The sequence below is a fragment of the Ceratotherium simum genome, chromosome 2, assembly GCF_057802395.1.
Source record: "Ceratotherium simum simum isolate JZ-2026a chromosome 2, ASM5780239v1, whole genome shotgun sequence".
Taxonomy (NCBI): domain Eukaryota; kingdom Metazoa; phylum Chordata; class Mammalia; order Perissodactyla; family Rhinocerotidae; genus Ceratotherium; species Ceratotherium simum.
In genome coordinates, this window is record NC_141901.1 from 93350211 (window position 1) to 93422299 (window position 72089).

Sequence of the window (72089 nt, forward strand, 5' to 3'; positions counted from 1 at the left end):
AGAGAACAGGATGCTTCCTAACTCATTTTACAGGGCCAACATCACGCTGATACCAAAGCCAGACAAGGACAACACAAAAAGGAAAACTACAGGCCGATAACACTGATGAACATAGATGCAAAAATCCTAATAAAATATTAGCAAATCAAATACAATAATACATTAAAAGAATCATACACACCATGATCAAGTGGGATTTATTCCAGGAATGCAGGGATAGTTCAACATCTGTAAATCAATCCATGTGCTACACCACATTAACAAAATGAGGAAGAAAAATCACATGATTATCACAATAAATGTAGACAAAGCATTGGACAAGATTCAACATCCATTTATGATAAAAACTCTCAACAAAATGGGTATAGAAGGAAAGTACCTCAAGACAAAGAGAGCCATATATGACAAACTCACAGCCTACATCATACTCAATGGTGAAAAACTGTAAGCTATTCCTCTAAGAACAGGAACAAGACAAAAATGCCCACTCTTATTTAACATAGTATTGGAAGTCCTAGCCAGAGTAATTAGGCAAGAAAAAGAAATAAAAGGGAGCCAGATTGGAAAGGAAGAAGTAAAACCATCACTATTTGTGGATGACATAATTCTATATATAGAAAATCCTAAAGAATCCACCAAAAAACCATTAGAAATAATTAACGAATACAATAAACTTGCAGGGTACAAAATCAACATACAAAACTCAGTTGCATTTCTGTACATTAACAACAAACTAGCAGAAAAATAAATCAAGAATACAATCCCGTTTATAATCACAACAGAAAGAATAAAATACCTAGGAATAAATTTAACCAAGGAGGTGAAAGACCTATATGCTGAAAACTATAAGACACTATTGAAAGAAATTGAAGAAGACATAAAGAAATGGAAAGATATTTCATGCTCATGGATTGGAAGAATAAACACAGAATTGGAAGAATAAACATAGTTAAAATATCGATATTACTTAAAGCAATCTACAGATTCAACGCAATCCCAGTCAGAATCCTGATGATACTTTTCACGGAACTAGAACAAAGAATCCTAAAATTTATATGGAATAACAAAAGACCCTGAAAAGCCAAAGAAATCCTGAGAAAAAAGAACAAAGCTGGAGATATCACACTCCCTGATTTTGAATATACTATAGAGCTATAGTAATCAAAACAGTATGGTACTGGCACAAACACAGACATATAGATCAATGGAACAGAATTGAGAGCCCAGAAATAAAACCACACATCTATGGACAGCTAATTTTCAACAAAGGAACCAAGAACATACAATGGAGAAAGGAAAATCTCTTCAATAAATGGTGTTGGTAAAACTGGACAGCCACATACAAAAGAATGAAAGTAGACGGTTATCTTACACCATACACAAAAATTAACTCAAAATGGATTAAAGACTTGAATGTAAGACCTGAAACTGTAAAACACCTAGAAGAAAACATAGGCAGTATGCTCTTTGACATCAGTCTTAGCAGTATCTTTTTGAATATCATGTATCCTAAGGCAAGGGAAAGAAAAGAAAAAATAAACAAATGGGACCACATCAAACTAAAAATCGTCTGCAAAGCAAAGAAAACCATCAACAAAACAAAAAGACAACACAACAACTGGGAGAAAATATTTTGCAAATCATATATCCAACAAGGGGTTAATATCCAAAATATATAAAGAACTCATATAAGTCAACAACAAAAAAGCAAACAACCTGATCAAAAATGGACAGAAGATCTGAACAGATGTTTTTCCAAGAAGAATACGGATGGCCAATGGGCACATGAAAGATGTTCAAAATCACTAATTATTAGGGAAAGGCAAATCAAAACTACAATGAGCTATCACCTCACACCTGTCAGGATGGCTATTGTTAAAAAGGCAAGAAATAATAAGTATTCAATAGGATGTGGAGAAAAGTGCATTCATACACTACCAGTAGGAATGCAGACTGGTGCAGCTACTATAGAAAATACTCTGGAGACTTCCCAAAAAATTAAAAATAGAAACACCGTATAATCCAGCTATTCTACTTCTAGGTATTTATCCAAAGAATATGAAAACACCAATTCAAAAAGACATATGCACTCCTATGTTAATTGGAGCAATAGTCACAATAGCCAAGACTTGGAAGCAACCTAAGTGCCCATCAATGGATGAATGGATAAAGAAGATGTGGTGTATATATACAATGGAATATTACCCAGCCATATAAAAGATGAACTCATGCCATTTGCAACAACATAGATGGACCTTCAGGGTATTCTACTAAGCGAAATAAGTCAGACAGAGAAAGAAAATTACTGTATAACTTCGCTTATGTGTGGAAGGTAAACAAACAAACAAACACATAGATATGGAGAACAGATTGGTGGTTACCAGAAGGGAAAAGGGTAGGGGAAGGTCAAAGGGGTAAAGGGGCACATATATATGGTGGCCAATGGAAACTAGACTTTTGGTGGTGAACACGATGCAGTCTATACATAAGATGAAATATAATGATGTACACTTGAAATTTACATAGGCTATAAACCAATGTGACCTCAATAAATAAATAAAAATTAAAAAAAAAAAAGAACCAGCCATGTGTTAATAATTGAAACTAGGTGATGGGTCCATGGGGGTTCATTATACTATTTTCTCTACTGTTGTATACATTTAGAAATTTCCATATAAAAAGTTAGCAACAACAACAAAACCCAAAAACTGGCTCTTTGAAAAGATCAATAAAATTGATAAATCTATGGCCTAACAAAGAACAAAAGAGAGAAGACATAAAGTACCAATATCAGAAATGAATTAGGGGTCATCACTGCTGATACAAGGAACACTGAAAGGTAGTAAAGAAATACAATGAACAACTCTATGTCCACAAATTTGATATTTTGTAGATAAATTCTTTGAAAGACACAAAGTACAAAAATCTCACACAGGGATAAGTAGATAATCTGAATAAGGCTATAACTTTTAAAGAAAGTCAGTCAATAATTGATAATTTTCCAAAAAATCCCCAAAGATCCAGATGGTTTCACTGGCGAATTCTACCTCGCATTTAAGAAAAATTGATACCAATTCTCTACACTATCTTCCAGAAAATGGAGGTATAGGAAACAACTCCTAACTCATTCTATGGGGACAATATTATCCCAATACCAAAATGAGATGAAGACATTACAAGGAAGGAAAACTATACACTAATATCCCTTACAAATCAGAGATAAAAAAAATCCTCAATAACGTATTAGCATTTTGAATCCAACAATGTATAAAAAGAATTATACATCACAACCAAGTAGGATTCATCCCAGGTATGCAAGGACAGATCAACATTTGAAAAACAATCAGTATAATCTGCCACATCAACAGGTTAAAGAAGAAAAATCACATCATAACCATTGATGCAGAAAAAGCATTTGATAAAAGCCAACACCTATTCATGATAAAAAAAAAATTCTCATCAAACTAGGAATAGGGAGAAATTTCTTCAACTTGATAAAGAACATCTACAAAAAATCTACACTTATCATACTTACGAGTGAGACACTGATTGCTTTCTCCCTAAAATTGGGAACAAGACAAGGATGTCCGCTCCCACCACTCCTAATCAACATTGTACTAGAAGTCCTAGCTAGCGCACAAAAAAAAAGGAAAATAAAAGATGTGAATGAAATCTTTGCGACAACATGGATGGACCTCAAGGGCATTATGTTAAGTGAAATGTCAGACAGAGAAAGACAAATACTGTAGGATCTAAAAACAAAGACAAAACCAAGCTCATAGATACAGAGAACAGATTGGTGGTTGCCAGAGGTGGGAGGCCGGGGGTGGGAGAAACAGGTGAAGGGGGTCAAAAGGCAAAAGAAAACAACAAAAAAAGAAACACAGCAGGAAAAGCATGACTGGAAGAGAAAATTATGAGCATGATTTTGAGCATGTGAGTTGGAGGTGCCTGCAGGAAACACTGGAGACTATTTCTAGTACTCAGCTGGAACTATGGGACTAGAAGTCCAGGGAAAGGTTGGGGCTGGATAGATAGATTTGATGCCCGTCTTTTCTGAAACAAGAACTGGGAACTACGGTTTGCAATGGCTTTTTGTGCTTCTCCCAGATTCAAGAGAGAAAATTTTAATACCTAAGTGTTGACATTCTTGGGATATTTCAATATCTTAGGCAGTTTGCTTAACCTCTCTATCCTCAGTCTCCTCTGTAAAATTGGGATAATAGTGTTACTGAACCAAGTGCACTCGCCTCCTGGTGAGTTAAATAAGACTCTACACCAGTGGAAGTTGTCTCACAAAGTAAGGCATATTTGCAGCAAATAGGAGGCCATGGGGAGTCCTCTCCAAAGTCATGGTGTCCCCGAACAAAGGGAAGCAAGAACTTTTATTTGGTTGGGGAATGAATATTCAAAAGGGAGAGGCAGGTATTCACTTGCACAGGCTCAGTTGGAGATCACGCTTCCACATAATAAGGCCTAAGCTCCTCCTGGAGAGATCTTTACATTAAAAATAAGGCAAAAGTCATGGGCATAGCTCTTGTGGTAAGGCTTGGTCAGTTTCAGGGTGACTGGAGGTTACATCTCCTTAACATACAAAAGGAAAAGAAACAACATGGAAAAACAGTTAATTGCTTCCAAACCCACCTTTGAGTTTCTCCCGGCACCTAGTCGGTGACAATAGTGGTACCTACTTTATAGAGTTCTTGGGAGTAAATACTGAATATTTAATGAGTAAATAAATATAAAATGCCTGGGACATAGAAACACTCGGTAAATGTTAGCTATTCCCACTTATGGGGACAATATGACTAAATATTAAAAATAAATAAATAAAAGTATACAGATTGGGAAAGAAGAAATAAAACTTTCTTCGTTTGTAGGTTACATGATTGACTATGTAGAAAATCCCAAAGAACTGACAAAATAAAAAACCCTCCTGAAACTAATAAGTAACTATAGCAAGGTCATAGAATACAAGGTAAATGTACAAAATTAAGTGTTCTCCTTTATACTAACAATGAACCTTGGAATTTGAAATTAATAACACAGTACCATTTACACTAGCATCAAAAAACTTGAAATATACAAAATATACAAAACATAAATATATTTGATGATATAAATCTATCAAAATATGTACCGGGTCTATATGCAGAGAAATACAAAACTTCTAATTAAAAAAGTCAAAGAAGATCTAAATAAATGGAGAGATACTCTATGTTCATGAATTGGAAGACTCAACGTTGTTAAGATGTCAGTTCTTCCTAACTTAATTTACAGATTCAACGTGATCCCCATCAAAATACAAGCAGCTATTTTGTGGATATCAACAAATCGATTCTAAAGTTGTAAATCATGGGCCGGCCCCGTGGCTTGGTGGTTAAGTGAGCGCGCTCCACTGCTGGCGACCCGGGTTCGGATCCCGGGCTCGCACCGACGCGCTGCTTCTCTGGCCATGCTGAGGCCGCGTCCCACATACAGCAACTAGAAGGATGTGCAGCTATGACACACAACTATCTACTGGGGCTTTGGGGGGAAAAAATAAATAAATAAAATCTTTAAACAAAAAAAAAAAAATAAAAAAAATAAAGTTGTAAATCGATTCTAAAGTTTGTATGAAAAGGCAAAAAAAAAAAAAAATAGCCAACACAATACTGAAGAAGAGCAAAATTGGAGGACTGACATCACCCGACTTCGAGACCTACTGTAAAGCTACAGTGATCAACACAGCATGGTACTGGCAAAAGAACAGACACACAGGTGAATGGAACACACTAGCGAGCCCAGAAATAGACCCACACAATTATAGTCAACTGATCTTTGACAAAGGATTTGACAAGGGGACAAAGACAATTCAATGGAGAAAGGTAGCTTTTTTTTTTCCCAACATATGGTGCTGGAACAATTGGACATCCACATGCAAAAAAATGAATGTAGACACAGACATTACACCCTTCACAAAAATTAACTCAAAATGGATCATAGACCTAAATGTAAAATGCAAAACTATAAAACTCCTAGAAGATAACATGGGAGAAAATCTAGGTGACCTTTAATTCGGTGATGAGTTTTTAGATACACACCAAAGGAACGTTGATAGTATGTACCCTGGATACGATGTAATGTAAATGGTACTTTACCTCTAGGGTCTTCCTCCCACAAACCCATAACACCAGTCTAATCGTGGTAAAAAAACACATCAGACAAATTCCAATACAGGAGCATATACATTATTCATCACTACAACCCTATGAGGTAGGACCTCTTTTTAGGATAGAAGAGATTTGAGTATATTTGTAGGCTAAGAGAAAGACTCTAATGCAGAGTGAGAGATCAAAGAGGTTAGAGATGGGATGATCAATCACACAAGGTTCTAAAGGAGTAGTTTCAGACTTTCTTCTGCATCAGAATTACCTGAAGGGTAATGTTAAATTACCCTTGTTAAAATGCAGACCCCCAGGTCTCACCTATAGATTCTGATTCTGTAGATGTGGGTTGGGTATTATTTTTAACTGAATAAATTTAACATGTAACATTGTGTAAGTTGGGTTGTTTTTTTTTGTTTGTTTGTTTTTTGCGGGGGAAGATTAGCTCTGAGCTAACATCTGTTACCAATCTTCCTCTTTTTTTGCTGAGGAAGATCAGCACTGAGCTAACATCTGTGACAATCTTCCTCTATTTTGTATGTGGGATGCCACCTCAGCATAGCTGATGAGTGGTGTAGGTCCACGCCTGGGATCCAGACTCGAAAACCTGGGCCACCGAAGCAGAGTGCACCGGACTTAACCACTATACCATGGGACCAACCCCATGGTTGGGTATGTTTAACAAGCATCCCAGGTGATTCCAATACAGCCGATCCTAGGACCATAGGTTGAAAGCACTCCAGGGCTCAGATGAAGGCATTAACCTTGCATGGAGAAAAAAGAAAATGCTGCACTCTATGTGTGGACCAGGGGCTGGTGGAGTTTTATCTGGCGGCCTCCTTTCTTTATGAGGTAGGAGATGACATCTCTGTGAACAATGGGCTATTTGTAGCAGCAGGGTGCCAGGAAAAAGCAGTCAGGTTGTAACAGAAATGGTAGGAATGGGAGAAGATGCTTGCATGGGACAAGGGAAGGGATTCTGAAGCAACACTTTTCCTGGAAATCAAAATTGTAAAGAAGATGCGATCTCCTTGTGAAGGATGGGGAACACACTACCATTAGTTTTCTACAGATCTTAAAGGGGTGGTGGGCGGGAGCCTAGAAAGAAACTGAAAGAAAACAGACTCCCACAATTGTAATTGTGAGGGTCCTGAACATCACCACCTGTCTCTACTAAAGAGAGAGCATGGTGTAGAACTCACAAGTCGTGGGGCTAGCCAGACTTCCTAGCCTCTACCACTTAGTCTCTCTGTGCCTACTCTCTTCATTTGTAAAACGGAGATAGTAACAGTCTCCACTTCATAGACTGATACTAAGTTCTAAATGAGTTAACACGTGTAAAATCATTAGAGCAATGCCTGGCCCCTGGCAGACATCAAACGAATATTAGCTCATTCACGTGCCACAAGCAATATCCTGCCTGAATTGGACACAAATAAGTCAATTAATCTTCAAACACAGATACTTTTGTCCCCATTTTACAGATGAAGAAACTGAAAGTAAATAGAAAACAAGTTGTTTGTCTAAGTCCATCAACTAGTACATGAGCTAACAGGAACTGGAGACCACGTCTTCCAACTCCAGCTGCGTTTTCTGAGTGTCTGCTCTGTGCCAGGTTCTGAGGAAGGTGCTTTTTATCACGTCAGCTCTTGCCATGTGTTTGCCCTATTATCAGTTGAGGATATGGAGGATAGAGTTAAGGCCAAACTACAAAGAGTTGGTGGAGCCAGAACTGGAGAGAAGTCAGGCTGGCTCCAAGATGGCACCCCTCAGGGCTCCCACCCTCTGGATGGAATCTACATGACCGCACACCACGCTGGTTGGCTCTGAGTGCTAGAGGCTGGTGCTTACTAGGACCTATGAGAGAATCAGTGATGAACCAATCTCAGTTCTGTCTGCAAAGCTCATAGCTTTGTGGAGAATATAAGATAAGTGCACACAAAGCTTCGAGACAAGGTGAAAAGGTGCTTGGGAGCTCAGAGGGAGGGAGCCCTTCTAGCTGGAGGTGCCATTTGGAGGTGAACATTGAGGGAGAGTAGGCTTGGGGCATGTGGACCAGGGGACAGGGTGAGGGTAAGCTTAGTGGAGAAGGAGACATAGAGAACTCCCAAGAATACCCAATTAATCAGCCAGTGTGTGCAGAAGACTTGTGGAAGGTGAGATTCGAAAGGGAATTTGGATTCTGTTTGCAGGGAGCTGGAACTATGAAGCTATCGAGTTTGAACTTTAATTCTTTAGGCAACGGGGAGCCATGAGTCATGTTGTTTTTGGTTTTTTGCAATGCTTCTTAAAATTAATGTTTTTTACTTTGAGATAATTGAAGATTCACATGAAATTGTAAGAAATAATACACAGAGATCCCAAGTAACTTTTACTCAAGTTTCCCTCAATGATAATATCTTGCCAAGCTGTAGCCAGTATCACAACCAGGATCGTAACACTGATATAATCCTCTGTTCTCATTAGATTTCTGCAGTTTCACTTCTACTCATTTGTGTGTGTATTTAATTCTATGGAATTTTATCATATTTGTAAATTTGTAAATCAACAACCACAGTCGGACACAGAACAGTTCCATCACCATAAAATCGCTCATGCTGCCCTTTACAAGCAAACCCACCTTCCTCTCATTCCCCTTCCTCATCCCTAACCCCTCCTACTAATACCATTTCTATAATTTTATTTCAAGAATGTTACATAAGTGGAATCATATACTATATAATCTTTTGTGATTAGCTTTTTTCACTCACCATAATTCTCTTGAGATTCATCTAAACTGTTGTGTGTATCAATAATTCTTTTTCTTTGACTAGTGTTCCAGGATGTCGATGTGCCATAGTTTAGCCATGATTCACCCGCTAAAGCACAGCTAGATTGTTTTCAGCGTTTGGCTACTATGAATTAAGCTGCTGTAAATATTTGTGTACAAAATTCACACATAAAGTTGTGTGCATTTCGTGTGAACATAAGTTTTCATTTCTCCAGGATAAATACCTAGGAGTGTGATTGCTGAGTTGTAGGTTTAGTTTTATAACAAACTGCCAAAATGCCTTCCAGAGTGGCTGTACCATTTTACATGCCCACGGGCAGTGTGTGGGTGAGCTGGTATCCCTGCATCCTCATCAGCTTTTAGTGTTATCACTATTTTTTATGTGTGTGAGGAAGATTAGCCCTGAGCTAACACCTGTTGCCAATCCTCTTTTTGCTGAGGAAGATTGGCCCTGGGCTAACATCCGTGCCCATCTTCCTCTCCTTTATGTCAGATGCCTGCCATGCGCATGTCAGGGCCAGGAGCCAAACCCCCGGCCGCCAGAAGCTGACCGCGCCGACGCAACCGCTACGCCGCCAGGACGGCCCCGTCACTATATTTTTACTTTAGCTATTCTGATAGGGCTGTAGCACTATCTCATTGTGTTTTAAGTTGCATTTCTCTTATGTACGTAGAACCTGTGTAAGCCATGGGAAATCCTCCCGAGAATTCTGAAGTCGCGTATTAGTTGGACTTTTCCTCGGATGGACAAACACTGGCTTTTGTAGTGGACAAATGTTTCCTGAGTGAAGTGAATGTGACATGGTGAAGTGCCCAGCGCCCGTGGTGGCCAGGATTCTAACTGCCCATTCTGCGCTGAGGTGAAGGCACTAAAATGAGGCTCAGGAAGGGCTAACCCCTTAGGGGTCAAAGGGCATAGAAGCGGTGAGGCCTGCCGTAGCTGAGAGATGGCCTGCACAGAACTAAACGCGCAGATCTTGTTGGCATACCCACCTGCGTGGACCAGGGCCTGCCTGTGAACGCAGGCCCTCTCCCGCGCTGGGCTGCGGGGACAGCCACTCCCGAGTGCCAGACGCCAGGCAGACCGCGGGGGGGCGCGCCTGGGCTCGCCTGCCTGGCACGACCTGGTCCCTCACTCCGTGTACCGCGCAAGCGGAGTCTGCAGCCCGCGCCCCCGCCCGCGCGCCCTGGCGCTGCAGTCCCCCCCAGCAGCTGGGGCATTTCTCCCGGAGCCTCCGAGCGCGCGGTTGTGCCCGGCTGCGCTCCGGCCGCTGCGCCAACTGCGCGATCGGCTGCCGCCCCTGGCGCCCCGGCCAGGAGCGGGTTCGCCGCCAGCACCCCTGGTGCCCGCCGCGGAGGGAGGTAAAACCGTGTTCCACCTTTTTCGGGCACTCGAGTGCGAGGTGTGGCGGGCGAATCAGCCTGTACCGCTGCGGGGTGGGAACCGGCGTGCGCGGTGTCCTGGACATCCCGGGCACAGTCGCTGCGGGTAATGGGGGGGTCTCTATTGGTGCCACGAACTCAGCACTCTGACCCGGTGGGTTCCCTGGGCGCCCTCGCTGACCCGTGGTCGCACCTGGATTGTGGTCTCCGCGGCGTCCAACCCTCGACCGCGGTGACGGATCGTGTCGGAGACGTTAATTTTTAACTTGAGGGGAGAGAAAGTAACGCTTATTAGGGGGGAAAGGTTTGGGAACATCGCTCGGATGTGTGTGTAAGGGTTGGAGAGCTGTCCATTATTACAGCCTCTCATTCTGTAGCTAGAGAGTGGAGTTGTGTGGGGTGAAAGAAAATGGGTATGACGCCGCCGGGAAGGTCACGGTCAGGTGTCCTCGGAAGAGATACTGAGTGTCCTCCCCTCCTCCGCGCGCGCCCGGCCTGTCGTGGGTGCCTGGGCTGGGCAGTGAGCGGGCTCTGCTTCAGAGGAGGCGGTGCGGCTGGGGAGCGAGTTGAGACCCTCCGCAGCATCCCTGGGAGCATCTGGCGGGGCAGACCTCTGAGAAGGTTGCAGGTTAGAGCCTCCATCTCACTCTCCCTTTCTTCCTCCCCAGGCCTCCCTGACTGCTGGCTAAGTGCCAGAGAAGTTTTGCAGGCGCCTCTCCGCCAATTCCTGACCATGGGCAACTCCTGCTTCGTCTTTAAGGAGCGGCTGATAAAGAGGCTGCGGCCTCTGCCCACCCTGCTTGTCATCCGCGCCTTCGTGCCGCACCCGAGGGGCAAAGATTACCGCGTGGTGGTGCTCGGCCCCGCCGGCGTGGGCAAGAGCGCGCTGGTGCAGAGGTGGGTGCGCGGCAACTTTCGAGATGCCTATCTGCCAACCATCGAAGATACCTACCGCCAGGCGCTGGGCTGCAACCACAGCAAGGGCGCGCTGCACATCACCGACACCACTGGCGGCCAGCGCTATCCCGGCCTGCAGCGCCTCGCCATTGCCAGGGGCCACGCCTTCATCCTGGTCTACTCAGTCACCAAGAAGCAAACCCTGGAGGAGCTGAAGCCGTTCTATGAGCTGATCCGCGAGATCAAAGGCAACAGCTTCCACAAGTACCCTATCGTGCTGGTCGGCAACAAATGCGATGAGAGCCGCCGGGAGCTGACCGCGAGGGATGGCGCTGCTCGCGCGTTGGAGTGGAATTGCGCCTTCATGGAGACCTCTGCCAAGACGGGTGTCAACGTGCAGGAGCTGTTCCACATGCTACTGAACCACGAAAAGAAGCCCGCCACCTGCCTCCAGCCTTCCCAGAAGAAATCCCATCTGCCGAAGGCCGCGGAGAAGCTGCTTGGCAAGTGCAACATCATGTGAGCCCCGGGCCTCAGGAGCCCGGCCTTCTCCTACAGCGCCCGCAAAGCATGCCGCCGCCCCAGTGTAACGCATCACCTGTACATGACTGACTGTTGTGCTGTGGTTTGGGTTGTAACAACTAGACGTCAATAGATGTCCTTTGTAAGTTAACTTTTCTTTTTCCCAGGCAACAGAATTCAAGTTATTAAAACATTGCCATTGCAGGAGGAGGAGAAAAAGGAGCTGGATGAATTTAAGAATAATACTTGGACAGACTTGAGAGATGAATGTTCGGAAAAGAGAATGAAATACCAAAATGAATTGAAAGATGCCACTCCCGTTCTTGTAATCCTCTTACCGTGTATTATTTTTAAACATTTCAAGTCCTGTAAATGTTTAATCATATCTTTTCAATGTGTATTTAACTGTTAAGAAATGTGTTTTTGCAACAAAAGCTTTGACAGATGACTGTGAGACAGATATACTAAACAAGATAAATAAATGAATATTCTATAGCTGAGCCTTGAGGGTGGGGGCAGAGAAAATTGTGAAAGTGGAACTTGCTTACTAAAGATGTGCCACTTGTTTCCTAAGTCATTAAAAAATGTTTGGGTATTGCGCATAGCATTTTTAAAAAAGTGTAACTGTTCTATGACTTAATAAAGCTTTTCCTGCATGGAATCAGCTGTAATAATTTCTTTTTCACTGGACAATAAAAAAATTACCCATTACATTACAATTTCAATCACATCTGGCAAAGGTTTCTAAGATTTCACACATGGAAGCCCCTGCCCTCTTGCAATTAGCCAACGGGGGGTGGGATTAAGGGATCCCTGCAGTGTAGAGCTGGTTTGCCTCTGTAAACTTTCCGGGACTGACATCTGAGGAACTCCAGGCGTCTTTGAAGAGGATGCTCGCTCTGTTGCTGTCTTGGAGGTAGCTGGCGCAAAGCAAACCTCAGCCTTTGGCTGCCTCAAAAGTCTCCCCTCAAGAAATACTGGGTATAGGGAGTAGGGAGGGTGATGGGAGGTAAGGGGAGAAATGGGTGGGATTTGAAATTTGAGCAATTCCTTCTTAAGGGAGTTTTTAAAAGGATTAATTTTATATTTGAACATAATTCTTGAGTGAGGAATACATCTCTATACATGTCCTTGCTTTTGAGTGTTTATTTAATTGGGGAGGAAGGGGAGGCTTTTAATCTGGTGATTTTTTTCATAAAATATTTATTATTGAACAAATATTTATTGAACAATTCATATGTATTTTTAAAATGATTTCTTATAGCTTGATTCTTAGGGAAGAAGCAGACTGTTGAGAACAATTCATAAACATCTATTTCATAGTAGTACAGAGTTTTGAGCTTAGAAAATCTATTCAGTGGCTCCTTTTAAATAGTCAGTTATTTAAGATTTTCCCCACTCACTTTCAAAGCAATTATTCTCAACCACTGGAAAATACCTAAGTGGTTCTGCCATATCGCTTTTTATATATTCTTAAAAAAAAATAGTTCTTTGCTAAAGTCCCTAATGAAGTAATTCTATTTCTAAAAGAAAAAACTCTATCTTGGCTATTTTCCGGGAGAATTCTCCTTGAAAAATGTATTGTATTCATTGTTGCTCATTGTAGCTGAGCAAAGGGATTACTAAGTGGCAAATACTACCCTTTAGAAAGGGGAGGATGTGTTTTTAATGTTGCAAGTAATGCTTAGTAAAAAATATTTTGTCATAGCAAATATTTATATAGTCTATTTACATGCCCATGTTTCTATATCACATTAGACCAAACATTTATATGATCTATCTATACGCCAACGTTCTACATTATATTATTTTAATCCTCACAACAATCCAGTGGATACTGTTATGCCCATTTTGCAGATGGGGACACTGACAAAGGTCACAAAACCAATAACTGGCAGGGCCAATATTTGAAGCTGGGTGTCCTATTCCAGAGGTGGTGCTCTGAACCACCGTGGTGCACTTCCTTCTTAAGATGACCTGTCAAAAGACAAATGAGATGACTTTTCTGCTCTCTATTTGTATTATACAGATGTGGAAAAGGAAGCTTCCTCAGAGCCTCCTCAGAATCCAGATGGGAGGCAAAGAAGCAAATCAACAATTACAACACTTGTGGGGTCGTTTAGAAACAGGAGAGAGAGGCACTTGACACCAGGAGCTGGAAAGCTTTTCTCCGAAGAGATCACGTGGCGGGAATCTTTCAGTCCTGGCAGGAGTCAGTTTAGGTGGAGTGGGTGTGGGTGCGGGAAGGAGAAGACCACAGTGCAGGCAGACAGAGCAGTGTGGACAGAGGTCAGAGGTCACAGCAGGTTTCCAGAAATGGATGGAGCAAATGGTGGAAGAGGAGCCTGAAATGTTAAGAGTGTAGAATTCATTCTTTAGAGGTAATGGGGGATTACTAAAGAATTGAAGCAGCATTGATCAAATTTGCATTTAAAAAAAAATCACTCTCGAGCCTCTTTGGAAGAGGCACTGGAAAGAGGCAGGTAAAAAAATTTAAAAACTATTAGAATAGTTCAGGAATGAGATTTTGAGTAAATGCTCTAGGCATTGCCAGAGAGAATGGAGACAAAGGGATGGATTTGAGATCTACTTTGTAGGGAGAAAGGCCAGAGCTTGGTGATGAAACCAACGTGAATGCCACGTTTCTGACTGGGATTCCTGGGTAGGTTATGGGGTCATTAACTAAGTTCAGAAAGGCAGAAAGAAGAGCCAATTTGGGAGAACATCTATTTGCACAAGCACGTGAGGATAAGTCACATTTTGGATAAAAGTTGTTAGGACAGCTATGTGGAGGTTTCCAATAGGAACTAGTCTGGGATTAAGGACTGGAGACAATGCTTTGTAGTTTTCAGCATATACAGTCGTCCCTTGATATCAGTGGGGGATTGGTTCCAGGACCCCGGCAGATAACAAAATCTGCGCATGCTCAAGTCCCTTAGTCAACCCTTCTTTGTATCTTCAGGTTCTGCGTTCGTGGATACCGAGGGCCGCCTGTAGCTGGTGGCAAGGCTGTGGAGGGAGAAAACCAGAGGCAAGGTAAAAGGATTTAGGACAGAATTCTGAGGAACACAAGCACTTAGAAAGCTACTGACCCAGAGGAAACTGTGAAGGACACTTAGAAGTGACCAAAAGACAGGAGGAAATTCATAATGTGCAGTAATAAATGTTGAAGGGAAAATGAGCTTCAAGGAAAAGCATGTACTCTAGCATAGCAAACAGTTTTAAAAAATAGAATAATATGAGGATTCGAAAGTGTTGCTGAGATTTAGCAGTTAGGAGATCTGTGGTTCCAGCCAAGCCAGAGTAGCCCCTTCCTCCTAGGTCCTCCTCCTTTACAACTAAAATAACCCTGGACACGACACAACGAGTGAGCAAAGGAAATCCCTAGAGGTGGAAAGAAGTGGGCTGCCTGGAACCTCGGGATGCGAGGGATGACGTGATGGCGATTTCCCTGAGCTTCCTTATTGTCTCCCATCCATCCTGGACAGGACACTGCAGAGGCCTCCAGGTTAGAACTGCCAACAGGCACAGACAAAAAAAGTGCCAAAAAAGCACCTTCCCTCAAAGGACCAGGAAAACGGTGATTTAATGACAAAATCTTTTGGGCAAAACGCACCCTACTCCAGGTAAACACCAACAGCAAAACCCCTGCTCCTCTTCCTCCCCGCAAAGGGAGCTGGTCTTCCACCCCACGCTACCCTGGTCTTCCACCCCACTCTATCCTGGTCTTCCACCCCACTATATCCGCAGATGGCAGCGTTCTGATGGCCCTCCTGGTGCTGGACGACGGGCAGAGCAGGGTGCTGATTTTCTATCCCAGAGCGGTAGGCTCCCCCCAGCCCCTCCCCGCTGGCGGGGTGATGGCGGTGGGCTGAGCAGGAGGCTAAGGCTCTCAGTCCCCTTCTAGAGTTGTCAGCAGATGCTTATCAGGGAGCGGGGCCTCCTCTGCACCTGTCGGCAATGAGACTGAATGGCGCGCTGGTTCTCTCCACCCCCACTCCACCACGGGGCTCAGCCTCCTTGACCTTACGTAATACTCAAGTTTGAGACGAGACCGCCTCTTAGGGCTCTCCCCACAAAAGTCATAAATGAGACAGAAAGTTTACATTATTACTGCTTGGATGGGGGCAGGGAGGACATAAACCATCCTAACCATTCTTTGAGCCAACAGTGTTGAAAGGAGCTGGAAGCTGTAGCTTCTGTTTTTGGACTATCCGACATCGTAGCCTCCAACCGTGTGCGAGTCTGCACGGAAATGTGGCTAGTTCAAGGTGAGATGTCTTGCAAGTAAAATACCCTCTGGACTTACTGGGAAAAGAATGAATGTAGAATACCTCATTTTTTATATTTATTACATGTTGAAGTGATAATATTTTAGATATAGTGCGTTAAATGAAATATATTGTTTAAATTAATTTGGTGTTTTTTATTTTTTTAAATGTGCTACCAGAAAATTGTAGATTACATTTGTGGCTCATCTTTGTGGCTCTCATTATATACCTATTGGGCAGTGCTGATCTATATTAAGAGTAGCTGTTGGAACTATTTCTAGTTTGATTTTGATTACCTACATTGGTTAGCATCAACAGTCAAGCGTCGAAAAATGTTAGCATGTATTTAAAGCAATATGTTTTGTCAGATGTTTAAGTAACTTCACGAAATTCAAGATTATCAGAAACGTAACAAAATCCACTGAGAGGTATGTTTGCATATAAATGAATTTGAATAGTACACCTATAAGCTACATCTGTAAACCTGGGCCCACAGGCCCAGAGCTTGGAAAAATAAATACGTCAGACAGTGAATTTAGGGAGTTGGTGAGGATTAAAATAAGTAAAAACTGAAAATATGCCCTTTGCACTGATATGATATTTTTCCAGGCTAGTGATACTGACAGACCTGCCATCTGTTTGACAGTGAGAAGTGAAAAAGTGGAGGAAAGAAACCTGGTGTGGAGGTAAATACAGTTTTGTAAACTGAGATTCAATAAATTTAACTATTTGACACCGGGATTGTGGGTGTGTTCTCAGGTTCTCCTCTGTTTAGTCCTCCAGGTTAATGGATGTGGCCTAGAAAAGATCTCGAAAACTCAGAACAGCGTTAGAATCCCCCATGTTCTGGCTCCACATTTCCCTTCCAGCCTCCTCTGTGAGCATATCACACCTTGCACCTGTCCCCAACCAGCCTGGACAATTTGCTGTCCCCCCAAACTTCCTATGTGGTCAACCCTGTGCTGTTTCTTCACACAAGGTATTTTTCTTCCATTTTCTGTCTATCAAAATTTTATTCACCCTTTAAAACCCAGCCGAAATACCAAAAAGCACTCCCATGGAAGGCTTCCCTGTTTTTCAGTAATTATTCACAAAGGTTATTAAGAGTCGGCAATATGCTGGCCCTGTGCCAGGCCCCACAGGACAGAATCCTCGCCTTGAAGAAGCTAGTGATCTAACGAGGGAGACAGGAAAGAAAATAAAAATGCACAGCAGAGTGGGACAGGTACTATAAGATGGGGCCATTCCCCACGTGCTGTCATATGGATCTTTCAAAACTGCAAGTTGATTAGACTGCTGCTTTTCTTAGCCATCATTTGCCAGATATTCTGACAAATGTGCACAAAACTAGGTGGATAAAGATGTGTGTTACAGCATTGTCCAGTCTCCCTGGGCAGACTCTCATCTCTGCCACTTACTGTGTGTCTGTGGGGCAAGTACTGAAGTTCTCTGGGCATCATTTTCCTCAAATGTAAGATGGGGGTGATATTAATGGCGTCTCCCCAGGAAAGTTCTAGTAAATGAGTTAATACACATAAACTACTTAGAATAGTGCCTGGTACATTATAAGCAATCCATCAATATTAGCTATTGCTATTATTAACAAAAGACTGGAAATTATCTAAATGACTATCAATATGGGCTCTGCTATATTAAAATAATGAGGTGATATGGGCCAACACACAATATCTCCAAGATTTAGTTTAAATTCGCTCCCATTTGAGGGTTAGGAGTGTGTGGATGTACGTGTGTGGTAGTATATGTATAACAGAAGACTCTTCTGGAAGGAGATTCAAGTAACTGCTAATAGGCATCAGCTCTGAGGAGAGGAAGGGAAGTTTAGTGGGGAGAGAAGACCCACTTTTCATTTTATAACCTTTAATACAGTTTGAATGAGACTACCATGTGCACGTATTATTTTTCTGATTATAGAAAGAAACCCACGTAATTTCTTTATGAGTCTCAGCAGGAAAGGGAGAGTGGGGACTAGAATTCAAATTTCTGACACCAACTCCAGTGCTCTTTCAATTTTATTCAGTGTTAAAGTAACCGCGGTGAGGAACCACACGGTCTCATTGAAAGAAAAGAGCCATACGTGTGTTGTGCATCTAGTGTACGGCGTTTAGCAGACCAGGAACGGATGAAGCCCAGAGCAGTTGATGAGAGCCAAGGTCACTCGCTGAGACCACTGGAGGTAGCATACCCCCAGATCCGCCCGTCGTCACCAAGATGAACCCAGAGTCAAAAGACGTGGGTTCAATCCTCTGTCTTTCCCTCTTTGCTTTTTTGCCACTCACAGCCGTGTGAGGTGTGCAAATGAAATAAAATTACACCTGTGAAGGCACTGTGCACAATGCCTGGCACATGGCCAGTCCTCAGCCGCTTAGTTAGCTGGATTGCTGCTTCCTTCCCTCTCTGCCTCTCCTGGCTGTTTACTCCATGGCTGATGCAAATGTGTTCTACCCAACACCCACCGCTTCTGGATGCTCGGAGAGATGTTCACCTGATATCTGCAGGAGAAGCACATCGAAAAAATTCCATTACCAGCAGCTCTGTACTCAGGCGTGGGTGGTAGCCAGCCTGCCTAGTTAATGCGTGCCCTCCTCTTCCCTCTCTTTGCTCTGAAAGCTCCTGTGGCCTCTTTGCAACGGTCATCATTAATCCAGAGTGAGAGAGAAAGAAGGATTCAGAGAGAAATTACTCGTAATTGCAGTTCTCTATTAGTATGTTTTTCTCTGCGACCTGGAGCTGAACATTGTGAAATGTGTTTGTTCCCAGTGTAATTTTCAGGTGAATTAAGCAGGGCTACGAGTCTGAGCTATTTGAGGATAAGGCAGTTCATCACATGTTTGGAACAGTTGCTTAAAAATGCCCACCTGAGTGAAAATGCCTCCTGGCCGGCTGGTAGGGGCACTCACCCCTTAGGGTAATAACTTCGATATCAGCTCTGCCATTCTTAAGTAGCTGGAAGCCTCTGGAAAATTTTGTGGACTGCATTTTTTTTCATCTTTAAAAGGAGAGTATCTCAAACTCAAGGTCCACGGCGGGCAAGTAGGGCGTCTAAATGACAGTATATGGGAAGATTATGCCCGATCCATAGGGAGCTGCCTCTACTCAGTTCTGTTGGGAAGAGTGGACCCATTGTTACAAATTTTTTTTCTGATTTTTATGAGGAATCTAACAACTTTTAAATCTTGACAACTAATTACAAGTTGTTTATAAAAAGTTCTATTTGGGTCTACCTATGCCAGGCCTGCCAGCCACCAGTGAGAGACCTCAGGCTGGGGAATATGGAAGGCTCCTTACTATTCAGAGATATTGTGACATCTTCGTGATTACTGAGCAGTGTTCATGATGGCGCTCGGGTGTGGAGGGGGTGCTGGAAGCTCTCGACCAAGCCCCACCTCTAGGCCGTGGTAGTGCTGGGGTCTCTCCCCTCTATTCCCCACTCTCTTTATCTGGAAAATGGTGATTCAACCATCCTCCTCATGTCACTGGGCTCTATGAAGTGTGTTTGAAGCTGGAGATGTAACACTGATGGGAGATTATCAGGATTATTGTTTGAAAATGGAAGATGGCAATGATTCCAGGTAGAGAAATTGCTGAGGTTTATGGACAGGAGGAATCCAGACTGGACTCGCCTCAGTGAAGTGTGGTCACAGAGCCTCGTGGTCAGGAGCATGGACTCTGGGCCAGACCCCCTGAATTTGAAATCTCTCTGCTTACTAATCACGTGAACCTGGCCATATGCCTCTGTTTCCTCATTTGCAAAATTGGGATAATAATAGTCTCTCCCTTAGAGTGTTGTTATGCATATGCCTAAAGTGACCCCCCAAAATCCCCACCTCGTAGTGTTCACAGTTTTATAGAATCCCCTTCTCTTGAATGGAGTCAAAGAGAGAGGACTGTGACTTGCTTCCTACCAAAGAATATGACAAAGGTAATGGGATGTCACTCCTGTGATTCTGTTGCACTGTATAAGACTCTGTCTGGACAGACTGGGGCTACAGCTCCTTGTGAGCTCGATGAAGTAAGCAGTCATGTTGGAGAAGCCCACGTAATGAGGGCCTGGGAGCAGCCTCCAGGAACTGTGGACAGCCTCTAGGACCTGTGGACAGACTCCAGCAAAAACCTGGGGCCCACAGTGACACAGATACAAGGAAATCAATTCTGCCAACAACCTGGATGACTTTAGAAACAGATTCTTCCCCAGATGAGTCTCCAAACGAGAATGCAACCAGCTGACACCTTGAGTGCAGCCTGGTGAGACTCTGAGCAGAGGACCCAGTTATGTGCCTGGACTCCTGACCCACAGAAACTGTGACATAATAAAAGGGTATGTTATTTTAAGCTGCTAAATTTGTTACACAGCAGTAGAAAACTAACAGACTCTCATAGTGTTGTTATGCATATTATGAGAATATTTGTAAAATGCTTTCATTTTGATGATATAGAAGTATTAACATAATCATATTCTAGATGATCAGTTCATTATCAAATACTAGTTGAGCTGCTAGACTTTTTGCTTCTGTTTATGACTGTACTAGAGACATGTGTTATCCTTTTTATTGTCTCAAACTCATGAGAAAACACTTTATATAAAAGATCCTCTTCTCACCCTCACTTGGTAATACAGCACTCACCACCCCCACTCCCACCAAGAATTTCCAAGAGCCCCTGGGGTTACAAGTATGCACAAACTGGCCAACCAACTACAGTCCCGCTGGGCATCTGCCATGTACTTCCAGACCAGCTCAGTCTCCCAACAGTGAGGTCGAAAGTCAAGTTCACACAATGCTGTTCCCAATGCTGCAGAATGTCAGGGTTTCATGCAGAAATGGGCGTAATTGCCTTGTCTGGAATCCTGTGCACTTTGCACCTGGTCCCCAAAGTGCATGGCTGAATCCAAGAGTCTCACAAACCTCTTATGAAAACAAAATCTTCACCTATAGTCCTAAACTATAGCTCAATAAAAGATCCAAACATTTTCCTCTTTCCTTGCAGCCCGCTCACTCACATCTCCTCTTTGCCTAACTCAAACCCTTCCTGCCTCAGCTAGACCTTCCCTGATTGTCCAGATTGGGTTATATCTCCACTGTTGGCTCCCATCACACCCTGTCCATCCCCTTTGCATTTATTTTTTTAATGGTTTTCCAACCCCATAGAGTATAAGATTACGAGCATGAGGTTTGTGTGGCTTTTGATCACTGGTATATTCCTAAAGTCCAGCACAATGCCTGGAACTTAAAAGGTGCTGAATAAATACATGTTAATGAAGGACATCACATTTTATACAGGAAATTGAGGTTCAGAAAGGTTAAGTATCTTCCCAAGGCATGGAGCTAGTAAGGGGGGCAGAACCAGGATTCAAGCCTAGATTTGTCTGATTCCAAAGGCCCTGATCTTCTAACCACCATAGCCAAGTTCTACTTCACAAGTTCACTCTCCCAAAGGAGAGCACCAGTCAAACAAATCTGAAGCTAGGATTTTGTTCTTAAGCCAGAATAATCAACCAACTTTTCTGTGCATATCACAATAAGAACTAAATATATGCTTGGAAATGCGGTTACCCCATCACTGTCGGGAAACTTGTCACTTTGTGGTTGGCTTCATCAGGTCTAAAGCAGAGAACCTCCCTGGATGTCAGATTCTAGTAACAGACTGAACAATTTCCTAGCAGAATCAGAAAGAAAAGTTCTCAAGTAGCCTTCTTCCCTCCCCACAATGGTGGGGTAGAATGGTGTCACCAAAAGGACTTGGAACTGCTACATGAGGACAGGCCAGAAGCTTGAGGAGGCCATGGCAGGTGCTACATGTGGAAGAAGGAAGCAGGTTCTAGGTCCTTGAGTACAAGTGAGCCACCCAATGGGACCCCTAATCCAAAGGGAGGTATTTGAAAAAACATGAAGTTATTAATAATAACCAACATATATTGGGCTCTCCATCCATCCATCCATCCATCCATCCATCCATCTATCCATCCTTATCCATCTATCCATCTATCCATGTATCCATCTATCCATATCCATCCATCCTTCCATCCATCCATCCATCCATCCATCCATCCATCCATCTATCTTCATTCATCCACCCATCCCCATCCATCTGCCTGTCAGATATTTACTGGGAGTCTACTAGGAACCGGGGACTTTTTTAGGTGCTGAGGATATAAAGATGAATGCAACAGATTGAGCCGTTGCCCTCATGGAACATACATATCAGTGAGGTGGAGAGTAGAAGGAGAGATAATGAACAAATACATAAATTTTATATAACATAACTTCAGGCAGTGATGAGGGTTCCGAAGAAAAATAACACAGGATGAGAGGACCAAAACTGGCAGGGAGCTTTTTAGAGTACATGGCCAGGACACTCTGCTAAGCATGGGACAAAAACCATGCTTGCATGTGGTTCTATCCTCCGAAGTGTATACCAGTGCTCCTACAGAGGAAGAAACTGGACCATAGTAAATTAAGTGTCCAAGAGTCAGACTCAAACTCAATCCCTTCTGATGCCCAAGCCTGCGTTCTTGGCACTTACGCTTTCATCCCAGGGATTTGTGCCCGTCACAGCTGAGCCAGACAAGCCCTGACTTACTGCTGTTATTTTTGCTCTAGCACAAACATTTCTGAGGTTTGTATGATGTATGAGACTCTGCCTCAGGCTCTGGGAAACAGATTTGCCCCCACTCTAAAGGAGTCTGGCAGGAATGTGGACAATTAGGCGGCCATTTAGACTCCAGCGGAGTGAGCCCTGGGTCTGCAGTCAGGGCCGGTGCAGTGCTGGGATGGGCGCTCCAGAGAAGAGCAGAGCCTCTGGGCCCCTCCCTGCAACCCCGGGCCCCGTGCCCAGCCCTGCCCTCCTCAGGATCCTGGCTCCTTTCACTCACCTCTCTCCGGCTCCACGCCCCCTGCCCTTCTCGCTGTTCCTCAAGCCACCCGCTTGCTCTTGCCTCAGACCTTGCACCACTCACTGTACCTGCATCAGTTTCTGCTCTGTACCCTGTTTTATTTGCTTCAAAGAGTTGTTGCTCTCTGCAAGTACAATGTATAATTTTTGCTTCCGGGTTTACACACTGTCTTCTCCACTTGAACATCAACTCCTTAAGAGCAGAGATTTTTGTTTGTTTTATTCGGTATCATCTTCCTGGCACCTGGAACCAGTGTCTCGCACAACACAGGCCCTTAATAAACGTGCGTTGAATACCTGAATGAAGGAAAGAATGTACAAATGACTCTCTGTGCTTGATGCTATCTGAGGAGCTTGGTAAAAGAACAAATGCCTGGGCTCCCCCTGGAGAGTTCAGGTCAGTATTTTTTTTTTTTTTTCTCTCCCCAAAGCCCCAGTAGATAGTTGTATGTCATAGCTGCACATCCTTCTAGTTGCTGTATGTGGGACGCGGCCTCAGCATGGCCACAGAATCGGTGCTTCAGTGCGTGCCCAGGATCCGAAGCCGGGCCGCCAGCAGCGGAGCACGCGCACTTAACCGCTAAGCCACGAGGCCGGCCCCAGGTCAGTATTTTTGGAGAAGGGCCTGAGCTTCTGAAATTTTCAAACTCTGAGCAGTTAATTCTGAGATACAAGAGCTAATTGTTAAATATTCAGGAATTTTGTGAGCTGGTTCCTAAACACAGCCATTGTTAAAAATTAGATTATAGAAAGCCATAATTAAATAAATTGTGTTTAATTATGTTTAAAACAAAGATACTCAAACTCAAAATACTCAAAACTCATCACTCTAATTCCTAATTATTTTACTACATTTTACTATTGTCTGTGCTCTTGGGTTTTTATGTTGACTACATCCGTAGGGTGGAAATACTCTATGACATGCACTACTGCACATTCCCTCCCATCTCTGTGGTCAGTAATGTCACGTTGGCAGCCTGAAATTGACTTCCATGGGCATATTTACACCACAGAAATTGCCAGATGTTGCCACTCAGGGCTTGGTCCTGCTGGAGAGCCAGTTGTTGAACATTACCAGCATACCACAGGGCACCCTCAAGTACAAGAGCCACTGATGGAGTGGGAAGAGAAGGGATTCAGGTCAACCGTGGCACTCACTGGCTGTGTGACCTGAGTGGTTTCTAAACCTCTCTGAGCCTAACTTTCCTTAGCTCTAGACTGGAACTGATTGTGCCTTTCCCCCTTCCTGGCCCTTCATGCCCCTACCCCAGCCTAACTCAGAAGAAGAGAAGATGACAGTAAAGCCATTATTACTATGCTTGGCATCTGAGAAGCCTTCAGTAAAGTTAGCTCTGTGGCTTCTCTGGGGAGCTGCAGGGAGACTTTCCCTGACAGGAGACTCCTATGCTGAGCCCTGCAACAGGCAAAGGGGGAGCAGGGGAAAGCTTATGTGAGGGGGGACAGTGCCCTGTCAAGGAGGGTCATTGAAAAGAAGCCCGAAGGAGAAAGAGAGAGACAGAGAACATGACACTTGAGGGTACTCTGGGTGGTTCCATTTGGCTAGAGCAAGTGTTCTCAAACTTTTTGGTGTTGGGGCCCCTTTATAGTGCTAAAAATTATTGAAGACTCCCAAAAGATTTGTTTATGTGGGGTGTATTTATTGATATGTACTGCATTGAGTTAAAACTGTAAAAATCTTAAAATTTGTTTAACTATTAATTTTAAATAATAATAATAACCCCATATGTGCTAACATAAATATTTTATGAAAAATAAATGCATTTTCCAAAAAAAAAATTCACTGAGAAGCTGGCACAGATTTATATTTTTGCAAATCTCTTGAATGTCTGGCTGAATAGAAGCCAGCTGGATTCTCATACCTGCTCTGCCTTCACTCTGTTGCAATACCACACGTCCTGCAGCCCTGGGGAAACGTCACAGTGTCCTCAGGAGAGAATGAACGTGAATAAAGCCAATAATGTCTTGGTATTATTACGAATATGGTTTTGACCTCAGACCCTGTGAAAGGGCCTTGAGGACCCCATGGGTCCTCAGACCACACTTTGAGAACCTCTCGTGCAGTGTACAAAGTCAAAGTGTGCCGTAGAGGACCGATGGATTGAGAGGTGAGGCTTGAGAGAGAAGCAGGAGCCAATGGCATCTTATGAAGCTCATGGAGAGCCAGTGAGGGCTAAAAGCCAGAGATTGCCAAGGTCGCTTTTTCAATTTTGCAAAGATCATGGGCTATAATGAGGAAGATAGATTAGAAAGGCCAAGACGGGTTGGGGTGGGGGACCAATTGGGAAGTTGTTGCCATAAAGCAGATGAGACAGGAAAGTGGCCTGAGCTCAAGTTGTGGCAGTAAATCTGGACAGCAGGGGAGGATTTGGGGTTGACAGGACTTGGTGACGAGTCATGTGTGAGGGGAGAAGGAGGCAGGGAGGGTGTCCCCCGGGTCTCTAACTTGGACAGCTGAGTGGGTGGTGGGGACACTGGAGGAAGAGCAGGTTTGGGGTAGGAAATAATGAACCCTACTTTGTACATGTTAAGCAGAGCGTTCTAGCAGACAGTCAACAGAGGGTCAGAGAATGGCAGAGGTGTCTGGGAGAGAAGAGGGTGGCCTGGGAAACAAGCCAAGGCTCAGAGGGACAAACTGATTTGACGGTGGTCACACAGCTTCTAAGTGCCCTTAACATTTTTCACCAGGATAAATATACGAAAATGTTAACGCAGTACCTGGTTGTCATGTGAATCAATTGGTTATTTTTTGCCTTCATTTGTGTATTTTTCTCTAACTTGCAAATGAATTGCGTAGGCAGTCCCCCGGCAGTCTGATCACAGTGTGTGACATTCATTTGGGATAGTACAACGTGTGGGCGTAAAGGGAAAGGCTTAACGCAATTTTCTTCAGGCTTGTGGCCAGGAACATTAGAAAGATTGGAAAATATAAGGTAGCTATTCTGCAACTTGTCATGGAAAAAGATGAATGTGTGGAAACCCGTGAGCAGGAATATCGAGCATCTACGCCCACAATGCTTCCAGGGCCAAAGAAATCTGGTGCCGAGCTGGACAGCTACTGCGTAGGGTCTGCCTAAGACAGCAATGATCAGCAGGATCCTGACACCTGAGTGATGTGGGTACGGTTCACAGTCTCAGGGTGCCCAGAGGGGTGAGGAGGATGGTCCGTAAAGGCTCGTGTAACTGTCATTCCTTCATACATTTACGCAACAAATACTCAGGGAGTACCCAACCGGAGACACAGCAAGATGCTAGACCCCATGGGAGCTGTGAAGTGGAATGAGATCAGGGTCCCACCTTTAAGGAATTTATGGCCTCTAACATGAATAAGGAACATTTTTTGATCTCTTACATTATGCCAGGCACCGATCTAAGCATTTTACATGTATTAGCTCTTTTGACCTTCACAACGAATGTGTAGGTCGTGTTATTACTACAATTCTCGCTGTACAAGCGCGGAAACTGAGGCAAGGAGGGATTGGGGCACTGGCCCAGGTCCCTGGAACACGGGCTCCAGTTGGGAGGAAAGCGAAGGTTTCTGGGAGGATGCTGCACGGGCAGCGGGTCTTCCGCGATGGGCCCAGCGAGGAGCGAGCCAAGGAACGGAGACCTGAAGGTGGGAGCGCACGAGACTGGCCTGGAGCCATGGGAGACGAGGAGGGAAGCGTGGAGCCAGCCTGGCTCAGAGTGGGCGCTTCATAAATACCTGTTAAGTGAGGATTTGAGGAGAAAAACATTAACAAAAATATACAGATAGTATACTGGGACCAGATTGCAGAAGGCCTGGAAGGCCAAGTTAAGGAGTTAAACCATTATATATGTACAGGCAGTGAGGAGCCAGAGAATCTTTCAAAGCAAGGGATTATGTGAAAGAAAACAATGGTTCAGAAAAACTGATAGAGCAGAGGGAGTAGCAGAAGCCTTGAAGGCAGGGAGAATCTCTAGTCAGGAGGGCGTGCAGGCCAAAGAAGAGGGGAGGGCTGCCTCCTTTCTGCAGAGGTGTTCTCTGTCACTGCTTTTCACGTTTCACTTAACACATGCTCACTATGGGAAATTTGGAAAATACAGAAAAGTATAGAGATGAAAAAAACCCCTTTGAGGCCAATACGCCAAGGAAATTAACGTTAACATATTTATTTCCAGTTACTTTTCTAGGCATTTATCCTCTAGGTAGATTGAGAGATAAAGGATGGATAGATAGACGATAGATAGATAACACTGATTGACAAAATTCCAATCGTATTGCTTGTAGTTTTAGATCCTGGGTCCCCCCACCCCTGCCCCCACGTTCACGTGGGGAGTGTTTTTCCCATGCTATTAAACATTTCTTTAAACAACCACATATTTGGCTGATTGAAATATGATGTAATTTAAGTAATTTGCTATTGCTGGGTATTTTCTTTGGTTCCTATCTGGTTTTTGTTGCAAAGAGTGCTGTAGGGAACAACCTCGGACATTAACCTCAGCCCTTGTCTCTGAATATTTCCCCAGATTCAGTTCCCAAGAGTGAAACCGTGGGGTTAAGCGGTATGAGCATTCTTAAGGTTCTTGATTTGTATTTCTAAATTGCTTTCTGGAAAGACGGCCACAACTTGCATATCTACCAGCCCTGGGCAAAACTTCTACCAGTGGATTGCACATTTGGCGTCCACTTATAAGTATCTAGCCCTAAATTGTATCGATTATGCCAGACCACAGTTTCAGGCTGGATTTCAAATATTCCGACTTGGGTTGCGCGTCGGATGAGGTCAGTTCTTTCTTGAAGCCAGGTTTGCGCAGTGGACTGGGCTCTGATAAGTTCCTGTTCATGCTGTGGGAGCAGAAGTGAAGGCTGACATCACGGAGCTCACTGCCTGACAGGAAGGAATGCAGCGTGGAGGCGGTTCTGTAGAGAAACACGAGGACCGACTTAGACACCTCGTTGTTAAGTCAGCTTCAACACCGGCAATCCTGATGATCTGGGGCCTGAGGATCCCGAATTTGTAACCCTTTTCTGTCACCTTCCGATGAGTTGGGATTTGACTAATTCACTTTTTATGACCACCTCCACCAGGGAACTGGAAGAAGGAATAAAAGGAAAAGAAAACCCGAGCTGCCCAGGCTTCTGTTTTGGTTGGTGGGAGGGTAAAATGAGAAAGTAAGTGAACTCTAATACTCCCTGCTCTCTCGGGCCTCAAATCACAGAAAACTGAGAGATTATGATTGGGAGGGTTTTTCTTTCAATCACAAAGATGTCTGATTTTTCTAGCTCTGGATATTATGTGTCTAATCTTATTTAAACCTCTCACATACTGAAGGTCTCATGTTTCTCCCAGAGACCCCAGGATTGTGTCTTATCTCCCCCACTCTTCCTCACAGCAGGCCCCAGACAGCTTTTCTGTATGACGAGCAGGAGGGTGATTAGGTTACCGCCCATTCTAACCACAATGACTGTTTGATTCTAACATCTTCATCCGGGGTGAATGCGCTATGGGGAATATTGGGGAGCCAAGGGCCCTCTCTCTTCTAGGTATTTCCTATAGGCAAACCGTAGTTCTTCCATAAGAGCTATGCTATTCGAAGTGCACTACACACATTATCACATCCAGTTATGAGGACAGGTACAGTTAATAGCGCCACAATTTACAGACGAGGAAACTGAAGCACAGAGACATTAAGTAATTTGGCCGAGGGTCTCCCACACAGTTAGTAAATTAAAGAGATGCATTTCAAATGAAGCCAAAGAGACTGCCCTCAACCCCCGCGCTGCGCTGCCTCCACAATAGAGCCTTCCTCAGCCTCTGGGTGGTGCAGATCCTGCTGACTCTGCTTCCAATACTGACCCCCTAAACTGGTCTATGTCTCGCTCACCTCAAACTGAAAATGGGAACACGAGCATGCCTCACTGCAGTGGCATGAAGCATAAGTAATATATCGTTTGTAAAATAACTGTACTTATTGGCATTTGCTAGCTGCGTGACCTGAGGCAAGTTTATTTACTCCCTCTGTGCCTCAGTTTACCTATCTGTCAAATGGACATGATACTAGTATCCACTCCAGGGAATTATGAAAATCAGATGAGTTCGTACATGTAAAGTACTTAGAATGGTATCTGGCGCAGTGAAATTACTCTGTAAGTGTTGTTAATATCATGCGTTACATTACATTATAAACTACAATCATACACCAGGCACTGTGCAAGCATTGGAGAAACAGGGTTAAATAAGACAGATGGGCTCCCCTGCTCAGGTCTAGTGGACATTTTTTGAACAAACAATGACAAATGATAGGTGTTAGGCGTGTGGCAAAGGACAACTGCAGGTTGCTGTGGGAGCTCTAACCAGGACCGGGATCAGGGAAGTCTTCTGTAAGAAAGTAATTTAGTGGAGCAGACACTGAAATCTTCATTTCTCCCCAGGGGTATTCCTCCCTTACTTTCCATATTGCCTCCTCTGTTTTCTTCACCCCCACCATCCAACCCATGAGCAAGATCCGCAGGCTCTAATTCTAAAATCCACCCCACTGCTCTTCAATTCCACCGACCGACACTACCACCACCGTCTCCACCTTGCCTCCTGTCGGAGTCTCCAACGGTTCTCCTCCTATGCTTGCTCTCTGTCATCTCTACTAGCCACAAGCATCCAGGGTAATCTTTTAAAAATGTAAATTAAAATGTTCCAGTGGCTTCCATTTATACTTGAAATCCGAGCCCCTTCCCCTTGGTGTATCATGCCATCCATGATCTGCCCCTCCCACCTCTCTGACCTGTGGTGTACTTCTCTATCTCATTACTGTGCCCTAAGAACCTGGGCATCCTTTTTTTCCTTGACTTTACAAAGCACATCCCTGCCTCAGGGCCTTTGCACTTGCTGCTGCCTCTATCCTTTTTATCAATCATGTCACAGCTCAGGTCACTAGGAGGTGATCCAATCAATGCATACTGCCCTCTCCCACCAACCACCACCCTCCAGAGAGCCTGACCTTCCCTATCTATTACCCCTTTACTGCCTTCTCAATAATGACCCTAAGAAATTACCTCATACATTCTTTGCTTGTTTGCTGTCTGTCTCCCCACTGTTAGAATATGAGGTTCATGGGACCAGGGGCTCTGCCTTTCTATTCACTACTGTACCCAGCAGCCAAGACAGTGCCTGGCACATAGTAGGCACTCAATAAACATCTGTGATTTGAATGACTGAAGTTAACTTCAGCTGAACCCTAAAAGAAAGACGAGAGTGAAGCAAGTGAAGATGAGGAGCAGGAGTCTTCCAGGCAGGGGAACGGTGTGTTCAAAGGCCTAGGTTGGGAAGAGCAGGGTATCTTAAGTGAACCAAAAAGAAAGACCATTGCAGCTGGAGTGCCAGGAGCAAAGGAGGGCATGGGGCACGGTGCAGCAAACCAGCAGGGCCAAAGCGTGCTGGGACCCACGGTCGTGCCACAGGTGGTGGGCTTTTGTCAGGGCAATAAAGGCTTAAGCAACAGGTCCAGGTTAGTGTTTTTAAAAGAACCTTCTATAGCCAACGGGTGGGTTTATGGCCAATACATAACACCAGGCCATGGCTCCTTCCCCTTGCCTCAATCTTAACAAAAGCCTGTAGGGTAGAAGGAGAAAGCGTGAATATTTCCAAACTGCAGATTGAAAAGGCAAAGATTCTGAAAGCGTAACCAAGTTGCTGATGGTCAGGGTGACGTTATTCTGGCCTTTCCTGGCTGGAAGCAGCCTGAACAAAGAAACTGGAGGTGCCTCAAGAGTTCGCTCAACTGAAGGCCTTGGTGTGGCTCCTCCTCCAGCCCTGAGGAGGGAGGGCACCGGGCACCACGCACATTAGAGCCTGTGCTTGTGATAAATCTTCTCCTTCCTTGTGAACAGACCATGAATCTTGTCTCTTAAAGAGCGTCTCTGCTCTGTGAATTTTAAGAACCTTCTTTCATGTAGAAACATGGCTTCTTGTTGCCTGTGGTTAAAATTCGAGTCCTGGATGAGCAGATGTATTAGACCACGGGCTGCAAGAGCGGAAGGCCATTCATCCATCTGCCTCGATGTGGGTCAGTCTTTCTCACCTGTAACTGATGAGTCCTCTGCCCTGGTTTGCTTCCACATCACTCCTCTCCCCATTCCCCCTAAATGATGAGAGCCCGGAACTGTGGGTGCTGCGGGTGGCGGGGAAGATGAGGCAACAGATCCGGAGGGCCTACCACGCGCCAGGCTGCAGGTAAGGAGCTGCACATGCCTGATCTCATCCAATCCACCCACAAAATCCCTTCCCTGTTCGGCTCATTAAGAGATCTAAATCTCATATCTCGGGTAAAACATACCAACGCATTGGAATCAAAGTCAATATTCTCTATTCTGACCACTCCCACGCTGGATCCAACCACAGAGTCCCTCACATTGTAAGAGCCACCTCGCAGGGGACCCCGCCTTGGGTTTTCCTCCTAATGCTTCCACGCTCCATCACCACCAGAGTCATCTGATTGAAGCATAAATCGGATCGGGTTTCTGCCCTGCTCAGAAACATTCCCTGGCTCCCCATTACCCACAGTTTACTGTCCAATAACAAACAAAACCAATCACGCTGAAAGTACAAGAATAGAAGAGGGCTGTGAGGGCAGTGGGCAAGGAAGAATCATGATGCTTCTGCTGGGGGAGCCATGGGGTCCAGTGGCGGGGAAGGCTTCACAGAAGGCAGCTGAGCTGGGTTTGGTGGTAGATCCAGGGCTCTCTCTAAAAAGAAGGCAGCAGCGTCAGCAAAGGCACTGGACGGTGAGAGCCGTGGGCCTGGCTGCCCCGGGAACACACAACGGACTGTTATTGCTCCAGGAACTGTCTCTCAGGGCTCCGAGGAGCAGCACAGCAACCGCAATGATTTGTTGCAGCGAGGCTAAGAGGCAGTTTGTCTGAAGTTAGTGCCCATGGGAAGTGCATGATGATTTACGAAGCTCAATTTCTCCACCAATATAGGCAGGCGGATTTAGCAGCACAGTCAGGAAGGGCTGGGGCAAGGCAGCCTCTCGAGAGAGACCCAGGCCACCCGCTCCATCGCCCCAACTCCACCTCTGTGGGACGCTGAAGCACTGATCTGGGTCAAGGCCATGGAGAATAGAGCCATATCGTTGTGCAGAGCTTCCAGTGTGACAAGAAAAAAGGTTGAAAAACAAAGATAACCCTGGAATTCAAATGCCATGGTGTCTCTTTGCCTTTTCCCCTTTTGCCTTCTATATTTGGCTTTGAAAATATCTCTTCTCCTGTAAAGCTAATGAAAGGGTACCTAGGCCCTGGGAAGGTCGAGAACGCACCACCAGGGTACCAACAAAGGCGATCAGGAAAGGGAGGCTGGTCTGTCTGCTGAGGCATTTCCTAGTCTAGACTGAAAGATGAAGGGACAAAGAGAGTCCTTGACATTCTCCCAGCTCTGCTCATCGGGACCAAGGGCTCCACAGAGGGATTAGGTCTAAGTCATAGCTCATAACAAAGGGGTCCATCTGCCCAGGCTTGTTCTCCATGTATGTTGCTTTCAGGAACCTTGGCAGCCTAAGGTCAACGGTAGTTGGAGGTTTGTCCTTGAGGACAGATAGGTCCCAAAGTTTCGAGTTGCCACACCCCAGCACCACACAGAGAAGAAACTAGGGGGACTCGAAGTCAAGCCTTGTGATGGGTTTGTCTGGGACTCTGGCAGGCTCTGACAGGAACCCACAGTGGGCTCTAGAAGCAAGGGTGCTTCGAACGCATTTGGCCGAAAGCAGAATTCCCACGATAAGTGCACATGAACCCATCCGAGGCCTCCTGCCACTCGTGCACGGCTTCCACACGCCGTTACATTTCCTCTCTAGGCCTGTGCACGTACTTAGCCAGTCCACAGGAGTCGATCTACAGCAATTTTTATAGAAACCCAAGCATGGTTTGGTAGACACCGACAAACTTATTCTAAAATTTATATGGAAAGGCAAATGTGCTAGAATGGCCAAAATAATTTTTAAAAAGAGGAAAAAGCGTTGAGTAAAGAATTCTCGATCTTAAGGCTTAGTACACAGTCACAGTAATCAAGACAGTACGGTATTGGGAGAGAGACAGGCACACAGATCAGGGGACAGAACAGAGAGCCCAGAAATTGAGGCGCACACACATGCCCAACTGATTTTTGACAAAGATGCAAAAGCAGTGCAGGGTAGGAAGGATACCCTTTCCACAAACGGTGCCGGAGCACTAAGACGATGCTGTGGACTGAACTGTGTCCCCCCCCACATTCCTATGTGGAGGGTCTTACTCCCAGTGTGACTGGATTTGGATACAGGGCTTTTAGGAGGTTTTTAAGGTTAAACAAGATCATAAGGGTGGGGTCCTAATCTGATAAGATTGGTGGCCTTATAAGAAGAGGAACAGAGAGAGATCTCTTTCCTCCACGTGAGGACACAGCGAGAACGCAGCTGTCTGCAAGCCAGGAAGACAGCCTTCACCAAGATGGAAGACTTCCAGCCTCCAAAACTGTGAGAAATTAAATGTCTGTTGTCTAAGCCACCCAGCGGGTGGTCTTGTGTTATGGCAACCTGAGCTGACTTAGACATCTATAGGCAAAAAAAGAACCTCTACCTAAACCCCATGCCTTGTACAAAATAATGCGAAATGAATTGTGGACGTGAATGGAAAGTGCAAAACTATAAAACTTTTAGAAGGAAACACAGGAGAAAATCTTCGGAACCTAGGACTAGGTGAAGATTCTTAGACTTGACACTAAATGTACGGTCTATTCAAAGAAGATGGTCGTACTTGACTTTGTGCAAGAAGTTCAAGTCATAACAAGGTTTCCGTAGGTGAACCTGGGGAAGGATCAAGACTGGCTGTTTCTTTCTGTGCTATTCATATAACGATCTGGTGCAGTGTGGCCAGCTGACCGTAATCAAGAACCATCAGCTGAGGTCTCACCTATGGCTTGCCCCACTGGCCCCCCAGGGGTTCCCAGGAGTGACCTGAGCCCAGCTTTTGGTCGGACAGACTGATTGACCTCGAGGGAACATAAGAAGCCAGACACAGAAGACGACATATGGTAGGATTCCACTTATATGACATGTCCTTACTATAAGGGATAGAAAATAGATTATTGTTTGTTTAGGGCTGAGAATAGGAGCCAAGAGTGAAAATGGGCAGGAAGGATCCTTTCAGGGTACTGGAAATGTTCTAATACCTGATTGTGATTACAACTCAGTAAATTCATTAAAAATCACTGAATTTATATGAGTGAATTTTATGTTACATAGGTTACACTGCAAGAAAATTGATAATTTTTTAAAAGTTAATTTTTGGTTTGAAAGTCAATTTATAGAAAAACAATTAAGAATGAATAGCATACTTAGCATGCAGATATAGCTTTAAGGTAATTCCCAGGTAACAGAACTTGGGGACACCCTCTGTTCTATGCCCTAAAGTTCCATTCCAGCACTGAGATTCCTTGATGCTAAGATGCTGAGTTGAAGTCAAAATTTATCACAGAAAATCACACACACAGAGGGTTTCCCATTATCTCATGGCACATTGTATATTCAGATTTTCAGACCTCCATTTCCCAGAGTGATCATTATTAAAGAAATTATGGCTTTTTGGGGAAACTGTTCCATATTAGAATTTCCATGTTAAATTAAGAAATCTGGTCAGTAGCAGAAACCAAAATGGTGCATCTTGTACTTATGCTGTGATCTCACTAGAAAAATTTCACCCAGTGCAAAATCATAATTGTATTTTTACAGTTTTACCCAGTTCTCTGGCATTCTTAAATTCACTCCCAGACTTAAAAAGTAGTGGAAATAGCTGTTCATTGCAAAGAAGTTCAGCGATACTTAGAGGACAAACGAGCCAAACTAGAGAATTCTAGTGAGAAATCAACATGTGGGTTGCCATTATTTGTTTTCTAAAAATATGATTACTATAGTAGAACATACTTTCAGACTGCCAAGATGTGGAATCCTCAGCTCATTCTTTTAACTCTCCATCTGTTTAGTGCTCTGCCACTTTTATTTTTATAGCATGAAGATAATTTTGTCTCAGTAGAACAAGAGACTAAGAATAGAATAAAATACACACACACACACACACACACACACACACACACACCATGATGTACAGTAGCTTCAGAGGGCTTTTTTAATACAGTTAAATTTTTTTCTATTTTTTATTTTAAAGAGAAGACTCTACCGTCAATGGTTCAGTGGTCATGGGTGATAGTATATAAAAATGTTTGAAAAGCATTTTTGACTAAAAAACAAGCTGACATACAGGAGCACTTGGGTAATGAAGAGGAGGCTTGGGTTCTGGGACCTGCTGTGTCTTGTCACACGGGCCAGTCGCTTGGCCTCTCTAGGCTTCCTCTTCTTATCTTCAAAGTACTATAAGCCATTTAGGGAAGATGGTCTCTAAAGGGCCTTATGATTCAGAGATTTTGTTTAAAAAAAAGGCTTTGTTCAACTGACAACTGAACAACAGTTTTATATAAGATACTATGTAGCATTTGGAAATACAATGGTCTTTGGAATCAGAATTCTGCCTCCACCACTTTCAAATTTGTTACCTTGTCAAGTTATGTCATCATTCTGAGCCCTAGTTTGATTACCATTGAACACGAGAGCAATGATGTATACTTCATCAGGCCGGAGTATGGCTGAAGTAATACTAGCTGACATAACAGATAGATCTCCAAGTCTCAGCAGATTACACAGTAGAAGTTTATTTCTTGCTCTTGAAAGATGACAATGGTGAAAAGGGACCCAGCTTCTTCCACTTTACGGTTCCCCCATTATTAACACACAGTTTCCCAGGTCTCGGTAGGCGGGAAAGGAGTTGCAGAGAAGGCACACATGCCCTAGCCACATCACCTCTGCTCAGATTTCATTAGCAAAAACTAGCCATGTGGCCATGAGTAGATATAAAAAAGACTCACAGGAAATGTAGTCATGGTTGGGCAACTAATTTCTAGAAACAACTCTGCACTATGGAAGGGAAGCACACATTTTGTATGGAAAGCTAGCTATCTCTACCACAGGTTGTTACGAAAATTAAATGTCTTTATTTGTCAAGCGCCTAGTATAGTGCCAGTACAACATAGACGCTGAAAAACGTTAAGGTTTGGTAGGTACAGAGGAATAAAAAAAGAGTAAAAATTTTGATTGAGAATATATATACATATAAATGTCGGTTGGAATATGTATATATATTTATACACTACAAGATAAAAAGTGATATCAGAGAGGACGGTTAAAGCACAACGGGACCTTGTGTTAATTTCCTATTGCTGCTGTAACAAATTACCAGAGACCTAAGAGCTTAAAACAACACAAATTTGTTATTTTACAGTTCTGGAGGTCAGAAGTTTGTAATGGGTCTGCAGGGCTGAGATCAAGGTGTGAGCAGGGCTGCGCTTTTTCTGGAGGCTCTCAGACAAAATCCATTCCTCGACTTTTCTAGCCTCTAGGGGCCGCCCCCATTCCCTGGTTCATGGCCTTCTCTCTCCAGCATCTGCTTCCGTTGTCACATCTCCGTCTCTGACTCGGATCCTCCTGCCTCCCTCTTAAAATGACCCTTGTGATTACATTAGGCTTATCCAAATAATCCTAAGAATAATCCCTCTGTCACAAGATCCTTTCCTTGACCACATCTGCAAAATCCCTTTTGCCTTGCAAGGTAACATTATCCACAGGTTCTGGAGATCAGGATGTGGACATCCTTGGGCGGACCCATCATTTTGCCTATCATAGACATCACAGGAAAGAGAGACTCTGGTTATAATTTAGAATTGGGAGAGTGACATGGACTTAAAAACCAGCTTCGTCTTTTGCTAGCCAAATGACATGAAATTTGCCACTTTCCTCTTCTGTAAAATGAGGATGGCAACAGTAACTACCTAACAGACTTGTTGGAAAGATTAAGAGATAAAGTGTGTAAATTGCTGGGAACGTGGTAGATGCTAAGGACAGGAGATCCATTGTTATTTTACTATTTCATGGTACATACTGGAGCCCATACACACCCCTTTATCATCCTAGGGTCCTCTAACATCACAGTTGAAGCAGAAGTGAGTATCACGGTTACTTTGTGCCATGAAGGTACAAAGAGACTATCAACCATGTTCAGCATACTGACCTTCTCTTTGAAGAAAAGCAGATTAATGGATTTTAGGAAAATTTGCACTAGCAAATGCTAAGCAATATGGTTCTTCTGCTGGGTCTGTAACCCCTATATTCCAGGATGGCGTCATGGCCTGAGTTTTCTGAGGACTGTGGTTTTACTGTGTACTTGATCACCCAAGAAACCACTTGGCAGGGAGTAAGAAAGCTGAAGCATTTTCTCCCATGAGATAGATGGTCACACAAATTGATCACAGGAATTTGACAGTACAGTGAGAAGGAGTAGGAACAACTTCTTGGGAGGCCATCTCCTAGCACACGAGCACCAGGGCTTCGGGACAGGAGCCCCAGCCACACCCACCCCACTTTGGAAGCTTCTCTCTTAATTCTTGCCACGGCTATAAGATATCATTTCCAGTTAGAGAAATCTTCTGGCTGGCATCCTACCACACACCAAAAGGTCTGTAGGCTCAAGTTTATCATAAACAATTTGGCTTCAGACAGCTATGATCATATTCGTGTAACTGTCAGGTAGGGTCTAATCATCTAGAATGGCTTCAAAGTTCCTCAATTTCTTCTTCAACAAATAACTGTAATAACATACATGAGAGCAACTCCATCACAGCATGGGAAGCCCCCTCCCTAGGTTAGCTTCAGATGTCAGAAGTTTTAAGTGGAGTCCTTTGGTATGATCAAAGAAATGTTTGTTACTCACACAGGTGGGGAAGTCCCAAGGTGATGGGCAAGGAGGATGGGGCTGCTGGAGAAGGTCCAGAAGAGAGAGTGTAGAGAGCGCACGGGCATTTTACAGAGAGGAAGCCCCGCCAGTGGGAGGAGAACCCACCCTCTGCCATGAAGTTTGAAAGAGGCAGTAAGAGCACACATGAGCAGATGGGGCGGGACCGGAAGAGCATGGACCTTATTGTAGAGGACTTGACAGACACAGGCGGGAGACAAGACACAGAGTTCACTGACATTAAATCTAGTGTCAATTGGGGCTCTGAGTTTCTTTATTACTATCTTCACAATTCAGCTGAGAGATTTGCAACCTCTCAGTTTTCCTGTAAATAAATGTGTACTTAAAAGAGACCAAATTTCCAAAGCCAAGGCAAAATAACAAGGCCAGCAATTGTTATTATAGCTCCTGACAAGATAGTGGGGAGTCAGTTGCCCCAGACAGAAGGAGACAGCCAAGAGAAGACATAAACAGAGTCCAGGGACTCTCTCAGAGTATTTTAGTAATAATATTGACTATTTTGATTCCTTGTTTTATTTGTTGAACTCCTCTGCAGACCCTTCCTGTGTTATTGATCTGTACGCAGTAGGCAGTTCCCTTCAAAGTACACACTCCACTTTAAGATGCCAGTAAATAGTCTAATGCCAATCTGTTATCAGCTACCATAGCACCCAGAGAGTTTTGTCGCTCATTAATGGCGTCTAGGGCTTGCGCCATTTGATGTGTGTAGTCTTCCTGAAGTGATTGTGCTGTCGACTGTGACTGGCTTGGGGATAGTACCTGTAAGGACCATAGTGTGGTTGAGGATAGGGGCTCCCGATATGAGCCCTGGACTAACCCCAAGACCTTGAAGCAAAGTTTCATATTTAAGAAATTATTACAAATTTGACTGAAAATCAGTATCCCTCTGCCTCCAGGAGTTATAGAGTCACTCTTATGTGGAAGCTGTGGAGTGACTGCCCCAAAAACGTAAGGGTGACAGCCTGGACAGAAAGGGGCCTAAGGTATTTGGCGTTGAGCTGGAGTGGTGGAATCCCAGTCCCAGAATCCTGAATGTGAAGTCTGTTTTGAGTCTATTGACTAAACCAAACTGCAAGGCATTAACTACTGCGTAGGAGTCTTTAAAAATATTAACAATGGACATGCCTTTATTGAGGGCACTCTCCGGTACCAAAGCGACTGCAATCAGATCCCTGAGTTGGGCTAACAACTAGCTCTCATTCTTTAACAAGAATGGCCCAGTAATGGGATGGGAAATGGCAGGTCTCAAGTGTATTACATGTGATGGTGGTGCTGCCATCCATAAAATTAATGCACTCCCTTTTTGCTGGATTCCGTTTATCCCAGAGCGTCCCCTAAGTAGTCAACTGGGCTGAGAAAGGGGTGAACTCTCCTAGACCAACAGACTGAGGCAAAGAAAGCTATACACTCTTGTAGTTTGGTTATACCCGAGGGTCTAGGCTGAGCTCTACCTTGCAGGTGTCATTTCTATTGTAATAAGGAGGCATGACGGCTGTACTAAGTTTGTGGGATGTTGCTTCCACGACTCAAGGTAGAACGGGTAGTTGATTCCAAAAGATCACAGACTCAAGGCCTATGGTGGCTCTGAGCCAAGAAGGGCCAAAGAGGCCACTGAGATTGTCTTTCAGGAGGAGTACCTCTTGGCTGCTGACTACAGTTAACACTGCCATATGGTCCATATGAAAGTTGTTAAGAGAGTAAATCCTAAGACTTCTCATCGCAAGGAAAAATACATCTTTTTCTTTTTCATTTTTTTGTATCTATATGAGATGATGGATATTAACTAAACTTATTGTGGTAATCATTTCATAATACATTGACAAGAGATTTTCACATATTGAGGTATACAGGGTAACTATTCAGGTTCAAAACTGATTTGGCTTGAACTAAAAAGTCTGACTTATGGCCTATCAAACATACCTTGTACATCTTCTTAACTATTAAAGTAAAGAATACACTCTCTCAAGATAAGAATGCATACTTCGGCTCCTACACCCTATCGGTAACACCCTATCGCCCTATTGGTAACACCCAGATTAGTCCCTTTCTGGACATCAGGGTCATGTTGACCTGCTAATTTGCAACTAAATACCTCTTTGAAATGTTGATGAAAATGTATCCTGGGTGTGTTTACGTATGTTCTTTTTTCTAAAAAGATATAAGACTGCACTGAAAACCATGCTTCTCCAGAACGCTTTCTAAGGCCTTCCCTGGTTATAACCCTCACTCTGGCTCAAGTAAACTCACCTTATTTCTCTTATCAATAGAATGGTTATTGATTATTTTGCATGGACAATACCTAAGTCAAATCATTATGCTGTACACCTTAAACTTATACAGTGCTGTATATCAATTACATCTCAATAAAACTGGAAAAAAAATATGACACAAAAAAAGTTTTAAAAACTGGAAAGTGATATACCAATGCAAGGTAGTATTGTCATTTTGTAGCTTAGTTATTCAAGCCAATACTCATTCATTGAACACCAATTACCAAATTACAATGACAAATACCAGCTTTTCCTAGTTGGCATAAATGGTGAATGAATGACGCAAAGGTGGAAGCTTCAAAAAATAAGTCAGGAAAAGTGGTTGCTGAAGGATACTGGGATAAATAAGACATGGAAGACAGACATGCCTACAAGGTAAGGAGGAGAGGAGGAGGTAGGAGAGGGAGAAGGGGGCGGGGGAGAGAGAGAGAGGGAGAGATTCATGCCATAAGACAGTGTGGGGGATCAGAATTGGCCACCTCAAAATATGTCTCTTTGCCTTGATTATTTTCAAAAACAAAAGACTCTGAAAGAAATTTTGACCTCCCCCCCACAAACTGCCTAAAAGAAATTTAAGATAGAAGGCCTGTCCTGGGGACAGGCCATCACCTTAGATAACTCTGTGTATCAATAGACTGGAAGGGTCCTTGCTAAGCCCACTCTTATCAAAATTTTGTTTAGCAAACATTTGCTTTTCCATTTCCATGTGAATTGCCTTCCTCCCCTATGAAGTCCCAAACCACTACCCCCAACATCCTCCTTTGTCTTTAGCTGAAGATGTTATTTAAGATGACAATCTCAGCCATTCTGGCTGAGTTACCCAGTTTTCCTGGGTCTCCCTCATGTATACATGTTTTAAAGCTTTGTTTGATTTTCTTGTGTTATTCTGTCTCATGTGAATTTAATTCATAGCCCAGCCAGAAGGACCCAGAGTGGGTAGATGAATTCTCTTCCTCCCCTACAACGGCCATAGGCAAAAGAATGATGATTACAAAAGGGAGCGAGTGAGTCACGCTCCTTCTCTCTGGAGCAGAGAAGGAGCTCAAGATGGGAGGGGATGGGAACTCTTAACCTTCCCTGTTGTAATTAACAGCTTCCTCTAATGCCTCTTGTTGAGCTTGTCATTTTTCACATTAGCATTTAATCTTTTTTAAAATTCTTGAGATAATCATAGTAATTATTCCGAGGGTACAATCCACATAATTAATATATCAGAACTGGCTGCATGAATTTTAGAGCAGAATCAAGTTCAAAAGTTGAAGTTATGATTTCTTATTCTTTCAGGCTGGAGGTAAATATCTCCCACCTCTGAACTTCCACAGCATCTACCTGTTATGCTTTGTACTCTGGCGTTTGTGTAAAGCTGAGTCACCTCTAATAGACAGTGAATTCCTTCAACAGAGGGACCGTGTCTCTTTCATCTTTGATCCCCACTGCCTCACACAATGTCTAGCACAACACGTCATTAAGTGTTGCTGAATGAATGACAGAAGAATGAATTACTATTAGATAAACTGACCTATTCTTTGGCTATTGTTCTGGACATTTCTGTGGTAGATGGGAAGGTCTACCGGAAAAAAACACTAAGTTGGAGATATCAGGGAAGAATATTTGACCACATTTTGGAAACAGGCAATTTTTGGCAATCTATGAAAAACAAAGACAAATTTAGTCACAAGTACTGGTGACTCACCCTGCCAAGAACTCCCGGAAGTTTTCAGATTGTTCAGACCTAGACCATTCCACAGGATTGCTAGGAAGTTCATCAGTATGACTTGTATATATATGAAGGGGGGAAGGGGCAAAAGTTGTACAAGGCAAATTCCTGTCTTGATAGACCTTCAGTGTTGTTAGAAAAATAAGACTTACATATTTTGAACAATAAGAGTAAATTTTAAGTCAGGAGCCAAACAGAGAGGCCAAGAGTGGGGAGAGGTACCTGTGCATGGACAGTCACAGTGGAAGGCCTGAGATTGGGCTCGGGGTGCAGTAGCAGAAAAAGAATGAGAATTACCATCACAAGACCCTGGAGTCCCAGTTATGTGGATGAATGATCTGTGTAAGTTGGATCCCAGCCTCAGTTTTCTCATCTGTACAGAGGAGTTAAGAATAATGCTTACCCTTCTTACTTGCAAGGCCACTTTGTAAATCAAAGAAGGTCATCTATGTGAATGCTTTTTGTAGATGGGAAAGTGCTGAGCAAATGAGTTAATATGGATGGACCTTGAAGTGGTCAAGGATCATCAATGGCAATGGATTTTGCCATTAAGATTGGCAAAAAGAAAAGTGTAGGGTGTCCCACAGAGATGAGTAGCACAAGCTATGAAGTATGGAGGTAAAATGTTACACGGGAGAGTGAAAATCCTGGCCTAATTGGAGCATTCTGCAAAATGAGGACATATTATATTTTAAAAATTGTTCTTTATCTGGAATTCAAATTTAATTGTATGTTCTGTATTTTCTATTTGCTAAATCTGACAACCCTAACCACACTTCCCCATCTCTGCTGCCAAAGTTCAGCTCATCTCTCAAAGGCCTAATGCCACTTCTTCCACTGGGTTTTCCGTTTCTCCTGGGTAGGAGGTATTTCTCTTCAGCAAGATGAGGGATTGGGGGAAGAGCTGTATCATTTAGTGTTGAAGAGCTTAGGCTTTGGGGTCAGATGGTCAGGATGTATAGTTCATCTCTCCTGTAAACCATTTGTGTGATCCAGGGTTATCTAAAATCTCTCTGGGCCCTAGTTTCCTCTTCTAAATAAGAAAAGTACTTACTCTGTGGGGTTATTTTGAGGATTCAATAAACTCTATACACAGTGCGTGGCATGCTTTCCCTACATAGTCTCAACAATCCCTCCATCCAGGTATCCATCCATCTATCTTTCCATCTGTCCATCCATCCATCCATCCATCCATCCATCCATCCATCCACCCATCCATCCCATTTTTGAGTACATCCTATATGGAAGGCACCCAACATACGAGAATGAAAAGACACGGGCTCCGCCCTCTAAGAATTTATAATCTAGAAGTGCATAGAAGTTTACACAATTAAAATAAAACCAAGTGCATCCAGTCCCGTGTCTTTCCTGGCATCTAACTTCTAATGACTAAAAATTTTCTATTTCCTTCCAACTACCCTGCTGTATTTCATCCCCTACTGTCTCATGGACCACCTGCAAAGCCCACAGACCCATGAATCTCAACAAGCCCAAAGTGGCCTTTTTACTTTTTGTACTCCCCACCTTAGTGAATGACATCATCCAGTCATACAAATCACTTAGTCTTTTCCTCTTCCTGCTCCCTCATGCAATTAGGAACCAATTTCTATCTAGGCTAGTTTTTGCTGTTGTTGTTATTGTTGCTGTGTTGTACTCTCTGTGGTAGGCAGAATTCTAAGATGGCCCCAAGAGTTCCCGCCATGTATGCACCATGCATAATCCCTGGGACTGTGAATGTGACGAATTTTACTCTCCTCACTAGATTAGTAATATGGCACAGTTGATTGTAAGAAAAGAGGGTAATCTGGGTGGACCTAGTTTATACACATAAGTCTTTTGAAAGTAGAGTTTATTCATGATGGTCACAGAAAGGGAAGTCAGAGAGCCGCTGACTTGCACGAAGCAAATCTCCAAGTTATGAATTGCAGGTGGAGAGGGACAGCTTCTGGGAGCTAACAGGGGCCACCATCTGACAGCCAGCAGGAAAACTAGAAGCTCAGTCCTAAAAATACAAGGAAATAAATTCTTCCAGCAGCCTGAGGGAGGATGGAGGAGGACCCTGAGCCCCAGATGGGAACTGCAGCCCTGGCTGACATCTTGATTTCAGCTCGTATCACCCTGTCCAGAGAACACACCACACCAGGTCCTGACTTCCGACCTGCAGAATTGTGAGCTAATAAATGGGCGCTGTTTTAAGCTGCTAAGGTTGTGCTATTTTTTTACACAGCAACAGAAAACAAATCTACCATCACGTAGACATGCCAGTTTCTCCACCCTCTTACGGCTGCTTTGACTTCGTTCTCCCCTGTTCTACACAGTTCTACAGCTGTCTCCTAACTAGCCTCCCTGCCTCCACTCTCAAGTCTTCTCAAACTGTCCACGTTTCACACAGGTGATAGAACAATCTTTCCAACATGAAAACTGCCCACACCACTCCACTGCGTAAAACCCTTCTGCTGCCCTCCCTACCGGGTAAATTCCAACATACTTTTAACATGGTTTAAAGTGCCTTTAATACTTTTCCCGTGCCCATCTCTGTGACCGATATCTTGCCCCCGCACACCAGCATTGCAGACCTGCAGCATCAAGCCCCTGCACCTCTGCACTTGCTGTTCCCTCTATGGGCATATCCTTCCAGCTTCCGCTTTTCGAAATGGAGTCAGACTCACTTTCTAGGCCTTTCTTGGGTATCCTTGCAGGATTAAATGCTTTCTTCTGTCTCCCCACAATATCTAATCAACATTTCTATCACAGTAGCTAAAACAATCCACTGCACCCGTGTTTGTTTAGAGATCTGTCACCCACCTGTGTATGCCTGGTCCACACACAGGTCCAAACCCAGGGTCTGGAACACTGTGAGTGCTGAATGAATATGTCATCAAGAGGTACCCACTCAGTGAATGAACAGTCAGTGTGCTGCTACTGTGTTCTCGTTCCTCCTTTCAGATTCCATTTCTTACAAGGCAGCAGTTAGAGGCAGGTGTCTGGTCAAGACAAAATCAAACAGGACATCCTCTGGGGCAAGAAGAGCTGCTAATGAGAGGCTGATATTGTTAGATTGTTCCTGTTCCTGAATACAGCTGCCCACTCTCTTACTTTGTCTGGCGTTGTTACACAACATTCATGTCTTCAAGGGTTCAATACAGAGTTTAAAGATTATATGGGCCTCTTGTTTCTCTGGCTCCTTCTCTTGGTCCCTGCCTTTTAATGTTTCTTTTTACTGACTAAGGATAGGCAAAGTCAAAAAGGAGATAAACGTTATCAGTTAATTTTATTACTCATTAGTAGTCCCCCAGAACGTTGATGCAGAAAGAAATCTTAGAATAATTTGGTCCAAAGTCATCATTTTACAGATGAGGGACTGTAGCTCTAAAAAGATGGATGTCTCCTGCAGGATCTCGCCTGAGATCTGAGCCAGCTGCACAGCCCAGGTCTCTGGACCCAGAGTGGCACTGAGACCTTCAGGTCATCTGTGAGGTTTCTCAGCTGCGCCCCAAAGAACAGACATAGACACAGTTCCAACAAGACACTGGTTGTCAAAGGTGATCCAAACTGATGGCTAAAGTGAGGTAGTTGCATATTGTATTACTATATTATGTATCTATTGTATGTTATATTGCATGTATAATATATTATGTATTACATGTATGATATGTATATATAGTGTATGGTATATTGTATTAATATCCTTTATTAATGCTTTTTTTCTGTTGCCTAATTACTTTTGGGGAAGGGGAGTGATTATTAAAAAGCTTCTTACTTTTTTCCCCAATTTCTTTCCTGACATCTAAGTTCTCAGGATAAATTCAATCTGCCTAAATAAATAAAAATCAGTAGTTTTTCCATATAGTAGCAATAATCATTTAGAAAACATAATGAGAAAATGCTGTCATTCATAGTTGTGCACCCAAAAGACCTAAGGTGGATATTGAAAAGTCTAATAAGAAATATGCAAAAGTTATACTAAAAAAGCTATAAAACTTTTAAAGATGGTAGTAAAAGAAAAATTTAATAAATAGGGAGACATACCATGTGTCCAGATGAAAATATTTAATATTTTAAAGATGATTCTCCCTAAATTAATCTAGAAATTTACACAATTTTCATTAAATTATAAAATATTTTGACAAAGTGATTCTAATATTAATCTGGAAGAGTAAAGAGATAAGAACAGCCAAAATACTGAAAAAGACAGATAAGAAGGAGAAATAAGCAATTTTGTGTATCATAATTTATTGAATCTAAGGTGTTATTACTATAAGACAAATCATTATTTTTATGTACCATTAAAAAAATAAAAATTTTTAATTCTGCCTGTTAAATTGTGATACAATTCTTTTTTTTCTATTGTTAGACACATTCTGATTGCAGAGATCTTAAAATGTAAAAAAATCTTAGAATCAATGAAATATGTATTTTACATATGTATTATATATAAATATTAATTTATAGATATATAATAAATAAAAATATATAATAATATTATATATATATAAATAAAGCAGAGTGCATTTTTAAAAAATTTCTTGGGGCCGGCCCCATGGCTTAGCGGTTCAGTGTGCACGCTCCGCTACTGGCTGTCTGGGTTCAGATCCGGACGCACACCGATGCACCACTTGTCCAGCCATGCTGAGGCGGCATCCCACATACAGCAACTAGCAGGATGTGCAACTACAACGTACAACTATGTACTGGGGCTTTGGGGAGAAAAAGGGAAAAAAAGGAGGAGGATTGGCAATAGATGTTAGGTCAGAGCTGGTCTTCCTCGGCAAAAAGAGGAGGATTAGCATGGATGTTAGCTCAGGGCTAATCTTCCTCACCAAAAAAAAAAAAAAAAATTTCTCGGTGGTACATAAAATAATGTGGTGTGTTTTACAATCAGTAGTGTCTCAGAGTCAATGAAATTCTATAATTTACAAAAGAATAAATGCATATAGTCAATAAACATAAAAATATAACTCACTAATAATATGCTATTAAATTTGCAAAGAAATATAAGCTGAAATATCTATACCTATTTTTCTTCTATCAGATTGAGGAATATAATTTTCTGATAATAATACCAGTGTTGGCTATAGTGCCAGAAGATGGTTCATCTTCTATACTGTTAGTGAGAAAGGAGATTGGTACAGACTTTTTAAAGAAATAAAATTGGCAAAATGTATCAAAAGTCTTAAAAATGTACATTCCCTTTCACATGGAACTACCCCATCTAAGAAATTAATCAGTAGAAGGCATCTCTTCATTTTCTGGTCACCTAGTATCCTTTTTGTTTTCTTCTGTTTTGGGGAGTTTTTTCAGTATCTTAAATTCCTTTGTGAAGCCACCCTTTTCCCATTATCGTTTCACATGGTTTGGGTTGGGCTGATATCTCTCTAGCTCCAGGGCTGAGCTATTCAATGCCTTCCACCCATCCAGCCACAGTAGTTGACTCAGGGATGGGCTCAGGACTCAATATGGTCCTTATGAGTCAGGTAGGCCCAGGACTTTTATCCAGTTCTGAGAAGAAACCGTCCTCCCTTTTGCTGGCCTGGATGTAGGAGACCTTGGCTTGAAGCCATTTTGTCACCACGTGAAGCCTGAGAGTAAATCTAGGATGGAAGGGGCAAGGCTGAGAAGTAGAAAGGCACTGGTCCTGCTGGAAATCATTCAGTACCTGGATCAAGCATCACCAGAGCTAGCCCTGACTTTGCAGTTACATGAGCCCATACTTCTCTTTACTGAAGTATCTAACTGCCTATTTTATTTACTTACCTATTTTGCTTCATTAGTTTGAGATGGATTCTTTGTCACTTGCAGTCAAAACAGAGTCCTAATTGATACTGTAGGGAAGGAAGACTATCCTCTACCCACTCTGGGTCCTTTCTGGCTGGGCTACAAGTTAAATTGACATGAGACCAAATAGCAGGAGAAAATTAAACAAAGCTTTATAACACTTATACATGGGAGAGACCCAGAAAAAGTGGGTAACTTGACAAAATGACAGAGGTTCTCCTCTTAAATACTATCTCCAGCTAAAGACAAACGAGGATGTTGGGGGTGGGGGGACTCAGTTATGGAAGATTACCAGAAAAGCACAGTAAACAAGAGTAAGGTTATTATGTGGATTTAAGGCCTCGCCTTCTATACTGACAGGTTTCTAGAGATGAGGTCATCCTCCCCTCTTCACAGTACAGAGAGGGAGATATGTTTACAAGTGGAGATTTCCCTTACAAATGTAAATTTTTGGCAAATAGAACTTTGATAAGAATGGGCTTAGCAAGGACCCTCCCAGTCTATCCATCCCCAGAGTTATCTAACTTCTATCTTAAATCCTTCTAGGGAGTTAGTGGGAAGGGGAGGTCAAACTTTCTTTCAGAGTCTTCTGAGCCTCTATTGTCTTCAGCTCGAAGTAATCCACATACCAGAGTGGTACATCTTGGGGCAGCCTGCCCTGAACCCCATCAATACATATGCTAAGAATATAATTAAGGGTGTGCATAAAGATTTTGATCTAACTAGAGACATTTCAGGATTATTTATCATAGTGAAAAACTGGAAATAATTAAAGTGTCCAACAACAGGGGATGAGTTAATAATAATATCTAATGTTGCTGCCCAAGAGGGGTTTGTCTGCCCACTGTAAGACATGCCAATAGTCAAGAGGCAAGGTTGTAGGAGAGAAAAGGGTTTTATTACAGCTTGCTAGCAAGGGGGAAGATGACTGACTAATATCTGAAAGAACCATCTTACAGAACAAAGACTACAGGCCAGTTACAAAGGGGGCTGGTCTCCGGATGGGGGAGGCAGCTGGTCTCCAGGTGGGGGCATCCATCTGATCTCTGGGTGGGGCCGACACCTGGTCTTAGTTCCTGATAATCTTTTGTTTTACTGGATATGCATCAGAGACTGGAGCAACGCTCTATACCCTGATCTTTCAGTGTCATTGATGATGGCTGTAGGCATAGGCTCTGTCCAAGGGTCATCACATTCCTAAGGAACTCAAAAGAACAAAGTTATCAACTTACAGCAGCGGGGAGGGGTCATAAAATCTATAGAGCATGTCTATCTTCTGGAGGGTGCATACCCAGCTGGATTAGTTAATCAGAGGTCATTCAAAGCTACAATGTGGTTTCTTTTCTACAATATGTCTTCCCTTATGTCAATATGTCTTCCCTTGTGTTGAGCTGGTATCACTAAGACATTCACAGAGGCATTATCCTAGGAGCTCTGCATGTACACTAACTAGTCCAATCCTCCCAGGAGCCCCATGACACCGGGACTAGTATCATCTCTATGTTGCAGGTGAATAACGGAGGCAGAGGCAGGTCAACTAATTTGCCCACGGCCATGCAGTTACTAAGGGGTAGAGGTGGATTTGAATGCAGGTAGCCTGACTCCAGAAACTGTGCCTTTAACCGTTAAGTTACACCAGCTCTCAAATCAGTTACAATCTGTCCATACAATGAAATATGTATCAAATCTTGAAAATACATTACTAATATCAAATACATTCACAATATATTGTAAAGGGAAAACTCAGGTTCTAAAAGGGCATTTAGATTTCCAGTTTCCAGCCCAGCATAGTAGGCGCTTAAAAGTTGCTACTCCATCCTAACAAGTGAAAAAACTGAGGGGCCGGCCTGGTGGCGCAGCAGTTAAGTGCACGCGCTCCACTTCGGCGGCCCGGGGTTCGCAGGTTTGGATCCCGGGCGCGCACCGACGCACCGCTTGTCAGGCCATGTTGAGGCGGTGTCCCATATAAAGTGGAGGAAGATGGGCACGGATGTTAGCTCAGGCCCAGTCTTCCTCAGCAAAAAGAGGAGGATTGGCAACAGATGTTAGCTCAGGGCAGATCTTCCTCACACACACACACAAAAAAAAACCTGAACAAACTGAGAAATCAACAACTCTTCTTGCATCTTTCAGAGATGTGAGGTCACAGGAAAACCATTGTCCCAAAATTAGAGACACAGGTAGATACAGAGAATCACAACTTACTAGAGCAGAAACCCCAGAGCAGAACCCTCTGTAGAAACCAGGGCTGCAGTAGGAAAACCTAAACCGTAATTGATGAATTGCTGGAGGCTCAGTGTGGACAAGTCTGAGATGACACCTCCAGGGACCCAATCACAGGGGGGCCTCCATACTTTTGTGAGTTTTACCTCCAGGAGCTGGACCAGGTTCTCCCACTGAATATCAGAGAAATATCCCCTTGTGTTTCCAGCAGCGGCGGTGGGGGGGGGGGGGAGAGGAATAAGTAACCACTTTGAAATATGCCAGAGCATTCTGTTCTTCTTAAAAAGGCCTGCCCTCAAGAGAAACTGTTTTACCAGAGCCTAAACTATTCAGGCTTTTCAGAGCTGAACCAACCTGGACAAGAGAAAAAATCCAACTCCAGCCCACTCTAACCATCCTGTCCCATCTAAAGTGTGGGGTGAGGGTACTGAGAAGCATGTGTGAAGTTCACGTCTAGAAGAACAGGCTCGGGCCGGCCCTGTGGCTTGGTGGTTAAGTGCGCGCGCTGCGATGCTGGTGGCCCGGGTTCGGATCCCGGGTGTGCATTGAGGCACCACTTCTCCGTTCATCCTGAGGCCGAGTCCCACATACAGCAACTAGAAGGATGTGCAGCTACGACACACAACTATCCACTGGGGCTTTGGGGGGAAAAAATAAAAATAAACAAAATCTTTAGAAGAACAGGCTCACTAAGAGAGCGAGGCCTAATCACAGGACAATAGAACATTCCCCTCCCCCACGCCTTGCCATCACATTACTAAAGGTCTCTTCACAGCAGTTCCTTTACCCAGGACATCATGTCTGGCCCTCAAGAAAAAAATTACAAGGCATACTAGTAGTCAAAAAACACAGTTTGAAGAGACAGACCAAGCATCAGAGCCAGACTCAGATATGGCAAGAATGTTGGAATTACCAGACCAAGAATTTAAAACAACTATGATTAACAGGCTAAGGGCTCTACTGGACAAAGTAGACAGCATGCAAGAACAGATGGGCAATGTAAGCAGAGAGGGGAAAATCCCAAGAAAGAACCAAAAAAAGCATGTATAGATATGACGTTATATGCATATATGTGGCTATTTTCTTTTTACTTATCTGCATTTTCTTCAGAAAACATGTGTTTCTTATGTAATAAATACATAATAGTAAGTAAATAGTAGTAAGAAATTATTCCTCCTTAGGTTTTTTTGAAAATTGGGTTGTTGCTAACTGAAGCCATAATTATCTTAGATAAAATAGGTCAAAAAGTCGACTATCAGCTCTAGTTCAATGTAGAAGGCCAATGAAGAAGGCCAACCTTCTTCAGTCACTGGAGACAAAGCAAGGACATTCAGCCTCTTTCATTAGGAGTCAGCTTCCTCATCCTCAGGCTTCTTGCCTTTCTACTCTCTCACTTTATCTCCTGCTCCCCGGGATAATTTAAAACAACTTCACATTCACAAAACTCCTGTTTAAAAGTGTTGTATTGATTGATTGTGTGCTTTACGTTCCCAGTTCAACTTGCCCTGCTGTTAAGATTTAGGCTGCACATTTTCCACTGCATTGTGCCTCATAAATCTAGGGGTAAAACAGTAGGCTAAATGCCTACTGTTCCAGGAATTAACACACACACACACACACACACACACACATACAGCTAAAACTAAGTTACCACTCCAAGAATTAGGACACAAACGTGATTTCCATGCAGCAAAATAGCGTAATAAAACTTTAACGTAGCCCTAAACATTTACTAGGTGTGTCCTCCAACCTGATGATACTAGTGGAGAAGATGGAAATCCATACGAGTTGTACAAGTTCATCAGCTAAGAGAGCTCCTGGTGAAATGCAGCAGTGCCCATGAGTGCCCACAGCAGATGAAAGCAAAAGAGACAGAAGAGGAAAGAAGAGGATCATATCCTGGGACAGTGACTGGCATATCCATTAGGAATTATGATAGTAACAGAATACCCAACTAACGCTAGCTGAAACAAATATTGGTTTTTATTTTTTCATACAACAATAAATTTGAGATAGGCCATTGCTAGTATTGGCTCAGCAGCTCAATGACTAACATCAATGAAATCCTTCTTATCCTTTTACTCTGCTAAGCTTAGCCTGTTGGCTTTTTGTCCTTACCCTTGTCACGTCACAGAGACAACATGGCGGTTGTAGCTTCTCACAATGACAAAATGTCTGACATGTTGTAGGTTCTCACAAATGTTAGAGCCTTTCTCTGCCCAATTTCTAGTCCTCAGTGTAGGGCATGAAAGAGCAAGAAAAGAACCACTTCCTCTTCGCTAACTCAGCAGGTATACTCCCCCCAAAGGTGGATTTGACTGACTGACCTTTTAATATAGAGTGCTCCTATTGGGCAAACATCCTGCCAGATCCCCTCAGAGGCACAGGCCTTCTTGCTACATGTCACACACTGATCTGGTCCAGTCTGCACGGCTGAGATATCAGGGCTGGGTCCACTGCAAGGGCACTGCCTGGGCCATAGGAGCTCATACAGAGGAGAGCCAAGCCCTCTGGGCTTCTTTCCTTATGAGGTAGTTGTGTAGGTGGTGGGCTCCCAACATCTTAGTCTTCAGAGGTTCCTCCTGTAAATTCTGCCCAGTGGAGTGAGGTGCATTAATGGGAAAAGCATTCATGAGACAGAAAGGAATGATGATCTACAGGAAGCTCCTAGCACTACTAAATCAGATGTGAAGCCGTCTGTCCTTCCATTCATTCAACAAGTATTTTCTTTTTGAACACTCACCATGTGCCAGGCACTGTTCTAGGTGCTTGGGATGCAGCAGTGGTTTTCACAGACATAGCCCTTGTCCTCTGTACGTGAAACTCACCCACACACAGAGCAATCCTTTCTCTGCCCTCCTCTGCCCTGCTCTGTGCTCCAGGAGACTGCTCTCACGTAGGCTTCACCATCCAGGCTGCCTTGACTTGTAGCTTTTGGAAGGTTCAGCCAATGGAAGGCACAAGAAGAGACTGGAAGCTGAGAGGTGAGAGAGGTTGGGTATGTCTTCCCCTCACTCGCAGGGCTTCGCCCATGGAGTCTGGTCATGGCTGCATCCCTCTAGAGACCACAGGCTCCTACCGGGTGACCCCCTCCATGGCCCCGCTCTCACTGGGATCTGAAACACTTTTCTCCCTGCTCCCATGGCAGAAAGTGTGGTAACATCTTCCTACCACTGCTAGTCCGTGGGTCCTTCAATATTCCTTGTTGGTTAACCCTTCTCATTCTGTAAGTATTCCCTAATTCAAGTCTCTTGAACCATTGGAATTGCGTTACGTTTTCTGCTAGAATCCCGACTCAAGGCTGGCTACGTAATTTGTGAGGCCCAGTACAAAACAAAAATGAAGGGGTCCCTTACTGAAAAAGCAGGGAAAAAAAGTGTTAAATGTGCTAAAATATAAAACATTTTTCTAAAAAAATTTTATTACCTATGAAATGTAATAGTGATACCTGAATGACAGTGTAAACTCACAGATTGAAAAACAATAATATTTCTAGTGTCATAATTTTATATAATACAATAAATAATATATTAATGTGATATCTTGATTGATCTTAAGATTTCTTTTTGGCTTGTTTTTCTGCAAATTAATTTATTAGGTCATCAAAATTTATACTTTTAGCAACTTCAATAAATAAAACTGAAAAAACATCAATCACTCTCGGCAAATGCAAGATTGGAAATAATGTTTGAAAATTTTTAATTTTGAGAAGGATCATTCTGCTGATGCAGCTGTTGCTGGAGCTGTTAAGGGTATTTTACAAGTTGTGACAACATTGCGATAAATTTCAGGTAAGTTATTTTGAAAAATAAATTTTATTGCATTTAAATAATTTTTCTTGTGGAACGATTTTTCTAAAAAGATTTAACTCTTCATACAAATAAATGAGTTCTGTGTAAGTCTACATTTAATTTTAAATGTCAATTTACACAATGGCATTTTAATGTTTCCTCTGACTTTCTTTTACTTATGGAGATTACATAAGAAACTGAAAGTGCCTTCATGGTTTGTATATAATTCAAAATGCCTGTTTATGTATTCTATCACTGTTGTCTTCAATTAGAAGGAAAAATTAATTTAAAAATTATCTTCTTTATTAATAATTGGTTCCTTTGAAGCTTCATGTGAAAATGGTGTTCTTTTCTGACAGATGCAGGAATCTTTACATTTAATTTCTATTTCAAAGCTTGTAAATATTTACTTTGTAAATATTACTTTGCAACACTGCAGCAGTTTCCAAAACCAGGGATTCCAAACTCTAAAGAATTATAATAACTCCCTGATATGCTTTCTTTATTACAATTTCTATGTGTATGCTTTTATTTTGCAGTTATTTGCTGACAAAGTTTACTGCCTGAGCTCCAGCGATTTCTGTCCCCGCACTAAGTCTGGAGAGTTAATATTGGTGTTAAGAGCAAGCCCCAGGGACGGATGGGCAAGCTAGCCTCCCACTCGGAATTGCTTCTGGACTTGCTGCGCCACTCGGAATCTCTCCTCTCTCCTACAGTCACGGCTACTGCTGCTTCTGCTGCTAATGCCGCTGTCACCACCGCCAGTCTGAGGCTTGTGCTGGCCCTGGACGCTGCCTCAGGCCCCGCAGTGCCCTGGCCTGCCCCATGGTGCGCCAGTGCACGTCAAGAGGCCAGGCCGACTGTGTGCGTGGGCGTCGCCGCTGGACCACAACTGCATGCGTGTGCTGTTGTCCAGAGTATCTCCTCTGCTTCTCCGTCCTCTGGGCGTCCTCCACTGTTACATCAGACTTCACTTACAGCACACAGGTTCAGAGATAAAATGATGAAGAATTTCAAGACCCCAACAGCAGAGGATTAAACCAAGCACAGAGACCTTCTGAGCATGGCGCTCTTTTCTACAGCTCAGGTCACACACCCAGGAAGACAGCCCTGATCTAACATGTACAGTTTATGCAATTTATATTCCAGTTGAACAGATAAACAGGGAAATGTATACTAAAATACTGGTATGAAGTGTTATAGAAAATGAGACAGTGTCAGGAGATGGGGTATACCCACTCTAGCTAGGGGGCAAGCGAGGAAAGACAGAAGGAATTGAGAGAGGGAATCAGAGCATTCCCAGCAGAGGGGAGAGCAGGGCCCAGTCCCTGGAACGGGAACATGCTTGGAGAGTTCAAGCAAAGGCAACAGGGACAGCGTGCGGAGGACGGCAGTAGGAAGTGAGGTCAGGAGAGGTCGGTGGGGCCTGATTGGCCTGTGCGTTTTCTTGAAAGCGTGTGGGAAGCCGTCCGTTGGAGCAGACGTGATCAGGAGGGGCGTGCCGGGTCGGAATGCATGGCCTCCTTCCCTGCAAGCTCACTGATGCCGCTCTCCTCCTCTCCCAGGACCTCGCTCACCGCCTCATATTTGCTCTCTCCCGGTTCTCCTAAGACTTCTTCCCCCACGGCCCTCACTCTTGCTGTTCTTTTTGCCTGGATGCTCTCTGACCACTTTTCTCGTGGTGGACTCCTTCTTAGCCTTCCGGTCTCAGCTTAAACTTCACCTCCTCTAGGAGGTGACACCTAGTCCAAGTATCTCCCCCATGAGTCTGTCTTAGCTCTTTTCAAGGTTCCTTCATGGCATTGACTTATAGCCACACTATCTGTTTGTTTACTTACTTGACTAAAACTCGCAATTTTTGTTTATATATTTGTTTACTTATTTTTGGTCTATCTCCCCAACCAAAATGTAAAATCTATGAGGGCAGGGACTGTGTCTTCTTCTTCCCCACTACTAGGAAACAGCCTTCTCACAGTGCCTGGTACATACTAGTGATGAATAACCATTTGCTGAAGGAATGAACCTCTTCTCTTCTCTTACAACACAATACCTATCCTGTGGCTTGGCACTTTTGCTCCTTTGCCTGAAATTACAGGATGTCATTCCCAAACTGGTCTTCTAGTAAGTGTGCACTTATCTTTCAAGTCTTGGTTGAATCTTTACCTTCACTGAGGGAAGGCTTGCATGTTACACACATGCACACATACACATACACACTTCACCAAATCTATCTATTGTTTCCTCCTTGTGTTTCCAACACACTTTGTCCCTACCTGTCACAGGACCCACCACATTGCATTATATCATATTATAATTATCTCTTTATAGCTCTGTCTCCCCTTAATGCTATAAGCCCCTTGAGGGCAGAGAGCAAATCCAGCTCACTTGGGCAATCCCTGCTTCGAGCACTGCCCCAGCACATGGAGGTGGTCCACGTACGCCTGGGAAATGAGTACAGATGCGTCTTAAAACCTTCTTTAGCATGGGCTGCTTCTGGATCAGATCAAATATTACTCAGCCCTTGCCATTAAATTAGCATGGTGTTATTTACATAGTTTTATGTTTTTTAAGGGAAATTTTAAATGCAATCATACACACTCTCATGCTTTTAGAGTCACGTTCCAATTTGATATCCCATCGCACCCCACCCCTAATTGTGAAAGAGCATGGTGCATTTGCAAAGCCCCGGGCCCACAGAGATAACGTGCTGATGTGCAAAGGCACCACGCTGGCTCTCAGATGTCGTTACTAACCCGCAGTTATTGCCAGACAGGACAGACCTGGAGTGAGAACAGGAGAAGCCAGAGGTGGAACCAGGCTCCACTCTGCGTCAGCTCTGAAACTAGACAGCTTCGTGATTTTTCCATTACAGGTGCACATCGTGAGGACAACCTCTAACTGGTGATAATTATCCTCGGGCTGGCAGCCAAAACCTGGTGCTGACTCTGCCCCCGCCTGGAAGATGGAGCTGGCACAGCACAGGGTGGGGATTCAATTCACCAGAGATCAGGGCTGCTGCCTGGAGGGCGGGCAGGTCAGAGCAGCGCGTGTGGCTCTCTCAACCCTACACGCTCCGTTCTCCTGTCTCCAGTACAACTCTTGGCGATCCTCTGACAGAGCACTCTCCCCAGTTACCTCTTTCTGCCTCCCACTTAATAATTAATATATATATTTAAAATATTATAATATTTTTATATAATATGATAAATATATATTAAAATGTGTTAAAATATATATATTCACACTCACACACACTACGCAAATCACTTTATAGGCATCATCTTCCTTAAACCTCAGGATGCTCAGGGAGGCAGGCATTGCAATCTCCAGTTTACAGGTCAGGACATTGGGCCTCCACTAGGTTAAATAACTTGCATAAGGAAGGGGTGTAGCTAGGATTCGTGCATGCAGATACATGTACAAAACCTTCAGGAGTGACTGAGAACAAAAATTTGTGTCTGAATGTAGACATTTGTGTCTAAGCGTATATTATCTGAACATACATATAAATTTCCTGCCTTAGCTTTATAACTTAAATATTTTAGGTGTGAAATTAAAAACTTAGAATCAGAGACACAAAGAATCTTGCATTTGGAAGGGACCCTAAAGGTTACCCAGCTCATTGCCCTCATTGGACAGAACAGGATAAGATGGTCACCGACCCACTGTTGGTCCATCTAGAAGAACCTGGCACTCCTGACTTCCAGCCTGTTCAGCCCTGGACAGGAATGCCCCCAGAGCAGGACTGCCCCCTGGAAACCCCTTCTCCAGTTCTCAGCTGTGATTATGCCTGAGTCTGGGCTGGTCACGGTTTTTCTCTTTGTTTCCTTTTCTCATTAAACACCTCAGCACCTACCATGAAGACAATATCCTTTCTCCCAACCCCTTCCTCCACCCCAACACAGATGTGCTAAAAGCATCCCGCCATAGCAGATTATGAGCCAAACCTTCAAATTTGCATGCTCCTTCCAGGTGAAAACAGATATGCCACCAGAGAAATTGTGATGGAAACTTCATGCCCTAGGGTGTCAAAGGCCAGTGTTCTGGAATTTCCATAGGAAACTAGGCCCTTTCAAACCCCCAAAAGCCAAGACAAAACCTTTTCATTGTTTCAAGACATAGGAAAGGAGTTTGATGTACTGCCACTCAGGACAAAAATAAGCTTCTTGCTCAAATAAAACATATTTTATGAGATCTCCAGGGTCACCTCTTTGGCTGGTGGCCTGAATGCTGAGCTTCAAAATCTGTGCAGCCGGGCCCAACGTGCAGGCCCTAAACCCAGAAGCCCACTCCTAACCCCCAAGGGAACAGGCCCATGCATAACTGTGAGCCCAGCTCAGTCCCTGCTCATGGAGGACAATAAGGGGAAATCCTGGGGGAAAGTTCACAGAGAAACAGATACCAGAAACCCATTCCAGGAGTCCGTTTTCCATCAAGCAGAGATTAAACATGTTCACCAGCTTACAAGCAAAATGATGGCCGACTCCTCAAGAATCAGCTCAAATCCCTCTTTCTCTGTGATGTGTTCCCTAAGCCCCTGAAGCAGTGAGCATGTCGGCCCCCTCTGCATGCCCCTTTGGGACTCTTTTAAAATATCTGGGCCTGTATGGCTCTATCACTCTTTTTATACATCTTTTATGATGTGATGTGTTAGTGACCAACTACGTTCAGACACAAATTTTCACTCTCAATCACTCCTGAATGGTTTGATACATATGTCAGCACACATTTATCAACAGATAAGAGCTTGGATCCTGGCTAAGCCCCTTCCTTATGCAAGATATTTAACCTAGTGGAGGCCCAATGTCCTCATCTGTAAACTGGAGATTGCAATGCCTGCCTCACTGTCCTGAGGTTTAAGGAAGATGATGCCTATAAAGTGATTTGCATGGTATTTGATACTCAGTGCGGTACTCAATAAATGTTTTGTTCCCCACACCAGTCTCTCTTTACACAGGCATATAATCCATACATAGAAACTCCTGCAGCCAGGATCATTTCAGAATCAGAATTTCCATATTCACAACACCCACCTCGGATCTGAGGCAGCACGCTATAAATTTAGCATATTAATATTCTTCAGTGATATGTCTGAATACATGGCATATGTCTAAATAATTGGAATAAAGTCTATAAATGGCTTCAAATCAGTCTGGTCAGTTTTGCTGTCAAACAAGTGTTGCAAAATTCTGAAAAAGCTTTCTGTTTTCAGAGTCCTTTGGGCTTTGGAACCACAGCTAAGGGACGTGGACCTGCGTTAGGATTATTGTTACAGGCATTGCAGTCCCACCAGATATTAAGGTCAGGTTTAGCATTTGGCTTCCTTAGTGCCTGCCTCACGGCAGAAACTCAATAACCCTTTCTGAATGACTGAGTAAATGAAGGAAAGGATTATACTCCTCAAGACAAGTGAGAGGCGCCCTTTCCCTCCATCTCTCACAGAGGGTATCAGTCTCTAATCTCCCTCTGTATTTCTCCTCCCACATAATCGACCGGACCTTGAGGGGAGGGGATAGAGATATAACATCAGAGTAGATCTAAGCCCAAGGGCAAGGGAACTCAGGCATTTTTCTCCATATGGTTATGAAAATTATTCTTTCTGAGAAAGAAATGTGATTAGATATTTTCTCAAAAGATTTGACTTGAATGATTGTTTCTGGCAGTGGCAAAGAAATCAGCAACTTTTAATTATGGTATAAAGACTATCTTATGATAATTATACTAAAAAAAAGACTATCTTAAAGACATAGTTTAAAATTAAAAATTGCATTGTACCTAAAAGAACTGAAATGTTGGTAATTCATGTTTATCAAAGCGCACTGGGTATCGTTCTCTTATAGTCGATGCCGACTCAGCAAGAGCTGCAATAAGTGACACTTGGTGTGTGTAAAATGCAGCAGCGAGTACCTTTAAACGCTGGGCAGGCGCAGGACCAGCCGGAGAAGTTGAAAGGTGGCTGGAATGTTAGAACGATCCATGAAGGAGGTCCCTGAGGAGACTGAATCCCGAGCACAAGTTGAGGGATGGATTCACCTCAATTGGGAAGAAGAATGTATTTTCCACAAATTTGGGAATGAAAGAGGCTAGGATGGGTGGGAATATGGATCGGTTTATAGCTAGGGGTGTCTAGAGGATGAGGAAGTGTCAACCGAGTGCTTGTATTTTCTTGGCGAAATAGGGCACAGGGTTATCTACTGAGTGTCCAGGGTAAGAGATGGGGGAGATGACTCGAGCAGAGTGAAGTTGGAGAGGGCAATGGGGGGCGTGGGGCAGAAAGCTCACTGGAGAAACATAGAGGGTGACTGGCTGGTGAGATTCTGTGGACCGTGGTGGCCAGGACTTTGTACTTACAGCAATTCCCAAAGCTCTGTGGACTTTTGCAGCAGCGTCCAGCACCTCGGGTCCAAGAGCAGAAAAAGCATACAGTTGATTGATTCAAGTTGGGAGGTTTTGTCCTATGAATACAATGGACGTATCACAGGAAAAGGAGGCTGAATGTATCTGTAAGGGAATCTTGAAGTCATGGACGACGTACTCTCATCTTAGGAATAAAGAACATGAAGACATGGGAAGAGATTTAATCTTTCTCCCTAGATCTGCTCTTCCAAAAGGTGATATCATGTAGTGGTTAAGAGCACAGACTCTGGAATTTAACATTTTGCATTCAAAACCTATTTACTACTGGCTTGGTGATCTTAGGCAAGTTATTTGACCTCTCTGTACCTCCTCATTCTCATTTATAAAAAGGGGATGTTAGTACTTGCCTCACTGGGCTGTTGTGAGGATTGAATGAGTTAATACACTTAGACTGGAATTGACATAAGATCTATTTAAGTATTAACTATTATTATTCCTCTGGAAATCTCCATTTCAGTAACTGCACCTCCATCTATCCAGAAAGTCATCATAGCAACATGGCAGCCATCCTTGACACCATCCTCACTTCCACATACAAGTCATCTCAGAGCCCTGTCACTTTTATCTCCAAAATAGATTTTAAGTTCCACCACTTCCCTATTGCCACTGCTACTGTTAGTCTAAAGCACAGTTGTCTCCACCTGGACCACGGCCATTGTCCCCTGATGCACTCCCCATCTTCCTCCCTTGCAACCCTACACCATCTTCCACCCAACAGTTAGGCAGGGTTTTCAACCTCAGCACTATCAGCATTCGGGCCAGATAACTCTTTGTTGTGGGGGGCTGTCCTGTGCATCGTGGTGTTTAGCAGCCTCCCTGGCTTCTACACACTAGACACCAGTAGCACCTCCTCATCCCCCAGTTGTGACAACCAAAAATATCTCCAGACATTGCCAGTCACCCTGGTTAAGAACCACTGCTATAGGGAGATAGAACACAACACAAAAAGTTGTAGTGCATATATGATCTCATATATCTTGACAAAGATGACTTAACTAGAGATTGTACAGTCAAAACTAGAGCACAGATGTCCCAACTCTGATTTCAGTCCTCTTTCCATTAGGCTAAACTCCTTCCCAGTGTTTAAAGTAAAATATAATTCAACACCAACATACAATAATTACCTTACCTGGCAAAGAGGAATGAAGATAGCTAACCAGCTGACCTTAAGAAAAGGAGGTCTCTTGCGTTATCCGGGTGGGCCCAATATAATCACAAGGGTCCTTCAGTTTGTAAAAGGAAGACACAGAAGGTCAGAGTGATGCAGTGTGTGAAGAACTTGATCTGCCAGTTATGGCTTTGAAGATGGAGGAAGAGTCTACGAGCTAAGGAGTATGGGCAGCCTCTAGATGTAAGGTGAGGAAAGATTCTCTCCTAGAGCCTCCAGAGAAGAGCGCAGCCCGCTGACACCTGATTTCAGCCCAGTGACACCCATTTTGAACTTCTGAGCTACACAACTGTAAGATCATAACCTGTGTCGTTTTAAGACATCAAGTGTGTGATAATTTGTGACAGCAGCAACAGAAAATTCCTCCAACCACTTTCCAGCTATACAACCTTAGAGTTAGTTACTTAAACTCTCTGAACAACAGTTTCCTCAATACATAATAATAATAGCACTGAACCCTCGGCTTACGGTGAGGAGTAAGTGAAGGAATCGAAATAAAGTGACTAGAGCAACGCCTGGTGTGATGGACTGAATTGTGTCCCCCAAATTTATACATTGAAGCCATAACCCCCTACCTCAGAATGGGACTGTATTTGGAGACAGGGCCTTTAAAGACACAATTAAGGTTAAACAAGGTCCTATGGGTGGGACCCTAATCCCATATGACTGGTGTCCTTATAAGAAGGGAGAGAGACACCACAGATGTGTGCACACAGAGGAAAGGCCATGTTAGGACACAGCTAGAAGGCGGCCATCTGCAAGCCAGGGAGAGAGGCCTCAGGAGAAACCAACCCTGCTGACACCTTAGTCTTGGACTTCCAGCCTCCAGAACTGTGAAAAAATAAATTATGCTGTTTAATGCCCCCAGTCTGTAGTATTTTGTTATGGCACCGTAACAGACTTACACACCTGGCCATACGAGGCAGTTAGTAATGTTGATTCTTATTATCACTTTTTTGTGTGTGTGTGAGGAAGATTGGCCCTGAGCTCACATCTGCCAATCCTCCTGTTTTTTTGCTGAGGAAGACTGGCCCTGGGCTAACATCCATGCCCATCTTCCTCTACTTTATATGGGATGCCGCCACAGCATGACTTGACAAGCGGTGCATCGGTGCACACCCAAGATCGGAATCTGCGAACCCCAGGCCACTGCAGCAGAGCGCACGCACTTAATCACTTGCGCCACCAGGCAGGCCCCATCACTTCTTCTTTATTAATAAATTTGGAAAATAGTACTACTTAGTGAAATTGCCTTTATGGAAAAAGATGATATAAAAAACCTGAGTTCCCCTTTCGGCTCTGAATCCCTGGTGGAGCCATCTTGTCATGATATACATGTCTCACGTGCTCTCCATCTTTCTGTGTTGATGTTTTCTTTCTCCTGGTTAACAACGGCAGTCTGAGCACATGTGGCTTTCCCCTGATCCTTCATCCCATTAGAAAGACAATAAGGGGATTTTTTTTTTTAAAGGTATAAAGCAGCAAGAGCCAAGAGAAGAGGAGAGGAAAAGAAAGCCACAAAATGTTGGAAGCTGGGAGGCAAAAGGATGAAGGACAACCGACTTAGCAGACTCCAAAACATTGAACTCTAACATTGAGAGACTCGAGAAGCAAACTGATATGCACCACAGAGCCACAGAATGACTTGAGAATTGGCAGCACCAGGGATCTGTGAAGTGTGTGTGTGTGTGTGTGTGTGTGTGTGTTTGTGTGTGTGTGTGAGGTGGTGGCTGAAAACGAGAAAACTGGTTGAAAATCTATTTACAGCACAGTCAGACCCTTAGTCACTCTCTCTTACTTCTCAACACTGACAGCTGCCCCTTCCCTAGAAGCAGAGACAGAAATGGACTCTCTGGAGAGAGTAAACCGAGACTCTGGATTGGGGGACCATCCGGATGGAGGGCAGGGATAATGCACTGAAAAGAGGCGAATTTAAAGAAAATCCACATAATAAATTCTGAGACCTCTCTTCCCTTCCCCATTAGGGTCCCAGAAGGCTGCAGCCAGGTTTAGAGTCTCCAGGCTGGAGACGGGAAGAGGCTTCTTTGAGTAATCTGCCCACCCCAAGAGAAAAGACAGGTAGATATTGACATGGCTGATTCTGGCCCGCTACCATGAAGCCCACCCATCCACCAGCCCTGCTCATGCCCCTCCCAGCCTCCACGTGGCTTTTTTAGTGTTCTATTCTTAAATACATGCTGACAGCCCAGGACTGGCTGAAGGCTCTTGAAGAAAGTCTCTAACCTGACTGATGGGGACAAAACTAACAAACACCAAAAAATAGAATTTGTAGAAAAGAAAGACAATGTAGGGAGAAGTACTTAAAAGAGAAAAATGACTACCATTAACATCCTCGTAGAGAAAGGAGACTCTATTGCAGCCGTAGAATAAGAACAGGTTGTTATTTTCACAAGGAGTATTCACTAAAAAAAAAGAACCCTTGGAAATCTAAAAATAGGGTAGCAAAAGTGAAAAGCTCAAAAGAAGAGTCAGCAGATACCAATCCAAAAAAGTGCGTACAAGAAAAGCACATGCCTTATGGCTCAACCAGGAATAAAACTGACTTGGCCATTTTCATGTCACTAGATATTATGACGTGGATATTTTAAGAGGATGGGAAGCAAAGTCTGTGGTGTGTGTGTGTGTGTGTTTCTAGGAGAGGATGAGAGAACTGAATCCTCATCTCCCACAGCAGGAAGTCAAGACGTGCTACGTAAAATGGAGGAATAGTAGTGTAAGCACGTTATTGAGAAACGTGGAGATAAATAACCAAAGACACTGCTAGAAGGGTTCAAAGTCGTTGTCTCGGGGTAGTAGGAATGATTCGTTGGGGCGGGGCGAGTATGGCAGGCTGACTGATTTACCTTTAATGAGCTGTGTAGGAATAATTAACTTTTAAAATCATGTACATATTTTTTTTTCATTTTACATTAAATTTTAAGAAAACTAAAAAGAGACAGCAGTTGGCACAGTGTCTGGCACGTAGCAGATATTCTATATCACACCATCGTCTGTTTTCCAGTCTTATTATTTTACGGTTCATTCTCCTAATTTTAACTCTTCAAATGTTCTTTATAATATTCCAGGGAGCATTCTTTTTTCCAAAACTCTTTTCTGTATACCAGCAAAGACACTTATCAGGAAGTTTTTAAGGCATGTTTTCCAAGGAGAACGAAGTAGGTGCCCTGTACTCTTTCCAACCAACCCACCTCCGTCCCTCTGCTGATGAAACCAAGTCCCGGGCATGTTCAACTCCATTCCCTCAGCCAGGGTCTGGAGTGAGAGGGGTCTGGGCAGGGAAGCGGGACAGCCAGGGTCTGGAGTGAGAGGGGTCTGGGCAGGGAAGCGGGACAGCCAGGGTCTGGAGTGAGAGGGGTCTGGGCAGGGAAGCGGGACAGCCAGGGTCTGGAGTGAGAGGGGTCTGGGCAGGGAACGAGGGCAGCCACTGGTCTTATTCATATGGACCAAATGCACCAGCTGGAGATTCTAAATTGATGCAAGAGAAACAGAGGACCAAGACCTGAGCAGCTCAGTTTCCAACCAGGTAGAGACTTGGCAATTCTGATGCTTCATACATATACACTTAATTTGCTTCCCTGGTCCCTCTAAGCGGCAACTCATTAACATCTCAAGCCTGATGCCTCCCTTTTTACATTCTAATTGAATGTACATTAGCATAATGGAATGTGTACTATGGCTGCTTTTCTGGAAAAGCTGCCCTATTTATTCAGCCACCTTCGAGAAAAGAGGGCGATTTTTCTTGCAGAGGCAAGAAATAGTCACACGCTGCTATTAAACACCTAGGAGTATCCAAGGCCCAGCGCACCAGCAGTGCTTTTGCAATAGCCACCTGTCGACTGTCTGACTGATGGGACCTTTGTGCCCTTCCTGGTGACGTGGCTCAAAGGACAACTCTGTCATCTTGGAGGGAGCGTCTGACGGAGACTCTTGCCTAGGGATCACAAACACTTAGCCGCAGCTTTCAATACACCCCTGAGCCCTCGCAGACCCTGAAAATTGATCATGGGCCCCTTCCTGCTAGACCGGGCCTCTGCCTCAGAATCCTTATCAGCTGCTACCATTTGATGAACGCTATCATGAGAGACGGAGCCTGTTTCTTCCCTCTGCCTAGCCATCCCTGATGTGTGCCCCGTGATGAAGGGAACTCTGCCCGTGACTCCTCTTGCAGCTCTAGCCTCTGTGACTCCACGCCCAGTGCCAGGGCGTCTCACTGGAGAAGAAGCTCTTTTCTCGGCTCCCACGTTAGCTGGCCCAGGAGCCAACTCTCCAGGAAGTTTTCTAATTGTCTCAGGCCATCGGCCTCACCTCTTCCTTACCCTTAATGCCCTCTTTTCTGGGGTCTTAGCACATCACACTATCTTCATATTCCTCCGGACAGGTCAAATCTCTGGGTTAGATTCATGTGGAAATAAGCAAATGTAATAGAATTATCCGACACGGGGGAGAGAATTTGAGATTTGGAGTCAAGATGGGATCCCCTGACTCATCCTCCTGAGCCGTGCGACTACAGGCAGATCATCTCTGCACTTCAGTTTTCTCTTTTCAGTTTGCCAAGTGAGAACAACAATAATAATATCTGTCCTTCTTACGTTGTATAATGTTATGTTAATGTAACACATAATGTTACAAGGTCGGATCAATGAACAACATTTGGAAAATTAAGAAGCAGCAGCAAAGGTTGGCAAAGATACGCAGACCAGGATAGGAGTTTGGATTATTTTCTGCATGCAATGGAGATGTCGAAGGATTTTAAGCAGAAAAGTGCCATAATCTAGTTTACGTTCTAAGATCACTCTGGCTGACATGGTGACAGACAGATTACAGGGGCAGGGGACAAAAAAAGTAGCAAGCAATCATTGAGGTGGTGTCAGGAATCGTTGGATTCCTTACCCCAACTCCTATCCTTTCCACTAGCAATTTCTGCTGATTCTACCACGGAAATACAGTATATCTCAAGGCTGTCTGGTTCTGCCACCTCCATTGTCACCTGGATGGCAACTATCAACTCTTGTCATAGCTAATAACCACCTCAATGATCCTAGGTGTCTGGCTTGAGCAAATAGGTTGATGGTGGCACCCTTTTTGGAGATGGAGAAGACTGGAAGAATAGGGTTTGGCAAGTAGAAATCAAGGGCTTTTGGGCTATTCAAAAGTTAGTAACTTGCTTGAGGCCACAGAGCTAGAGAGCAACAGAGCTTGAATTAGAATTGATCCTGATTCCATCATACTTGTGAATAAATCATTATGAATCGCCATGGTTTAATCTAGGCAAAGAGGAAAATAAATTCATTAAGAGGAAAATAAATTCATTATGATTTACAGGTAACTACATTAAGCTGCAATCAAGCCTTTGCTCTTTTGGAAATAAACCTAAGAAAAATTTTTAAAATAGGGAGAGGATTGCTGGAACAGTCTATCACTGTGCACTTACTGAGCAATGTTCACGTGTACAACATTGCTAGGCACTTAGGAGACACCAATGTTTACAAGATATTGCTCCTGACTTCCAAAAGCTCATGGTGTAATTCAGCAGTTTCCGTATGATTGTGTACCAAGAGCTACCCAGGAGTGTTATGTAAGAAAACAGTTCCACGGGCAGTCAGTTACACAAAGACACGTGGATATCTACATTGCAGGGCTTCTCAGAGCCTTTAGTCAATTAACATACTTTGCGAGACCTGTGAGGGGAGAAATGGTTTACAGCACTTTCTAAGCTTATTTGACCAAATAATCTTTATTTGGCAGATCTTTGTCTTGTAACATTACAACATACTTGTGTTTCATAGAATAGCATTTGGGAAAACTTTATCTAGTTGGGAATATGAGAACGTGACGCTTACACACACAAAGCGATCCCTCTAACAGATTGTAAGCTCTGTAAGCATAGATTTATATTACGGTAAAGGCACTCTTCATATCAATTATAGTAACAACAACAACAGTAGCTAACATTCACTCAGTTATGGTTCTACAAATAGCAGCGGAGCCTCAGCCACGTGCCAGGCACTGTGCGAAGAACCAGGGACACGAGTGGGCAGAAGCCAGACAAATCTAGTACCCCCACAGAACTTAGAGTCCAGTGAAAAGACAATGTTAAAACCCGGCCTGGGTGGCCCCGGGTGAGTGCAGCCAGCAAAGGCTGTGCACCACGGGCGTGCACCAGCCCTCCGGCCCCCTCCCCAGGCGTCATGGCCCTGACTTGGAGGCCATCCCCACAGCTGCCACAGGGGAGGATGGAGCCGTTTAGCTTGGGATCCTTCGACAGTTTCCTTTCTCTGCCCGGTCGAGACTTCTCTTAAAGAGAGTCGAGTCGCAGAGGCCATGAATGCCCAGTCTCCACACCTTTGATAAGCAGCTTCCTGGGTTCCCATCTATGATAAACACAAAGCCGGAACCCCCCGTTCTTCTGAACCCTGAATTGACCAGAGCGTTTGGAACTCAAAGAAGTCAAAAAGACCACAGGCGAGGAGTCGCTCAAAGAGGTTCACCCTCGCAGGGATAAGGAGCTGTTGTCTCCAGGGACCTCGGGCAAATCGGTTGGGAAGGCAGTGACGTTGGGGTCACCTTTCCCCTATCAGGCCCTTCTCTTTCTTGCTGCCCTCCATTCTCCAGGTACCTAGTTTATAGATGAAGAAACTGAGGGGTGGTAGGATTTTTTATAGTTTGTCTAAAGTCACACAATTGGTAAAAGGTGGAGCCAGGATGCAAATCCAGGTCTGTGGAATTAGCTCCTTCTCATCATGAATTTTTCCACGATTAAGCACGAAGGAGGGGAAAGGCCAGCAGGGGAGCAGGGAGGGGGTCTCCTCCTACACCAGCCCCATCCTCCTCTCTGTGAAGGCTCGGCAGGTCCCGGTCAGGATGTTGGAGAAGGTGCATCTGGCATTCCAGCGAGTGCGCTGCCATCTGGAAGCCCAGGGCTGTCTCTGATGCAGGGATTCCAGGCAGCTTTCCAGGGAAGTCAGCAAGACACGGAGGCCACCCTGATGTCACACTTTCTTCTAATAGCAAATGTGCATGGAATGCTTACTATGTGCTGGGCATTGACCTGAGCACTTGACACTTATCACCCCATATGATCCTTTAACAGCTCCATGGGGGAGGTACTATCGTTATCCCCATGTGTACAGATGGGGAAACTGACATATAGAGAGATCGACGATCTTGCCCAAGTTCCCTCAGGCAATAAGTGGTGGATCCAGGTTTCGAAACGTGGCAATCTGCCTCTAGAACCCCCATCCTCCCCAATCTGCCTCTCCATGCTGAGGAGCACACCCTTCGGAGTTACATTGATAGGTTCATACCCTGGCTTTGCTATGAAACCTGGAGCATATCACTTAAGTCTCTGAACTCATTTCCTCAATCACAACGATGGGGATGAAAAGAAGCACTTCCTAGGTGGCTGGGACATTAAATGCAACATAGGAAGTACCGGTAAGATGCCCGACACACAGTACGGACGCAGTAGATGCTGTTAGGTTTTGCTGTTGGAGGGACCGAAGCACCCAGTAACCCCTTAACGGATGTCTCCCTCCACTGTGTGGAGTCCAACTCAAGAGCCCATCTGTGACCTGGAGCGTGACTGGGTGGGAATGAGGGTGGGGTGCAAGGATGGGGGTGCAGGGGCAGAGGAAGGAGAGGGGAGCTTCCACCTGGGGCTCTGAGGCTTGGAGCTGGAGAGCTGCCAGAGGATGAAAGAGCCCAGCAGACCCCACCTCTCAGATTCTGCCTCAACCCGAGAGAGCTTGATTTGGAAGGAGAGGAAGGAGAGAGAAACTGGCCTGAGCTCCCAGAGGGCAAAGCCAGCTGTCTCCACAACGCCCAGGGCTGCTGGCTCTGTGGGCAATCCTGGATGCTCCGGCCCCTGGCTGATTCCTGCCAGAGCCTGGCACCGTGCGTCAACGATGCCACCTTCCACACCCAGCCCCCCTGGCAGCTGCAGCCTCCTGAGTCTGGGCCAGGCTGGTCTGAGCCGGTTTCCCCCTGGCTGTCAGGGTCCTGCCCTGGAAACTTCTCCAGGCCCAGCCTTCTGACCTCCCAAGACGGCTCTGCCTCTGGAAGCCTCAGACAGCCTGTGGTTATGGAAGGGCACCCACGGGGGACCTGGGAGGAGGTGCAGGTCTGTCGTCTGTCCACACCCGCCCCCAGACATGACTTTATGAGAGAGAATGTTTCTCGGAATGTTAGAGACCAGGAAGCAAGTGCCCAAACTCACAGAGCTGGGGACAGAGCCCAAATGAAAACCTATAAGAGTGTTATGATAACAAGTCGAGTGTGCGCTGTTAGCTGAGTGCCAGACGCAGGGCTCTACCTGTGCCATCTCCGCTGAGCCTCAGAAGAAGCCCACGAAGCAGGTATGATTGGGACCCCATCGTGAAGACAACGAAAGAGGCCAGAGAAGTGAGTCTCTGAGCCCAAGTCACATAAAGGGCTGGCTGCAGACCCAGGACACGGACCCAGGTCCAAGCGAGCCCAGAGCCCTTGCTCCCCAGCCCCACCTGTGCACTGTACCCCTGCCCCCACCCCCGTCATCTGCCCGCGTCTCAGTCCTGCAGCAGCTATAAGCCGAGTCCCAGCACTTGCCACTTGAAGGAATCATCACTCCCAGGGAAAGGAATTGTCAATGCTTTTTAAAATGGGAAGCAAACACAAAAACAGTTTCTCCAAAGGTTAATTAATTCAGCTCAACCCGACAAGTACTTTCTGAGGATCAGCTGGGTGACAGACCTGGGTTTAAATGCAGTGGCGACGGTGGGGGCAGGGAAGGGAAGGAGAGAGGCCAGAAAGAGGGAGTGAAATGGGGAAACACTTAGCCCTTGTTCCCGAGGAGCTTTCTTCTCTCTGTAGGGAAAACATCCAGTGGTCAGAACTGGACATACGTAAGTTTTCTAAACGACCTAGCTGGGACAAAAGGTGTATAAAAATATTGTCCAAAAGGAACACAAGCCAGGCTGACATTTCCCTGGGCTCGAGTGTCAGGCAGCGACACACACGCCCCAGTCTCCGGCTCCGCTCCGCCTCACCATGGTAACCGCCAGCCCTCATCTGCCAGATGGTTTTTTATGTCCTCTGAGTGCAGCTGGAGAGGAGAACATGTCTGGATGGGTGGTTGGAGTACTCTTGCTCTCTCTGCAGCCCAGAGACCCTAACCGTGTCTCTCAAAATGAGTCTCCTTAGGAGCAGCATATCCTGCGAAATCTAATTGCTCCTACTGTGTCTTGGAAGATGGATGTCTGAGACAGGTGCGGACACATCCCAAGTCCTCCAGCCCGAGGGGTGACCTGGGAGGGCGGATTAGTCTGCTGGGGCTGCCATAACAAAGTACCACAGACTGATGGCTTAAGCAGAAATTTATTTTCTCACAGTTCTGGAGGCTGGACGTCTGAGATCTAGGTGTCAGCAGGGTTGGATTCTCCTGACCTCTCCTTGGCTTTCATATGGCCGTCTTCTAGATTGTCCCTACGTGGCCCTTCCTCTATGCCTGCATCCTGGTGTCTCTGTATATCCACATTTCCTCTTCTTGTAAGGACACCCTGGATTAGGGTCCGTCCTATTGGATTTATTTTAACTTAATCTCCCCTTTAAAGGCCCTGTCTCCAAATACAGTCCCATTCTGAGGTAGGGGGTTAGGGCTTCAACACATGAATTTGGGGGACACAATTCAGTCCATCACACCAGGCGTTGCTCTAGTCACTTTATTTCAATTCTTTCACTTACTCCTAACAATAAGCCGAGGGTTCAGAGCTTTTATTATTATGTATTGAGGAAACTGTTGTTCAGAGAGTTTAAGTAACTAACTCTAAGGATCTATAGCTGGAAAGGGGTTGGAGGAATTTTCTGTTGCTGCTGTCACAAATTAACACTTGGTGGCTTAAAACGACACAGGTTATGATCTTACAGTTGTGTAGCTCAGAAGTTCAAAATGGGTGTCACTGGGCTGAAATCCAGGTGTCAGCGGGCTGCGCTCTTCTCTGGAGGCTCTAGGAGAGAATCTTTCCTCACCTTACATCTAGAGGCTGCCCGCACTCCTTAGCTCATGGACTCTTCCTGCATCTTCAAAGCCATAACCAGCAGGTCAAGTTCTTCTCACACTGCATCACTCTGACCTGTGTCTTTCCCACTAGACCATGAGCTCACTGATGCTGGGATGGTATTCTCCATCCCTGTAATCCCAGTGCCTAGGACGATGCTTGCCTATTGCAGGAGCTCAATAAATTAAGTAAAAACTTAAATATTAAGTGATGAATGAGTAGAGCAGGCAGAGAATAAGAAACTTGGATTCTTCCCGGCTCTCCCACTATTCTACTATGGGAGCTGGAGAAATTTATTCCACTTCTCTGGAGTTCATCGCTTTCCTCTGCATTATGAGGGAATTTGTCTAATCTGGACTATCCATGCCAATTCTAGCATCTCCTGAGGTTCGGCCAGGGTGCCAGCCGCTCCAGCTTTGATGTATTCTTGTTTTCCTATTTCACAAAGGCTCCAGTTTCCTGCAGCTCCAGGGAGCCTAATCCTTGTCATTTGTCAGTCATGTCAGTCACTGCTATGCCTGCAATCCGGTCCTCACTCTCGCCTTTCCCAGATTGCTTTCTGGCCTGTGCTCAAACCAACATTTCCACGTTCCTCCAAGTTCCTTTTCATCATCGGAGCCTCACAGCAGTTTTCTTCCTCTGTGAAACGCTCCCAGCCTCTCCAGCCCCCAGACCTCTCTCCTGTCTTGGCATCAACCACCATGGCACTCAGAGAAAAAGGCTTCAGTGTCACGGCGTCAGGAGCAGAGAGACAGAGGGTTACTCATTCCTTTAACAAACAGTTGTTGAGCATCTCCTGTTTTCCTATTTCTACCAGTTGCTGGGAGTGCAATGGTGAGCAAAACACACATGGTCCCTGCCCCGAGGGAACCGTGTATCTACACGTTGGGTCACAAAAATGCCAACTATGAAGAG

General features: G+C 44.1%; 1 protein-coding gene across 1 annotated transcript; it reads left to right on the forward strand.

The window, feature by feature from the left end:
• Positions 1-10157: 10157 nt before the first annotated feature.
• DIRAS3 (DIRAS family GTPase 3) lies at positions 10158-12356 on the forward strand. Its single transcript, XM_004431481.3, has 2 exons — positions 10158-10278; positions 10968-12356. The coding sequence occupies exon 2, from the start codon at positions 11033-11035 to the stop codon at positions 11717-11719; it is 687 nt and encodes a 228-aa protein (XP_004431538.1). The 5' UTR covers positions 10158-10278; positions 10968-11032; the 3' UTR covers positions 11720-12356.
• Positions 12357-72089: the final 59733 nt, after the last annotated feature.

Excerpts from the sequence above, each read along its gene's own strand:
- DIRAS3 (XM_004431481.3), top strand. The coding sequence starts at position 11,033 with ATGGGCAACTCCTGCTTCGTCTTTAAGGAGCGGCTGATAAAGAGGCTG.